General features: G+C 38.0%; 2 protein-coding genes across 3 annotated transcripts in view; one reads left to right on the top strand and one right to left on the bottom strand.

Annotated features, from left to right (window-relative positions):
• The window catches only part of prr5l (proline rich 5 like), a 7,897-nt gene extending 6,000 nt beyond the window's left edge, over positions 1-1,897 (bottom strand). Inside the window, exon 1 of one of the 2 annotated variants that reach the window (XM_036575473.1) lies at positions 1,672-1,897. The gene's annotated coding sequence lies outside the window, so the exon portion shown is untranslated. Of the gene's footprint in view, positions 3-1,671 lie in introns of those variants that run through there. The other variant, XM_036575472.1, reaches the window with a different exon arrangement.
• A 37,931-nt stretch (positions 1,898-39,828) lies between these two features.
• tafa5b (TAFA chemokine like family member 5b) lies at positions 39,829-68,012 on the top strand. Its single transcript, XM_036575470.1, has 4 exons — positions 39,829-39,919; positions 52,872-53,021; positions 67,133-67,260; positions 67,361-68,012. The coding sequence occupies exons 1-4, from the start codon at positions 39,829-39,831 to the stop codon at positions 67,367-67,369; spliced, it is 378 nt and encodes a 125-aa protein (XP_036431363.1). The 3' UTR covers positions 67,370-68,012.
• Positions 68,013-72,089: the final 4,077 nt, after the last annotated feature.

The following is a 72,089-nucleotide window of genomic DNA, read 5'->3' as shown; positions in this document are numbered from 1 at the left end:
ACTGTGTTCCCCAACAGCGTGAAAACGAGACGCTATGCCCTTCTTATCTTTAAGAAAAAAAAAATATTGACGTCTAAGGCCTACACAACATAGGCTTGAACATCGCAGTGAGTGATGGAGCCAGGTATCGAAGCAATTCACCAGCAGAATAAGAGCCTGTTAATAACATCTGATGCTGCTGATGCATGTGAAGATGACAACAGCTGCCTCCCTAACACATGCATGCATAGTCAATGAGTGTGCTGTAGATTTCTGACTCAGGCCATACTGCTCACACATAACCAGGCGGTGCCCCTCCCTGCCACATCGCAGCTCAGTCCCACTCACATCTGACACCAGCTCATGAGCCCCAAAAAAGGTTTACCACATTGCATCACATTTCTATAAAAAAATTGCATTTGCTTTTTGAAGAGATGCCGTCTAAATTCAAAGGAATACCACAATATTTTCAACCTTATCTGCGACATCTGTAGCACACCGTCAATAATTTTCCTGTACATAGAAAAAAACCTGCTGACTCAAAAGACACTTACAGTAAAAGCCAGCATCTGCCCATCGGCGTCTATCATAAGTCACTTTCACATTGACTGGCTTTCAGTTCATTTCTTAGTACAAAGACACGTGCTGAAATTACTGTCAGTGGTAATCGATGGAGGTTAAAAATGTGGATAGATGACAATTTATGTGATTGTAACTTTCTATTTCTTAAAAATAAAAAACAAAGAAACATTTCTGTCTTTACTAGTTAGCAAACTGATACATTATACACTGACTACATGAACTTTTCATAATCAGCATGAATGAAAACGTCACACAGATCTGCTTGCCATCTGTCAACTATGGGCATATAAGCCACGCAAGATGGGCAACAGTACTCACTCCCACTGCTGTTGATTCACAAGTAGCTTTCTGCTTGCTGTTTTAATACAGCCCAGCACTGTACTTACTCCATAATGCCTCCTGAACCTCAGTTAAGGATTCGGCTTGGCACTTTGTATAGATCTGGACCTTTATTGCGTTGAGGACTGCAGTCCTGTGATAGTGCAGGCCACAGTCATGGGAAACTACTCAAGTGGGTTAAGTAAGATAATGCAATTAAGCATGCAGACTCTACTGTGGATGGAATTGGTGGTGTTTACATTCATATTATTCAGCTAAATGAGTCTAAATTACTATTTACATACAATCTTTGAGAACATTTTAACAGACTCTTCAGCTTATCTAGTACTGTCACAAACAACCACCAGGGAGTATTTCCATTAGACAGCCACAGTCACACGATTGAAAAATATGATATTTATGAGAATTAGATTTTTATAACTCTTCACTGTTTTACATGGTCTGCACAAAAAAGTTGTGGACAAGCTTCTTTTAAGCCCAGTACTATGAGTCTGTGCCCTACAAGGTCAACAGGATGATGTAGAGGAATGCTGTCAGCATCATGGCTCCCAACAATAACAAACTAAAAACATTAACCTAAGTCACTTTTACGCAAACGTGAGAAAACTACAGCAAGTAAGTCGAGGGAATAACACAGGCTCGCTTTTAACCTACGGATTTCTTTATGACACGGAAAGAGCAGCTCAACCTCGCATAAGAAGTGCATCTCGGGACAAGGCGCCTCTATCAGCCTCCTCAGGATGGAAGCCTGCTAACACATCTAACACTCACCGATTACCGATCTGATCGATTCTTCTTCTTCGTCGAGGTGAAGCGGGTTCAGACTATTGATCTCATACTTCTCCCTCACTCCGTGGTCACACACTGGAGCGGTTTTGCGCGCCTTCGCCGAGCACAGTAACTTAATAATCACTCATGTTAGAGAAAGGAGGACACCAACAACTCGCTACAGGAGAGCAAGTGAAGAAAGGCAGGAGGTGATGTGAAAGCCCGCGAGTCCACCATGAGCCTGCAGTGGGCGGGGCTACAGGGCGGAGTTCGGGAGGCAGTTCATTCACACGCAACAAGTGGGACTCTGAATGAGCCGGAGTACGGAGAGCTGGAGTAAACTGAAGTGTTGGGCTAGGAAACCTTGAATTTGGTCTCTTCACATTGAAAGTTTTAAAAAGTTGTTATTATTAATATATGTTATGTAACATTCCGTTGTCCAGCATCACATCCTCCAACGTTATTGATTCAGAATTCATGATTTTGTGTTGTTTTTGTCTATCAATATTTGCTCTCTATAATAACCAGCAAGCATTACGCAATTACATCTTCAGCAGTTGGAGGCTCAACAAACCTTGGCTAGAGCCCAGTAAATACGTTATTAGCCTCTAGCCTAGCTAGCATTAGTGCTATAACCCTAACCTGAACTGGCTGTCAAACCGAATAGTATAGTTGATGAATTAGCCAGATAGCAAAAAACTTTACTTTCGTTTGCTTTATTTCCTAAAAGGTTTTATAGAATAATATTTTCATGTCCTCTGTTCACAGGCTTTTGCTTTGCAGCCTGGCTGGTTCAGCTCTGATGAGTTTTTACTTCACCAGTTATGGATTGAATTATAATTATTATTACTTTGATTGAATGTTCTTTTATTTTTTCTACTTATAAGCTGATTTCATTTCTTCCACAGCAAGTATCTATTTGCGTGCTTGTCTGTGCCTGCTGAAACTTTCTGAATGAGTCAAATAGGTCAAAAGGTCAAATACTTACACACACACACACACACACACACACACACACACACACACACACAGTGTATAGGCAGACTGCTTAAACAAATATCACAAATAATGTTACATGTTAAAATACCTATATACAGCATTATAATTCACTCAGTCCGTTGAAACCATGCAAGGTCTTTATAGACATAGCCATGGTGCTGATTTTTCTTCCTTGTCCAGTTTTGCACAGGCAATAACACTCCGACACATGTTAATGCTATAGCGTTTAAGACCATTACATTTGGAACATTTGGCACACACGCCCTGATCCTCTCAAGATTCCTTGAGTAGCACTCATACTTACACCAAATCCATCAGCACACAGCTGAGCTTCACATGTGGTCAAAATGGTATCTGTTTATTAGTTAAAGGAGTCTTAGGCTTTTTCAGAAAGAGAAAACTACTACTACTACAACTACAACCACTACTACAACCACTACTACTACTAATAATAATAATCACTGTAATGTCAAAACTCTTATGCTATTCTTTTTACTTCATTTGAAATGACAACTAGCCTTTTAGCCCTACATTGTGTGAACATTTCATGATCAATGGGCCAATAAAAATGGTCCGAAATTTAAAAATTAAATTTTGTGCATTACCTTTTATAATTGATATTAAATCTAATAACATTATTTCATTCTTCTGTAAAGTTTCAGAGATACAAGGTTTTGTTACAACAACAAAATATTACCATATTAGTATTACCTATTACACTCAAAATCACAGAGGGCATTAATATAACAGAAGGCATCTCAGAATCTCCGAGTGTGCTAAAGGAGAACAGATGAAAGTGAAAAATGAGAGCAGACACAAAACCAGCAGATGTAAAGTATCATATAATCAGTGTGATGTCGGTGCCAAGATGGAGTGAGATAGAGCTGCTGAAAGAGTTTTTGTCTGTTTTAAAAGATAAAATAGTAAGCCTGAATGTTGTGACCAGAGGAGGATGGGTCCCCCCATGTGAGCCTTGGTTCCTCCCAAGGTTTCTTCCTCAGCTCTGAGGGAGTTTTTCCTTGCCACTGTCGCCACTGGCTTGCTCACTTGGAGGATTTACATTTCATGTTAAAACTTTGTCCTTAATGGATTTCTGTGAAGCTGCTTTGTGACAACATCAGTTGTAAAAAGCGCTATACAAATAAATTTGACTTGACTTGACTTGACTTGTGTTACCCACTGAGGACAGTTCCTATTTAGAGATCGAACTGTAGGACCTCAGTGTGTCTAGAATCATATGGATGGAGAAACTCAGCAAGACAGTGATGAGCAAAGCAGTGCTGGGTATGATGTATGAGGAGAAATTGTATTGCGTTTGAATAATAATAACAATAAGTTTCATTTATATAGCGCCTTTCACAAACCCAAGGTCGCTTCACATAGCATGGGAAACAAACAAACAAACAAAGAAAAAAAAATGAGATGAGAGAAGTCTTGATTTTGAATTACATATAATTATTATGTAAAATATGCATTTTTCATAAATTATTTTTAAAGAAGTGAAACAAACAAATCAAAACTCAGAGATTTTAGCATTTAACCACTGGCTAAAATCTTTTTATGGTGTTGGAGACCCATACCTGCACAAACAGTGAATGCACTAAAGCCATACATTACAAAATTTAATTCTGCAAATACAAGACATTGCAGTTTGACTCACACTTGGTTTTATGGTAACTTTGTCCTGATATATCAATAGTGTTGCAAAGAGAGTTCTGTTGTGGGTTTTTGTTGAGGAAGTGATATTAAAGCCACTACAGTGATCTTATCACAGTCAGTGAATTAGGCTTCAGGTAACAGTAGCCTGACAATACCCCTAAACTATGGATATCATGGTTTAAATGGCTTAAATGACCCATATCATGGAAAACAATTTTTTGTAATTTTTTTTAAATAGCATATTTTGAAGTACAATGTATACATTGTTTCAAAACGTACCATTCTCCACCCTGTCTGTGGGGTCCAAATATGGAAATGCTGCAAAAAAAGCCTGTTTAGAATTCATTGTTTCTGTGATGCCACGAGAACCAGCTCATTTACATCCATCCAGTCTGCAGCAGTTTAGCTACGCCCATTTATATTGAAGCTATAATCAGTGTTTCAGCTCTGAGTGCTTTTTGAATGAGACACAATACAGGGCAGCCAATCAGAACAAAGCTCAAATACAAATATGAGTCTTAGAAGCACTGCAAAAAACAGCCTGTTTAATTCTAAGGGATAAAGAGAGGTTGGAAAATGTAAAAATGTAAATAAAACCACACAAATGTATAAGATGGCTTTAAGGAAGGGAAAAAAAATACAAGAAGAATATAGTATATGGGCCCTTTAGGTGGCTTATCACTGTTACAAAACTGCAGCATGTTATACATACTACAATATGACAAAATACACCAGGACACAATAATTAATTTCAATTAATATACATGGTAATAGCAATAAACTATGTTTCCACTAAGTAAATGTATTTCATTCAAAGCAGGAGAAGAGGTTTGAGCAGAAACGAACAGTGGTTGAAAGTTAGGACAGGCATATGCTTAAACACGATAGCTGTTTAAAACATAAACAGGCCACAAACTGAATTACAGCCTGACAGAGATTTTTATTTTAAGCTTCTGTCACTCTGTCTAAGCTAAAAATATGCACTGTTTATCAGCTTCAGTGTCTGATAAAGCATAGTTGTGATAATAAACATGGTTTGGGATAAACAAAAAACTGATGTTTATCTGAATTCCGTTAGAAGGCCTTATGAAGACATTCGTTGAAGGACAAATGAACAAAGATTACACAATGTCACATTTGATAATGTGATGTTGTGTAATGATGAGAATGCACAATGTCACATTCTGAAGTTCAGACTTCAGTCTACTGACATCATGCACTACTTTGAGCTGATTTAGTAGGGCTGATATTTACCAATGTAACAGCTCCTTAAATACTGATTAAAACAGAAATTAATCTTTCAAACAATACCTTGTATGTCTATGTGTGTTATTGTTTACATATCCTCATTTATTCACTATATGACCAAAAATGTTTAGACATCTGCTCATCTTATGAAACCAAGGCTATGAATAAGGAGTTTAGTCAGCTTCTGCACTTCTATAGTTGTGTTCTCTCAGTGTTCACAGTCTGTTTAGTGTGTTACATGTCCTACATGTATGCACTCACCAAGACAACTTCCTTGTATGTGTAACATACCTAGTGAAATACAGGTGATTCTGATTCTGATTTATGCTAGATGTTGGAACATCGCTGTGAGGATGTGACAGAGGCATTTCCACTGCTTCAAAGCCCAGTGATGGAGTCTTTATACCCCTCTAGCCAATGTGTGGCATTCTGCACGAAGACCTTATCTACGGAGATTATACAAACGGTGTGTGTGCAATTGAACACCTGTGTCAGCAAGTTGGAGCACTTTAAAGTAGCTGAATTCACTATTTAAGAAGGGTGTCTGGATAATTTTGGACAAAGAGTGTATATACAGTAAGTCTTTATTAAGGGCATTTTAGGGAGAATTACCCTACAGTGATCTGTAGATGGCGATACAACACCATTTTAAACGGCAGTCTGTTTTTAATGGCGTTCTTGACAATCTGGCAAAATAATTCATAAGATATTTTCATTGATAAAAATAATGTTGGACTATTTCAAGCAATGTATGTGAGAAGAAAACACTTGCATCTATTTTTGAATAGCTTGTCAGGAATGATTATACTCACAACACTAACAGCGAGAAGAGGAATGTATTTCTGTGCCCTCACTTCTATCTGCATTTACATTCACCCACTGCTGATGAGGAGATAATGAGAGAATCACACTGCCAGCGGCTCCATCACAAATAAACAACAACATTAAAGTTTTTTTTTCTTGTTTAACTTTTGATGGAAGCAGACATTCCGCTCATTATTCTTGTCATGGGCCTGATGGTGACTGAGGCTGCAGGACGCTGAGAAAACACAACAACAGAAGTGCTGTGTTTAACACTGATAAGGAGGACCTGCTCATACAGAGACACGGCAAACTACAACAAAACTAGACAAATTAATAGCCTCGCTGAAGCAGCATACAGCACCACTGAAGATAAACTCTAAAGGACTCAGGCTAGACCCATTTTGGGCTTCTTTAGCTTTTCCTTGATGACAAAGATGTCCTTGTCCCTGTGAAAGAATGCCATTAAACATTGTGGTTATCATCACTGCATGGTTCTTCTGCTGCCAAAAAAAAAAAATCTGAGTTTCATATTTTCTTTACACTCTAAAAATAAAGATGTCAAAAAGCATTCTTTGGAGTGATGCCATAGAAGAACTGCTTTTAGTTCCCTAAAGATCCTTTCAATTGATGAAGTGAGATCTGTGAGTGTGGGGAGCATTTTTAAAATCTAAAGAACCTCCACAAAATGTCATGCCAGAGAAAACTTTTTAGTGCTCAAATGTTGCAATTTGTTGACTTGGGAGACTCAGTGGTGGTTCTCTTTAAATGCCTTACGAGAAATAACATTAGGCAAAAAGGAGACATGAAATATGGGAGAGATAGAGGACAGATGTCAAACTAATCTCATTGTTGTCCAGAATTCTCCTTAATATTAAGAGACATTAAGGAGATATCTTTTTGGATTTTTTATTCTGTACTATTAAAAAGTTTTTCCTAGGACCTTACATCAAAGAAAAAAACACAAAGGATGCTTTTAGGAGTGTTCTTTGCCTCTACCCAGTCTTCTCCAGAGATTTAGATTCATGCAGACAAACAGACTTAACGTGTTACAGAGAAAGTCCAAAGGGCTGTAGGACTGTCTAATTCAGCCGTTCATATAGGCCATACGGGGGATAATGCAGATTTTCTGTCAGCATAGTTTGTAGCAGGGAAAACGCAAGACTGAGCAGAGCTGTAGTTCTGCAGAGGTAGAACTGAAAACCCCAACCTTAAAAAAACATTTAGCAAGTAAAGAGGTAATCTTCTTTAACAAACAACATACAGAACATGCTACAGTGGCATATGTTTATTAAAAAAAATAAAACAGTCAAGATCATAGATGGAAAAATATGCAAATTTAGTAAGCAGTGGAGTCTCTTATGTCTCAGTTCATGTACTTCTTGGGATGTCTAACTTGAAGAAGCTTCATAGATGGCGCCACACAATGGGATTGAGGACTTTTTGCATGAGCTAACCTATTTTCATTTTTAGATCACAGACGCACCCTAATATTTTGCTGTAGAATCTCCTAAAGGTTGTTTTTCCCTCAGTGACTGCCAGCTGTTTGGGCACTGAGGCATCAAAGCAGGTCTACACCACTACACACCCTCCACCATGCTTCTCAGCTGAGAGGAGGTTTTAATATTGGTGTGCAGTGTTCTGTTTTCGTTTGCTGTATACATTTGCTAAAAGATTCAGCTTTGTATCATCTGTCCACAGATTTGTTGCAGAGGTGCTGTGTTACATCCAGGTGGTCTTTTCAGTGTATTTCTTATGGTAGACGCATGAACATTGACATCATCAAGTGCAAGAGTTGCAAACAGATCCTCTACTCAGTGCTTATGTACTGATTTTTATAGGTTGCCAACTCCTAGAGAGAGTAACAGTGGTGCTAAATCTCTTCCATTTGTTAACCATCTACATGACCCTGGACTGACGGAGTCCTGATTCTTTAAAAAATCAGTTTATAACTCTTCTCTTTGCTTTCAAGGTCCTCTGAAATCTCTTCGGGCTATATTGGAAATTTTCATCAAATACTGCCTCTTTTTTTAGGCAAAATGATTAATTTCTTTATTAAATGTGGCAGCACAAGACAAACCAAATGGAAATAACTGGCACATATGACTTCATCTACTTTTCATTTAGCCATTATCATAGAGGTTTGCATACTTTTCAGTTATTTGATTATTTAAACCATTTACTTAATGATGTTATAACACTGTAAAATGTTGCATGTGTTGTTTGTTACTCAACACTGTTTTTCTGTTTTTATTATGAAAACTTAGAGGATGATTAGAGCGCATTTTAGGACTCACTGATGTAGAAATCTAGATAAATTCACCAAATTTCTCTCACAAATGTAATTTCTAAGAATATCTTGCTAAAAATGTCACAAATATACAGATCCCTGTAAGTGCCTGAAGGAGCATGAATCAGGAAGGCAGCCAAAAGCACAACAATCACCGAATTAAAAAACAACATGTGGCATATATCCCAGGCTAAAAAAGAGAGAAAAGTGGTGAAATTATGCGACATTTCATTTGATAATCCACCTCCATGTCTGTTCCTAGGCCCTGACTGCAGGATTTATGCTAGCTCTGCACATGCAGCAGAGAGGCTTGCTCTGGGCAGGAACAATTTCATCAGCCTTTGATGATTGATGATGAGAGCAATGAATCTCTGGAGCAACAAGGCAGAAACAGCTTTTCCTTTCCACTCTTTCTTTCTTTCTCACTCTGTCTCTCCCTGATGTCCTGTCCAAGTTGTTCTCCTTTCACTTCATCTTTTCCTTTCTACCCTTTGAAGTCACATAATGTCTAATATTGCATTACAAACAATAATTTATTCTTTATTTGACTTAAAATTGAACAAACAAAAAGCTGTTCTCTGACATTTACACAGTCCTGTGTTTCTTGTTCGTGGACTCATTAGGATTAACACACAAAGTACAGACTTTTTCTCAAAACTCCTTGTGAAGTCTTGTGCGCATGTGTGTATTGCATATTTTGTGTGAGTGTGTGTGTGTGTGTGTGTGTGTGTGTGTGAGTGTGTGTGTGTGTATTCATCCCAGTTCTTAGTTTGTTGTCTTCTGACCTTGCGTTTATGAGCCTGGATTCGCTCTTCATTATTATGCCAGTACTATAAACCTGCCTGCCTATAATGATGATGCCTCGTGGAAATACCTGAATAAAGTTTACTCATGCTTGCAGCCTGCTGCAAATGGCTGTCTGACTTTCTACTGTGGCCTTACATGACAGTGGGGGAGGAGTATGAATTCTGGGAAAAGAAGCCCTTTCTGTTCCACATTTAGTCCCATTATTTAGATTACTATAATCTATCAGTCAGTCAATCCTAATACAAGCTTTTTGCCGGTGATGTGGTCAGATTGGATGGTGAAGTAAGCACATTTGTGCACTTCCCCTGAGATAAATGACTCATGTTCAGTCACTGCATGACACTCTTGTAAGCCGGAGGCCTAAAGTGACCCCTTCAGACAACAGGAATAATCCTTGCAGCTGGCTACTGGCTTCACAGGTGCAATTTTTTGTCAAGAGGTCTGAACATATTATATAAGTACATTTTTTCTAACGACACCATTTTCTCTGTTTGTCCATTTACTAGCACATCATTGCTTTCTTAAAGAGAATAAAATGACCAATGTTGTGTGTTAGAATGCTAGAAGAAGCCAACTGACCCTAAAAATGGGGTGAAGCATCAGCAACTTGCGTTCACAATGGTCCTTATTAATCAAAATCGCATAAAAAAGAAGCAGACTTGTCCGCCTTTAATGACAAACTACTCTGCCTCAATGCATGAAGCATTTACATGACGTTGAAACATGCAGAGATTTGAACGCAAATGATGAATCCGCTTCAGTGTGTGAAATCAAGCGTCAACCTACCAGCACCTCATTCACATACTATTTACATGAAGCATGCTCTAACTCATGCAGATGTTATGGTAGGGAATCGAAAAAATGACAGCTTAAAATGACAGCACTTGTGAGACAATGGCTGTGCTCGTAGAAAACAATAAAATGTGAAATTAGCAAAACATCTTAATTTTTTTAAGATGGTAGAATGATGTGATTGTGTAGTGTGATCATTTTCCTAAAGTTACAGATTTAAATGCTGTATCATTGCAGTGTCTGAGATGCTTCTGCACTAGCTGTGTTTTGTATTTTTTTATTTTTTGGGCACAGGCAGCAGCATGAAACACAATATAATATGTCTTTAAATGGAACATGGAACATTTGAAGCTTTTTATACCAATGTGCATGTAAGTGCATCCACTTATACTGGATTGCCATGTGAACAAATTACATGCCCACTTCCAAAAAAGTTGGGACGCTGTGCAAAATGTAAATAAAAACAAAATGCAATGATGTGCAAATCATTTAAACCTTATATTTAATTGGAAATAGTACAAAGACAACATACCAAATGTTGAAACTGAGAAATTTAATTGTTTTTTGAAAAATATATGCCCATTTTGAATTTGATGCCAACAACACATTCCAAAAAAAGTTGGGACGGGGGCACCAAAAGGCTGGTAAAGTTGTGTAGTGCTAAAAAAACACCTGAGGGTTAATTGGCAACAGGTCAATAACATGATTGGGTATAAAAAGAGCATCCCAGAGAGTCTTTCAGAAGTAAAGATGAGGAGAGGTTGACCACTCTGTAAAAGAGGGCAAATAGTACAACAATTCAAGAATAACATTTCTCAACATAAAATAGCAAAGAACTTTTGCTTTTCATCATCTTTGGCACATAATAACATTAAAAGATTCAGAGAATCTGGAGAAATCTCTGTATGCAAGGGACAAGGCTGAAAACCAGTATTTGCTGGCCATGATCTTTGGGACCTCAGGCAGCACTGCATTAAAAACAGACATGATTCTCTAGAGGAAATCACTGCATGGGCTCAGAAACACTTCTGAAAACCACTGTCTGTGAAAACAGTTTGTCGCTGCGTCCACAAATGCAAGTTAAAACTCAAAAATGCCAAAAAGAAACCGGACATAAACAGGATCCAGAAACACTGCCATCTTCTCTGGGCCCCAGCTCTTTTAAAATGGACTGAGGGAAAGTGGAAAAGCTTCCTGTGGTCCAACAAATCAAAATTTTAAATTCTTTTTGGAAATCATGGACACTGTGTACTCCGGTCTAAAGACCATTCAGCTTGTGATCAGTGCACAGTTCAAAAGCCAGTATTCATGATGGTACAGGGGTGCATTAGTGCACATGGTATGGTTGACATGCACATCTGTGAAGGCATCATTAATGCTGTATGATATATACATGTTTTGGCAACATATGCTGCCACCCAGACGACGTCTTTTTCAGGGAAGGCCTTGATTATTTCAGCAAGACAGTGTCGAACCAAATTCTGCAAGTATTCCAACAGAATGGCTCTGTATTAAAAGAGTCCAGGTGCTAAACTTGTCTGCCTGCAGTCCAGACCTGTCACCACTGAAAAGGTTTGGCGTATTATGAAATGAAAAATACGATAAAGGAGACCCCAAACTGATGGGCAGCTGAAATCTTTCATCAAACAAGAATGGGAAAACATTTTATTTTCAAAACTAAAGCAGTTGGTCTCCTCAGTTCACAAACGCTTACAGAGTGTTGTTAAAAGGTTGTTAAAAGAGGTGATGAAACAGTGGTAAACATGTCCCTGTCCCAACTTTTGTGTGTATTGTTGACATCAAATTCAAAATAGGCATATATTTTTCAAAAAAACTATAAAATTTCTCAGTTTTAACATTTGATATGTTGTCTTTGTAATATTTTCCTAGTATTTAAAAAAAATTTTTTTGCACATTTTTTGTAAATGGGGCTGTATTAGAATTATTGTTTTTCCTATTTGTATTCTTATTATTAGTATCACACATGATATTGATAGTAGTTTTGGTTAGTTAACTGCAAATCAGTTTTTTTACAGATTGTAAAACACTCTCAAATTTACACACACTTCTAGACATAAGGTTGATTTTACTGATACTCCAACTGATTAATAACAAAACTGTTGGTGTAATTTTACAATCATATTTGACCTTATGCAACTTTAATGAATAAGAGCCAATGTGCCTGAAATTAACATTCAATTAAGCTGCTCACACAAACTGTGCACAGGACCACCTAATTGTGTGCTTGTTAAGTGCAGGGTTTAAAAGATGCAGAAAAAGAAGCCATGAACAAGCTCCAAAAGAGAAAATGAAAGTTCAGTGATTACAGTTTTAATGTATGATGCCCTTTCATACCAAAACATTTTACATGGGAGCATTTCCACTCCAGCTAAAGAAAGAAAGAAAGAAAGAAAGAAAGAAAGAAAGAGTGTTATTCTGTTGGTAAATATTTTTTTTTAGTCTCATGCCTCTGTCACCGTGACTGCTGCCATTGTTAAAGTCTGCCATTAACATGCTCCTTTAAATGCATATTCATATGGGAGAGAAGTACATTCTGCATCCTTCCACACTCATGACCTACAAACTGCATGTATTGGATCGTGCATCAGATTTATACATAACATGCTGGCAGAATTTGTGTCCGATTTGCAGCGCAGACAAGATTGACTGTCTTATTTCAGCAATTCCAAACTAGGCAGGATATTTTTTGTTTTTTGACAAAAGCTACGAAAAAAATCTTGAATGGGGTTTTTGCTAATTTTCTGTAAATCTTGTCCAACCTAGTAACACTTGCCAAAAACAAAACACATGTGTGAGGAGCATAAGTCAATTCAATAAATCAATTTTTGGTTTAAGATTTTGGTTTACGAGGGCTTTTAAGAACTGTTAGAGAAAAAGCTCAATCAGTCTTAAAAAGCTCTATCTCTGTATTAGCATAAAGCAGCTACCACCTCCTCTCTATCTGTTTTAGTAAACAACTGACCAATTGCAGTGATTGTCCACACTGACACATCTGTTCAAACCAACAAGTCCCCATTGTAGAGGCTCAGAAAATACTCAAAACATTTTTAAGAACTCGGTTCGCAAACAAGGACGAAACAGCACTCTGAGGAACAGGTGCTAAACAGAGTCTTATTGAAATGCCAGTTTACGCTTTTGTGTCAGAAACCCTTTGACAACATGCTATTTTAGATTTCAAAATCTCTTTTGATGAGTGCATCCTTTCAAATATGTGTCAGAAGCTCTAAAACCGACTGCTCATGCAATAAAAGTGTGCAAAAAGGGCCTTTAGATGTTAAATTTGGTGTTTTGAAATGCTTCTACAGGGTCACATTTGATTGCACATGCTGCAGGCAAAGATCTGTCAAACTGACATGAATGCCTCAGTATAAAGTCAAACAACCAAGCCTCTCATAACTGACCGTGTTTACAGAGGATTTAACTGTTAGAGAAGTATACATAGTATTTGTGTATGTAACAATTGTTACCACATTTCTGGTGTGTTAAATAGTTTCAAAACAAGATGCAAATTATTACAAGGATACGTGATGATCACTATTTTACGCTTCTGTTGTATTAATGACAGAGAAGGAGAGACAGAGTGAGAGAGAGAAAGAGAGAGAGAAAGAGAGACTAATCCAGTCATTGACAAGGCTCAGAATAATCCTGCCCCCCATTAATGAAACTCTCTGATCCCCTCAGACATAGCTCACTATCAAAGGGGGTCTTTGCTGAGCTGCCAGCCATAGAGGCTTCTTGTGTAGCACCACTGCATGTGCGATGAGGGGGGATGAACTGACTCCAAAGTCCACACCATACTATATGGTTTTATAGCAAGTAAAATACATGACTGATTCCCTTTGGTCCTTCACTGGTTCAGTATAAGAGTATTTCTGTAGATAGATGCCTACAAACTTCCAATCTTGCAATCAATCAATGCTCAAGTCCCTCAAGGCCCACTGTGAGAAAAGAATGGAATATACTGCATTAGCTTGTGAAATTATTTAACAGTTGTGGTTCTCTCCTTTAGAGGAGCTCCCAGAAGAGGTATTTTACGGCAGGCTTCCTTGACTCTTTAGCTCTACTTCCCCCAAGGACTCACTTTAATGTGCCAATAAAGTCCCTGTCTGGAGACTCATATAGAATGTCAAACAGGTGAGACTTAAATGACATAAAAATGAATTTCTGAAACTTTGAGGTGACATATGATTGTCTGTTTTCTTTGATTTATGAATATGACAACATATAATGCATACAGTGGCGTTTAATACTGGCTTATGAACAGACAGTCTCAGCATATGTAAAACTTCTTCAGGCCTACTGGAAAATAATTCCAAGTGGCTCCTCATGAAGCTGCTTGAGAGAATGATCAAGTGTGTAAAGCTTATGTCAAGGCAAAAACAGACTATGTTCAAGTAACTAAGATTAAAGATCATTTAAAATTTTTAATGATAATGAAGAGTGAGCTGTTATGTACAATGTTGGCAAGAATAATTCAATGCTTTGGTTTACTACAAGTTCAAGCAGATGCTAAGGCATAAAATATACTCATTTGACTGCACAGTGCTTCAGCCATCGCACCAGGACGTGACAGGGACCTTGGTTATTCCCTCTGGTCCCATCAGTATTGTTCATCTTGAATCCTTCAGGCTGAGCCCTCTGAAGCTGTTCAGCAATGTTTATTCCTCTACACCACTTTGTCCTTTTCACTTGACAGTGTTGTAGCCTATAAATAAATAAGGTTGAATGAAGTGTCACTGTTGAAAGAAAACCTTGTATTTTCAAAATGGTAACTTTTTAGGAGAAGAGAAAAAAATACATAATCTGTTATTGTAACTTAATAAAAATTTAAATGTGTGCTTGTCAGGATTTCTATCACAGTCACTGTATACTTTATATGTATAGTGAAGTGGCATTTTGTGCTTGTGAAAACTGAATGAGGTACAACAATATGTGCAAAGGAATTTCAGCACTCTGATGAAGTAAACTACTAGACTACATCCTGAAAAGTAAATCTAAAGCTAAGAGAGTAAAAAAATAGACTTAGCATATGGACATTTGTCAGTCTCATGCCTGCAGCTAGAAGACTTGTGCTGGACTATTGCACATCTGTGGACTGGCAGAAGTTGGAGGTCAGCCTCAGGGGAGGTCTCAGTTAAGAACTCTGAGTCTGGAATAGTCTGAAAGGAAGAATTGGAAAGTGAAAATGTGTATTTTTGCAGAAAGGCCATTTCTTTTCAAACACACACAGATGGATTTCATGCAGTGGTGAATCCCACTGGGGAAAGCCTGGGGACAAAACTGGCCATCATGGTGCTAGGAGAATGAAGAAGAGGTCGAATCTCCAGGGGGGTTCAATCTGAAGCTTTTTGGGCTTCTAGCCAAGCCTAGCTTGTTACAGCAGCTCTCCTTTCTTCAAAAGTGACTGATTTTTTCCCCACTGTTCTCTCTATGTGGTGCTGAATTTATCAGATTACAGATGAGTGTTTCTCTTTCCCAGTCTTGGAGACAGAGTGACCTGCAAGATTTGTGTTTTTCCTGCTCCAACACACCTAAATCAACATAGCTGGTAATCATCAAGCCCCATCTGAACTGAATCGGATATGCTAGAGCAGGAAAAAACAAAAACAATTTCTCCATATGGGCTTCATACACCAACACAATAACAGTATGGCTGAAAATCCACAAATAACAAAAGGGCATATAAAAATAAGCGTTGGTCTGAAACACTACACCAACATATTTCTTTCAAGGCTGATGCTCACAATGTTTATTTTTCCGTCCATACTGTGTGTCCTTTCCTTGTACCACAATGCCTCACAATGACCCTCTCTGCATTTACAGCTGCACACAACTTGTTTGAAGAAGTGACACTTAAAATGAACTTTGATGACCTCACCTCTATGGAAAGACGCTGTCCTACTGACTGTACTTCTGGTTGTCTACTGTGGTGAGTGTTTACTGTTAAGAGAAGCTTTGGATGTGTGGTTTAATACGGCAACAAATTGTAGATATATCTTCTCTCTGAGGAACCACAATGCCATGGTTCCAACTGACACTAAAGATAAAACTCCAAACCTTAAACAAAGAGGTGAGCTTACTCGTATTTACTTACCTACACTCCTAAATTAAGGCTCCTTAATGGCTCTTGGGCTGGATGTGCAGTTCTAGGAAAAACATTCAACTGATAAAACCTTCTAGGAGTCTACTGTAAGTTACTGTAAAGAGATTTTATTCAAAGCCATTTTGAAGCATTTCTCTTGGTCTATTCATCAAGACATTTTAACACAATGTAAAGAGTACCTACTGTGCTCAAATGATGCAAAGAAAAAATATTTCTTAGCTGCAAAGAATCCTTTTGTCACTTTTATTTTTAAGAATGTGGTTACTACCTCACACCATATTTCCATCACATCTTGGAAGACTAGGGAAGAAGAGAAATATATTTTACTTTGTGTTGGACAATACTTGAAATGCATGCTGTATGTCATGTTATGCTCAAAGTATCATTAATATTATTCTATACTGGTGTCTCTCTCTCTCAGTTCAGGAAGATTTCTGTCATTTCAATTATTAGAATTTCACTTGCATCCTTTATGTGGGACATGAACTCATTTCTGCTTACTGAGTCATGGGGGGAGGGGGGGGATGAAATATGGAGAGATGAAGAAATAAGTGAGTGCAAAAACTAATTAAGAGCCAGGAATGGGGTCAGGGAGAGGTTGCAGCTGACCTGGTTAAACTCTGCGTGTGATGAGGTAATTGTGCTTGATTACGAGTTTGAGACGGATGGCTTATATATCTGCACTCTGACTTAATGCTGCAGTTAATATCTCACAAGCAACTGCTTCTGAGATGTTTTATGTGATAGTCAGTGTTCCACTTATTAGAGGGGTGGTGTGGACAAACTTTTAGCTCTTTGCAGGTCTCCAAAAAGCTAATGATGCTGGATGAGTGCACATTATTAGTATGCATGTTTGGTGAAGTGCGGCACTTTATTTTCCTCTTTACTGATTGGCTCAACACTTTACACTTTCAACACGTTTTCAATCATTCCAAATAATCACACTCCTGCTAAAAGGCACACAAACAACACTTCATTATTAGCAGAGAGTTATTTTTTATTCTCTCCTCAATTATTTTCACTTTAAATGGTCATTGGGGGAATTCTGGAGGGCATAACTACTGACTAACTGGCAGATAGGCCATCTGTTTAGCAGACAACAAAATAACAACAAAAGAGAAATCACGAGGCACTGCTTTTCATCACTGACAGTCATAATGCTTTCCATTCCCCCCCTTTAAATAGTGTTCACACATTCTCCAGGGGGCAAAATGACACAATTTAACTCATGCTGTAGCTATAGCTCATTTTTACATTTACATTTAGCCATTTAGCAGACACTGTTACACATGCTGACTTACACTTACATACAAATGCATTTTGCATACGAAGGTGTTAAAATTATACTCACAATGCCTTGGTACTTAGAGCTTTCCACAGAGGCAGATGCTTAAAGGAAGGCTATAAATTACTATTACTCTATATCATCACTTCACTTACCCAAAGGTATACAAGGCATAAAATCAACTTGCATCTATCCTGTCTCACTTGTTTTGTTTCTCATGTCACTTTTCTCCCGTCTTCCTCTGTGCCCTCTTTCATTTTCATCCTGTAACTAAAATCACATTATACAACATGAAGTGGATTGCAGCAGGCTAGTAGATTGTAGCTGCTGGTAAACATTTTGATGCTAACCATTTATGGTGAGTCTCACTCTCATACAGTGTCAAATGCAATGTAAAACGATGAGCAAACCATACCAAGAAGCTCACATTTTAACTGCCATGTTAGACTTTTGAATACTAGGATGCAAAAGATCTATTATTGTTGTCATTTCCACACTGCCCTGCCCAGCTCCTCCTAAATGTTACTGTGTACTCTGCAAAAGTCAGAGACCACCCTTTCATTTATTTAACTTCCAGTCAAAACAGCCATTACTTATAAGATATTCATTTTTCAGTGTCAGAAAAAAAAGCAGGAAATAATTACCAGAAAATTACACAAAAACAACACTAATGTTCAATTTCCCACATGTGCATTAATCCTTATCTTATACTAAATTGCATTGCCAGTGGTGAACTGCCATTGGAAGTTCTTTTTAGTCTAGGCTTAGGCTTGATCGGGGCCTGAGAAACTGGACCTAAAGTACATAGTAAATAATAGTAAGTAAAGTAAGTAAAATTCAAATGTGTCAGCATTTAATTTGTCCACTCTTCACTTTTGTGCACTCTTCTGCCACTTTAACTCTCCCATCCTTCCAATCTTATACCAGAGTTACAGCTGTGCTCTCTGAACAGAAACTGCTCCCAAAGCTCTCACTGACATTCTGTCCTCCTGCAAACAGACACTAACATTCACACAAGCAACTACACAAATCTGCTCTGCAGATTTCTTTCTCATGTGCATCTAAAATGGCTAGAGGAGATATTTCTGAGGTGATAAAATATACAGTAACCCACTGTCATAATTCATGGGAAAGTCGAAGGAAAATACATTCAGATCAAAGAAGTGGACTGATCTGTAATCACCTGATCTCAAGCCAATCGAACATGTATTTCACTTACTGAAGGCAAAACTGAAGGTAAAATGCCCCAATAGCTTTGCAAGAAAGTATTAAAAATGACAATTCAATTTATGATGATGTTAGTTGTCTAATTACTTTTGAGACCCTGAAAAAGGTTGTAATTCCTACATCATTCACCCGATTTGGATGTAAATACCTTCAAATTAAATTTGAGCTCATATTCATTATTTACTTAGAACTCCAATATACTATGATAGACAGCTGAAAAAAACAATAATTTTTTTGACACTCAAACTATTTATGAACCTGACTATAAGAGGAAAAAGAACAGTTTCTGACACGGAAATTTAAGAAAACAATAAAAAATCAGGTGAACACAACTTAATGGTTGCAAGACTTGTACTTAATGGCCGTTTTTACCAGAAATTAAATGAATGCAAGATCAGTCTCAAGCTTTTGAATATGACTCATACTAGCATAATCAATTTGACTCAGATCATAATGTAATTTGAGATTTTATGATGAGTAAAAAGTCGTACCAACCGCAATAATATTGAATCATTATTAGGTCAGATATTGTACTTTGTTTCCTTGTTAATGACTGCCTGTATATAGAGCCTGTTTCTTATGTGACTTTATGAATTCTTGTGTTAGCTGTGTGCTTGCAGAGCTAGCTTTACCACAAGTTCCTTGTCTGAACCTTTGTGTAATTTGTTGCTTATCTGTTTTCATTTATGTCTCACCTCAGCTTCTTCTAGGAGCCATTGAGCATTTACATCCAACCATTACGTCCTTACCAGTGACAAAGATTGAAAACCAGAGGATTTTTCATCTTTGATATTTGGCATTAAGTTTAACTAGTTATTTTGTGCATACATACATAGAACATACATCAGGCTGCCACATCTGAGGTACTTGAGTAGATGAAGCTGAAACACAGTTTCTTAGAATTACACCTTAGTAAGTGCTGATGAGGTACTAGAGTTCCCACTTACAGTATGAGCCAATAAGAGTTAGTCCTCCAGTGAAGAGCTGGAGCTAGAGCTTTGTTAAAATTTTAAGAGCATAGAGTGATTCATTAAAAGGATCTTTAAAGAGGAGAGTGGGCGAGAAGAGAGGGTGGCTGTGCATTTTAGGTTTTAGAGGCCAATGGGAGAAAATTCGCATAACCTATTTGGATGCTTTGGTTTCTCTGAGCCTCTGGACTCCATAAAATCTTTAACTATCCTAAGACACAAAGATCACTCATGAGAGAGGGTGTTTTCCTGCATATAAATGCATAAGGCCTTTTACTCTCACCTCCTATTGAAGTCTCAGATTCTTTGTTTCTAATAAAATTTTCCATTTTCTTTTGCTTGGGTAGAATTAGGGCAGGCAGTAACAGCCCTATTGTGTATAAATGACATGTTCATGCGAAAGACCTTTGTGAATTTAAGTGCGGCTGATAATCAAGACTGTAAAATTTCTCTAAAGTGCAAGTCATTAAATAATCTGGAATGCACATAACCTTAAAAACAGTTTAAAAGTTACATGACTTTCAGGAAGTTTTGTAGTTAAAAACTGACCTTTTTTGGTAGACAGTGATTCCTCTGTTGAGTCTGAAAACAGAGGCAACACAGATAAATGAAGAAAAGACAGGCACACAAACAAAAACAGAGGGAGATATTTTTTGGCTCACCGAACCACAACCAAGTAAAGAGTATTGATGTAACAAACAAATAATATGACAGCACTGTAAGAGTGAAGAGGGGTTAGAAATGAAGATGAATTTATAAAAATCTGAACCATTTTTGACCGGAAAAAGCAAACAGAAAGTGGGTGCAGGCAGTGTTCTCATTGGCTTGAATATAATCATCATTTTTACAGTATTTAACAAAGCACAGTCACAGCACACTCACCACTCACAACATCTTAGCAGGATTGGGATGTAATGGAATACAAGTATTGGGAATACATATTCAGAATACAGAAATAAGAAGTGTCTTTATTCAGTGTGCATTCAGTCCAACTTACACTTTGTAAAGCCAGTATTCAGAATTACCTTTTACATTTTAGGAAGACTTTTAGAATACTCACCCACTAAATAAACAGAATACAATATTCAAACGAAACACCATCACTACTTGTTTATGGACTATTTTAGAATCAGTGCATGACATGCAGCAAACATGCTCATTAGATGAGCTCTAAAGAGAATCTCACTTACACTGGAGTTCATGCTAAAGCCTCAAATTAATAGTCTTCTCGATAGTGGACATGTTTGCAAGTGATAAGTTTAGCATCAGTGTTGTACTGAACGTCTGCTCAGGGGATTGTGGGAGCAGCAGTGGACTGAAGCAGGTGGTGAGAGAGGGAACAAGAATTTTTGGAACCTTATTTAAATGATTTTTAATGCAACATATTAACAGAATTAAAACATGAAAAAACTGCCCATCAGTAACAGCGAGGAACAGTGCAAATTAAGTAAAAAATGTTTTTCCCATGTTCCTTAACAAGATGTACTCTAAATGTATTCTAAATGTTTTCTGAATATGTTTTTTTATGCATCGTAATCAAATACATTGCTGAATACCTTTAGGTCAGTGTATTCAGTATTCAGTATTCAGCCATCACTACTTCTCCAAAGTATTTTGCCCAGCTATACATCTTAGCAATGCCTATTCACACTAAATACTTGTAAGGAGACTGAAACTTACAAGGACACTGTTTTTTAATCAGAAGAGCGCTCATTTACAATTATACCAAGGCACAGTAAAAAAACTACCCCTTTAATTCAAAGGGATAAAGTGAGGTCAGAAAATTTCCTGTAAAGATGAATTATGACTGTTTATGGAGCATAAATCACACAAAGGTCATATGTTGACCCCAAGAAAAAAAAACAAAGTACAAGAAAAATGTAGCATGTAGAAAAATGTAAAACAATTTTAATAAAAATATGGGCCATTTAAAAAATATTTGAGCAAGATTAATGATGTTTTGTATGCGCAACCTGCACATCACTGCACCAAATGTAATAGTAAACTTTGCTTCCAGCACCTACCATTTATAACCGATCCAGCCCAAAGTGGTGTGAGTGCAAATGCGCCAACTTAATCTGAGGTTTTCATTGAAACAGACTAGCTAGTTTTAACAGTGGTTAGAAAAGTGCAGGAAAGAGATGCAATAGAAAGATATAAAAAAGCAATTCAGCATGTCAGTGTATCAGCTTGATAAAATGCATATGTATTTTATTTATCTCTAATCTCTAATATGTTTTTGATGAATCTGTGAATAAAAAGTAAACAAAAAGAAACAAAAACAACAACAAAAAAACAAAACAAACAAATATCCTGGCAGCCCTGGAAGACTGAAGAGGGGGTAGAAATAAAGATGAATTTTCAAAGTAGATTAGGTGGATATGGACTTCAAACTAACTCCATCATGTGGAGGCTGTACTTGAGCCTACAGTCTAGCTCGCTGTAAATTGTTGATATACTCCAAAATCTTTGTTACAAGCACCAAGACAGTAATTAAAATAATATAGGTGTGACTTTTGTGATTTACACACCCAACTCAAAAACACTTATGATGAAAAATGTTACATTCATTGTTCAAAAACAGCCTTCATAGTGAATCTTTAGAAATATCCTTCCCATAGCTGTCAAAATTTGTAGATGACATTGTTATGGGAATACTAAAAGATAACCGAATTCATGTTCAACTTAATCTGGTTAACTGTATAAAAAGCTGTGTAACATTTCTTCCAGCTTTAGGTTGTGCCCCACGCTCCACTACATTTATAAAGCCAAAGCTTTTTCCACTGCTTTCATAGCAGTTTAAGAGAAGCATCATTCAATTTTTGTGAAACGAAAATGGAGAGTGTCAGCTTCAAGAAGAAAGAGAGAAAGGAGGAGAAAAGAGAGCGAGCAGTAAAGTGAGAAAGCTTACAAAAGCTCTTTCGGCAGACGCTGAGGGAAACAAAGCCTGGAGATACTTATTCAGGTGGAGCGGTGTAATTCCAGCTGATGCATTCATACATCTGAAACATGACTTGTTAGGCCTCGCTGGCTGACTAAATCCCCTTTCTTTGCTATCACTCTGTTTTTCTAAACTCTTCCTCTCAGGAGTAGAGCTACATCTTTTATGACAAGAATGTCTGTAGGAGTAAGAAAAAGTTCTTTTTACACATTCCAGGAACCATTTCAGCTGAGGTTGGAGCTTTGGTGTGGTAACATAAAAAACCTGTGCCTAAACAGTAGGTAGTACTACCAATATGACCTTATTTCTCATTTTGTTTTTATTTTTACTTGGAAATAACAATGATACCATAGTGTGTACTGAATTTCTAGAGCTGCCACATTCATCCCCAGTTCTGCTCTGTAGTTAGAACTGCTCCCTGGCTCGGCACACCTGACCTATAACGATAACTGACCTATCCAGACTCTGCCTACACAGGATGAAGTGAACGAAGAACATAACGGCAGTCTGAAATACTAAAATATCTGATGGTTTAAAATTGAGACCAGGCTGAACATCTATCTCACTTTCATACTGTGGAGCAGTTACGAAAACCAAAGGTTTGTCTAGTGACCCAGAAAAACAAATCCCACACAGTGTCCTGCATTTCCTGTATTTCAAACTTGAAGTTTTATTTTTGTTTGTGTATTTTGTTGAATTTAAAATGTAAAAAAGGGAAATTATAGTGCACAACTCAATTTACAGTTCATATAGAAATTTAGAGTGCATTAATAATTTATTTTGTATGTGTGAACAAATTAAAGAGAGTTTCTAAAACTGGAGTTCAAAAAATGATAGTTATATTTGCATATATTTATAAAGAAAATGGCACTCCTAACAACCAAGCAAGACCTGGTAGACCACCAAAACCAAGAAACATTGTGCTTTAAGGGTGAATGCTCTTTTACTGAACAGGCAGCAAGGGAGAACTGCAGGTCAGTGCTGCTGAAACAGCCAAGATAGCAGGCAGGTCACTTCTAGCCATACACTTTCACGGTAGGCACTAACACTGCACCAGCTACTCCACAGTCCAGCACAGAATAGCAGTAAAAACATGATCACATCTGTTAAGCTTACAACAACAACTTATTACAATAAAGGTCTCTTCTACCATGAGCTTGGTGACTCCTGAGGGCCTCTGTGCTTAGCACTCATATGCTGCCAGTATGATGCTGCAATACATTTTTTGTTTTTTTTTTCCTGATGTTGAAAAATGAAAAACTTAATAGCTGACTGAAAATTACATTAAAGAAGGGTGGAATCAGACTTTTGCACACTACTTTAGTTTGCACAACAATTTGGTCCGGCTCAGTAGTCCAGCTTTTTAAACTCAATGTTAAGTAGCAACTTGAAATTCCAACATAAACTCATTAAGAAAAATCTGATTTTTACCGAAGTTCTGTAAAGATTATCCGAGCATGCAACAGTCACTACAACGGAACACATTTGTGGGTGGAGTACGGATAAGCTAATTACCTGATGAACTGGACCAGGTTTGTTGGGGCAGGGAATGGAAAGAGACTAGAAACCCATACAAACCCTGCCTCCAATCTCCAGATATGAGCTGCACTATAAACATGTAGTACTGAGCTGCTTTTTCCTGGGTGTTTCTGCTGCAGCATCACTGTTCGTGATTCTCCTTCTCTTAACATTCTGCCAGGCAAAGTCCCTCCTCCCTCTACTAAAAGCCCATCTAAATCATATTCATTTTGAAGGCTTAAAGGGTGCCAAAAGCACTGCTATTGAATAATGCAAAGAAATTGGTGCTGTGGCTTGTTGGAGAATTGTTTGTGGCTGAAGTAATTTAAAGGAAGCTTTCAAAAGCGATTATGTAACTGCAATGACAATTTGTCTACATGCTTCTCCTAGCCATCACAACAGATTATCAGCTCTAGAGAGCCTGATGTTAATCAGTTCTTTTGTGTTGTTTATATTTTGTCAGAAATCATTGTAAGAAAATCTTGTAGGTAAAATATCCTTAATTAGAAAGTAAGTTAATGCAATGAGATTTCATTACAAGTAATTTTGGACCATTTCTATTGATCCAGTTTTTATACAACGTTTAGACAAATGCACAACAAAAATGGCTGTAGAAATAAGATATTATATGAGATTTGTCTGTGCAAATGTCAGTACTGTAAGTGCACATGTGTACATTCATATTGGTAATTGCCTCAAGGAAAGACATGCTTAACCCTCTTATTATCTTTGGGGTCGATTTGACCCCAGTCAGTGTTTAACATCTTTAAATAAATAATTGACATCATTTTTTGCTTCATATTTAATGACTTTTTCTAAATTAATGGGGACAGCTGTGTAAACATGGTGATATGTTTTCAGTGTCCTGTACACATTTTGTACTCATCTGGGTTCTTCAGTGTCAGTTTGACCCCAGACTGTTTCAGCTGCATAAAACATAAGAAATATCAACATTTTACACACATTTGTTTTGGTTGTTATGGATGATATTGAGGTCACTATAATATCTTCAAAAACATTCCTTCTGCTTTAGGGCCCTAACCTGACATGGCAACACCTGTAGCAGTGCGAGAACCACTGATAGTTCACACCATATGGGAGAGGGAAAACAGAATTCCCAACACAACTTCTATATGTTCTGGAGGTTTAAATTGCTGGGGTCAAATTGACTCCTAGTATAATAGATGTCAGTATATATGAAGATACTAGAAGGGTTTAGGTTGGGAAAAAAAAATGAAAAAGGTGCTTAAGTGCCACAGTGTTCGATTACAGTTTTATGATGAGATGGTCGGTCATATCTCAAACAATGATGAGTCCACATACTGGGAGGAAGTAATGCAGCTGGTGTCATGGTGTGGAGCGAACAACCTGGAGATAAACACACAAAAAAACTGTGGAGATGACTACTGATTTCAGAAAGTAACCCACCCCACTGCCTCCACTGGAAATACATAGCTCCACAGTCAGCAGAGCAGAGTCTTACAAATTCCTGGGCACCACCATTCAGCAGGATCTCAAATGGGAAAGACACAGCACTGCAGTTATAAAGAAGGTCCAGCAGTGCCTGTATTTCTTGCGGTAGCTCATGAAATTTAGGCTGCCTCAAGCACTGCTGGTTCAGTCCTACACTACCATAATAGAATCCATCATCACATCTTCTACCTCTGTCTGGTTGAGCTCTGTATCTTCTCACACCAAGCGTAAGCTGCAGCGAACGGTGCAATGTGCAGAGAAAATCATCAGCTGTCAGCTCTCTTGTTAATATTTACTCATCTAGGATGAGGAAGAGGGTGGGGAATGTCATGACTGACCCCTCACGCCCAGTCTCTCTTCTAGTGGTTTCTATCTCTGGTTCTAGTGGTTTCTAGCCCTAAAGACTTGGACCAACAACCACCTCCACAGCTTTTTTCCCCAGGCCATCAACCTCCTAAACAACAAATCTGTTCTTATCTCACACTACACATCCTTTATATTACTTGCAAATTGTCTGTGCTGACTATTTTATGTTTGTATATTGTATATCTTTTTCTACATTTAGTTTATTGGACTCCTGCACCAAAAGAAATCTCTTGTACATCTGGTACGTGACTAATAAATATTCTGATTCTGATAACCAAGTCAAAAATAATACAGTAACATGATTATAAAATGTGTTATATATTCAGAAATTCATTGTTCTCTTTCCTTCTGAGATTGTGAGGTTCAGTAAAATTATAAGACACATGCTGTCTTCACAGCGAGAGGGGCAGCCAAAAGCTTAGCCTTGTATTGTGGTGCATAAATGGTTTTGCTCTACTAACAAAGAATTGCATGCTGGTATTTAGGAGTCTCAGAGGAGCATTGGGCTTCAATCTGCTTCAAGTCAAATAAACCGCACCTGGGGAACAATCGTGTACAATAGTGACTAAACTGAGGACATTAAAAAACACCTCACATTGAAAACTGGTAATGATTCAAGTAAGGAGAAATACAAATGAATGAGAATAAATTAGGGCTTCACGATACAGACAATAAATTCAGTTTGTACTGCCGTTGTGGTTGTTGTATGGTTTGTCATATGAAAAGATAATATTTGCAAGAGCTTTTAGTTAATAGGTTAATACACTACTACTTCAATTATTTACACAGTACACTTTCAGAACATAATGTCACCACTAAAGGTCTTCCATGCAGATACAAACACTCACGCACACACAAACAAACTCCTACCATCTCCACAGGAACAGGTGCTTTATGGGTTGCCTTGAAAATGTCCTTGTGTGCTTTGCATAGCAATGATGGTGAACAGGTATAAATTTGTGCTGAATTTAGAATGATAGTATTCCCAACTGACCTCTGGGCAGTAAAATTCATAAAGTGCCCCGTCTTTTATAGGTACATTAACTTTTTTTCTCCTCTTTCTCAATTTTGTGGTAATGCCACTACCAGCCTGAGAAAATGGAGTTATCCTCTGTGGAATACCGTTGAGTGATTACATCTCTGACCCAAACAGTATTTAAGATAAAGCAGTATGTCAGTATCATATAACCCTATATGGGATTTTAATTCATATAGCACACTGCAGTACATCATAAACAGAAATGAAATCTTTAAAATGTTCTGTTTATATGAAATACTTTCAACAGCAGATGGACAAAATAATGGAAACACCATTTACATTCAACCAAATATGACATGCTAACATGACACAGGTGATTCATATTAGCTTTAATGCCAATTAGCAGTGGGTTTCAGCTGTAAACAGTCAGCACTGACTGTCAGATTTGTTTTCGAAGCAACATGAAGTAGCTAGGAGGAGCCAAATAGTTGGTACCCATGTGTCAGTCACAAAAACTGCTTAATGATTTAATATGTCAAAGGGTGGTTGTAAGTCCAGGCACACCAACTAGGAAGTTGTTAAAATTCCACCAAACTACGACCTTTAAATGAATAAGCACCTCTGTGACTCAGTCTCCACACTGTACATGACGAGCTTCATAAATCTGCAATTCAAGACAGAGCTGCTCGTATCCAAGGCCAACAAAACAAAGATGCATAACCTTGTATAAAAAGCACAAAACCTGGACCCCTGAACACCAGAACAATGAAACAAGAAGTAACAGTCATATTTCAACTTTTTGCTTACATCTTAATGTGCATAAGGATAACTTCAACCCACAATGTTTGTTGGCAACTGTTAAACATGTTCTAGATCAATAATAGAATGGGCAGTCATCTCATAGTAGTTACTGGGTCTGATAAACGGCCTGTGTGGTTGTATAACAACCATGGAAAATGAGGCCTATGTATAGCACCAGGGCCATTTTACGGTGCAGCACTGTTCCTGTAAAACTTCATTATAGATATGTTGATATGTAGCTAACTACGTTTGTTTTTCTTTACATGCAAATTGGTTTGGTCACAGAATTGCCATCTAATGTGTCTGATCCACTCGTACCAGCACAACATACACTAACACACCACCACGTCAGTGTCACTGCAGTTCTGATAATGATCCACCACCCAAATAGTACCTGCTCTGTGAGTTTCCATGGGGATCCTGACCACTGAAGAACAGGGTAAAAGGGGGCTAACAAAGTATGCAGAGAAACAGATGGACTACAGTCTGTAATTGTAGAACTACTAAGTGCACCTATATAGTAAGTGGAGCTGATAAAATGGACAATGAGCATAGAAACAAGGTCATAATGTTATGCCTGATCGGTGTAAAATCACAAATAATAAGAAGAATATCTACCCAAAAACAGTAACATCAGTAAAAATTTACGCCTAAATTTAACTTATAATGAACTAGGCATGTAGGGCCCACCATAGAAAATATTTGATATCCAATTCTTCATTGAGCCCACTTGTCAAAATTGTGTGTTTTTGTTACGAGTGACACAAAATAAAATGCAATTGGAGCTGTGTTCTACATTACGGTATCCGATTACGTCACACACATAGACACACACTCTAAAGCCATTTTTCCCCCAGACAGTACAGTACAGCACAGTACAGTTACAAATCTGACCCCAGAATAATCACACAATAGGACTGTGAAAGTGGTCACGTGATTTCTCACTCAGATCTAACGTTGACAGTAAATGCAAACAACAACAGCTATAACGGAGGACCTTAAAGTTCTGGTTTCCCTTTTACTCTGCCTTTGGATTTATGTGAAGAGTCACCGACAGAGATTCTGGCTAGCTAGTGTTTTTTTCTCCACATACATTCTGCTAAAATTAACTACAAAGAAATTTCATTTTTGTCTCTTGGCATGCTTGGTACACCAGCAAGAACCAAATTCAGGACAGGTAGGCAGGTACGGTCAGGGATGGACTGGCCATCTGAAAGACCAGGACACTTCCCAGTGGGCTGCTATGTGTGTGGGCCGCTGAGAGTGTGAGAAAGAGAAAATAGCATTTGTTGTTTCCAATGTGGTTCTATATAAAGAAGACTGAGACAAGTGGCATATGCCAAGCAAATACTGAAGTGCACATATCTAGACATGAATATCAGAGCAAGGAACTGCAGGGCTGAAGTGCAAAAGGGGCTAGTTAGCCTGTTCATTGTACGCAAAGGCTACAGAAGGCTAGCTTAATATTAATGTATATTAATTACACACTAGCTAATTAGTCAGCTAGGTAACTAGCGGTCACTCCGTGTTTACTGTGGTTCAAAAATATGCGTCCACTCACTGTAACTATGATAGCAGGGTTAGTTGTGAGGGGGAGGAGGGTTGCAGTAGTTGTAGAAGACTGGTCTGGACAAAAATCCAGGGCTGAATATAGTTCACAGTCCAGCCACAGTCCAACTCGCTGAAATGAAAATGCAGCGTTAACTCGTACAGTGCACTGCTACTACAGATTCTAAAAATGCAACAGAAAATAAAATACTCTACTCTAAAACAAGCACATGTTGGTGAGGTGAGGATCTAACTGATTCTTTCCATGATGGCTTAACTGAGTATTGTGTGTTTATTGATGTTCATTGGTTCTAAAATTCAAACATCTCCTGAGGGCAGATCAGAATGTTTTTACTACTATATTTTAATTTTATAATTACAATAAATGTTATTTGATTTATATTCAGTTGAGTTTAGTGATTTGGTGATAATGAATAAGTTTTAGAGAAGACAGAACAGAGAATAACCTCACTGTCACTTGCTTCTAAAAGTTACAATACAAAGTTTGACTAAGACTGTAATCTTTTAATAATCAATAATATTTTTAGGCTGTATATTATTTAATGTTATATTTTACAAAATATATTAGAAAAGTTAAATGTGTAATAAGGGTACACTGAGGGATCCTGAAGTTTTACAGACATATGCAAATCCACAAGGGCAGCAAATCAAATAATTAGTACAAGTAGAACTACAAGTCATTGATCCATGTACTCTGCATATGCCATCTGGATAGGATGTGTGTGGTACATCTACAGCAATCTATAATGTTCAGTGCATGTAAAAATAACAGAGCTAATTTAATTGCTGGAATAATTGTTTGAATAATAGAAGCTATGATGGATGGCAGCACTGCTGTAAAATATAAAGATGAAATATGCAGAATGACCCTTGGATATCCTTTGTGACTTTTACATAACAACACAGCTCTACCTGTTACGTGCAAACACACACACACACACACACGCACACACACACACACACACACACACAATGAAATATGACGTCCCAGTACAATAGAATTTGTAGCCTCTCTCACTGTTACAGCAGCCTCCGTATGGGTAATATTATTTCTCTTATTGACTTTGTGTGTGTGCCTTTGTCCATGGCAACATCAATAACTGAATAACTGGAAATAACACAGCTCATAAAAATAACACATAGTGCAAATGGTAACTTTACATTAATCTCAGTGGTTTAAACAGAAATTCAGCAGGAGTGCAGTTTCTGTGTTTATCCCAGTTCCTCATTGCATTGTTTTCAGTTCCTGTGTTGTACATTATTGCGCATTTTGACCTTGCCTGCCTGTTCCCGAGTTTACGAGTATAGATTCACCCCTGGATGCTGCGAACATCCTGAAAAAACGTACTAGACACTTACATTTACCTCCTCTAGCTCCCCTTCAATACAGCGCTGAAGGTTTTCTTCTTTTACACTATGTGTACATGCACACACTTGCATGTAACAAATTAAACCTCTGTTTTGTGTGTTACAATGTTACATATTACAAAGCAAAACTATGTTTATGTCTATGTGTTTAAGAATGGTTTGATGAACAAGTCAAACACATTCTATGATCTCCTCTGTCCCCCCAATCTAAGCACCATTCTTAATTCATGGAAAAGTCTAGAGCGCAGAGAAGACTTCCTCTTCACTATTCCCTCAAATAAATTTTCTTCTAGAGGAATTCTTGAACTGTGAACAAAGGTTATGTGACAGCATTAAAAGGACTGAAGTTTTCTGGCAGCCAACCTCTTTATTAAAGACTTGATATAAATACAATTGCTAAATGTTTCTATTATTATGGATGGCCCCTGTTTGCACATATTCATCGTGGCCATGACGCTGCAATATTGCTTCATTTGAAAGTCTCTGCTGAAGTATTCAAACTTGACTGGTTAATTTCAAGGACACCTGCTTAGAAATCTATTTCTTTTTACTAATTGTCATTAAAATCTGTGGTCCACAGATTTCCTTCATAGAGCTTAAGGTAAAGACAATGATCAGTCTCTGATCTAAAACTGGGCACTTGGAGCTAAAGTTCAACTTTATACTGTATTTATTTGATTTTTTTCTTTTTGTTTACTTTCATCTGCATCATAACAAACACTTTTCTCCCTGTTTGCAGTTCTACATGGATTAGTCAGAAACCTAAACATCATATAAAATTATATTCAGTTGATAACAATAAAAAAATCAGTGTCAAATGCAAAACTAAAAAAATAATAATGTCTGATCAGAGAAAAGTATTCATTTTTTGAAATGTGTAAAATGGTAAATGCAAGTTGCATGCAACAGTGCAACAGTGAGTAATGAGACTGATCAAGAATGATCAGTGAACAGTACAATACTCTGCCTGAAGCTATTCTACATTAGAACATAGAATTTGTCTCCTCAAAATGTACATATTTAATTTTAGCTAAAAGATGTTAATCAAGGCAAATTTCATTAGAATTTGATTAACAGATCTGTTCACTTTGCTTGTTTATTATTTAGACTAACAAAACTTGCACATCACTTCATAATGGCACACAGTTGGGGACCGATGTCTCCTCTCAAGGAAGATGTGATGTAAAAGAAACTTCTCAATTCTAAGCATATGGATGTAAATATGGAAATTTTGCTTTCATTTGGCATGTGGTGTGACAGTGTTAGAGTTTGCCCTGTAGTGAACACACCTGCTGGAGCAGAAGGGCAAAAATGAGCACAGGTTCTGAAAATGATTTATGTAATTTAAAAGGAGTTATGTGGAATGCAATGTAATGAACATATAAACACTTTGGCACATTCTCACTTTTCATTTTTCTTCTTTAACTTAAGGATTTTCTTACAAAACACATTATAGGCAACTTTCAAGAAATTTCTTTTTTGCTTGTGACATACGTCATTGGGAGTGAGCTTTACACATACAGGCAATATCAACACTATGGTGATGTTATATTAAGGTTATATTATGTTATAAATAGATATTCAGCATTTTGAAATGAAACTGTTCAGATTCACAAAACTAAATTTTGAGTCAACGTTAATTAGTTCATTAATATATAATTATAATGTAACACTAACACAAAATGCTAACAATAAAATTATCACTTGATTTGAATATGGACACTTCAGTTACTTTTAAAGCGAATTGTAGGTAAAAAGGAGGAGGAACTGAATGTATTAGTACTATGGAGATCACATCAGTGAGTACTTTGGTTACAGAGGACAATCAAGCACATAGAAGCCTTTTACTCATTAGTGAAGTGCTGGAGCTTGAATTTGATGGACCCACTACTGTGTAAGAGTGTCCAGCACTTTTTAATGGCACCGTACTTGAGCTGGTTTCTGTCGTTCATTAAGTCTTGTAGCAGTGAATTAATATCATCCATACTATTTGTGTAAAATGTTGAAATGAGGACAGAGAGTGCAGTGATTAGCAGTAAATGTAGTGAAAACATAGATGGCAGAAATGTGGTGAGAGAGAGAAATAGGGGAAGGCTTCCCACCTGGCATTTCAACGTTTATTCACGGTTGAATAAACATTGTGGATGAAGGTTGAATCACCGTTGGATTTTGTTTTGATTTTGAAAAGTGGATCAACGTTGATATTGTGACGTTGTTTCAACGTCTTACCTTTCAACATTGAAACTTCCAGAGCACAAAAATCAGTGGGCCACATCTAGGCCGAATACTGCACACCGAGCTTGAAAGGCATCAGCCAAGACTTCAGTTTGAATCCAGGCCCAATTCTGTCCCAACTGGTCGGTTTACATCCGGGTACGCCATGATATTAACACTCCCCTGCCCAGCCAGCAAAAAAATACTCATTTTATTCACTTCCAGATACTTTCTGCATAAGTCTAAATCTCTATTTATTAACTACATGTACGTGAATCAAAGCATAGCATTTGCTCAGATGCAGCCTAACATTTACTTTTATTTAGAAACAGCATAACAGAGAAAGCAAACAACTGTAATAAGAAAACCAACTGACCCAATCCCCAATGAAGACAGTACAGCATAGGTGAACACAGCTGAACAATCAACTGTTTGCCAAAGTTTTAATATGCATTATCATGTCTTCAGCCAGTATGTACCGTAACATGCCTTGTAAAGTCAGCAATTCTTAAAGCTCACCTGTTTTTATCTGTATGCATGCATGAATTTCAATGACAACACTAAAAATCATTTGGAAACAATTGCTTTAATTGTCTTACATAAATATACACAGCACTTGCCTACAATACAGACCAAATAGGTGGAATAGTAACCAAGTTACAGCTCAGTTAGGATAACTCATAAAGAAGAATTTCAAAAATTCCTGAATAATTAATTCCATTAGTTGTCGACATGTGGCTGCCCTGTCATTCAGAGTGGTTTGATATGAAATGGTTCATTGTAGGGAAATGTCCCAACTAAGATTTCTTTATAGCGGTGGGGATAGGAACCAGGGGTCACCATGTCTGCCACACAAAAATAGCCATTTTATTTGATACTCAAAACCACCTGTGAACCTATACGTGTGTTTTGTGTAGTGTTGATTATGGTGCATGTACTCATCCACCACAAAGGAATTAAAATTAAGTGATTAAAATACATTAAGTCAAAACTTTATCACAAAACTATCATAAACAATGTTTCAGTCATCACGCACATATTAACCATTTTATATAATAAATTTGAGAGGGGGCTTTCAGAGGCATTAAATTCTTCACTATCACCTCCACTTTGAACATTTCTGAATCATAGCTAGGTTTCTCTAGAACAGGGCATTTCGCACCAAACCACTCTGAATGACTGCTAACATCGCAAACATTTAACTATACAGATTTTTTTTTAATCGGCAGAGTTCCCCTTTAAGTTTGAACTATCTCAAGCACCAGTCCCTTGACGTCTCTCCCTCTGAATATTTCTGCTTTATCTTCTAAACTCGTGGAGTGAAGCATCAAACCTGGTCTGTGATGTGAAGCCATAAGCTCACACATCCCAAAATAACCCCACACATCACAAAACCTGATTAGTTTCTGACTTTGGGACACTCCAGCACCATTCACTTGATGTCACTTGCTCAAATTTTATGTTCTTATTTTGAAACTTGAAACATTTTTCTTCTCAGTCAGTAAAGTGATCTTTTCTTTATGCTACAGAATATCAGAATATTTGAGATAATATTCGATTGAAAAGTATTAAGATTGTTTTTTTTTTAACTTAAAAATGTTAAAAATATTCAGTAGTTGCAGCCCTACATCTGACTATTCCTGTAATCTCTCGAACCCAAACACAACAGAACACATACACTCATATGCAGAAGTTTGTGTGCCCCTGGCCAAGTAAGGTTTTGTTGCTTTCCTTTCGAACAAAACTTCTGCACATAAACAGCATGAAATAAATATTGACAGAAAATAAATAAAAAGGAAAAAGTAACCAGATTACATGTTACTGTTTTTTTTAGGATTCTGTTTCTTCTGTTTACAGTTATTTGTTGTTTTATAGTGTAGTATCATCAGCCTATTATCACTTTGACAAATATAAAGAGACAAATGGAAGTGTTTATTAATGTTTTAAGTAAAACAAATTGATGTTTTAAGTAAAACAAATACTTTCTGGTTCTTTACTCTCTCCCATTACAACACCAAAGTGTTTTCCAGAAGCTCATCTTCTCTTTGTTCTTCACTTTTGCATCCTTTGAGGCCTCCTTTCTCCTTTTCTCCTCAGGCTTCTTTTGCATTTTGAGCTCCTTGGCCTTTTTCTTTTGGATCTTCTTCCATTCTCGTCTTTCTTCCTTGCTCATGTTCTCGCTCGGGACTGGGCTTACGTGGTTTTGCAGCTCCTGCATCAGCCTGTGTTTCTGAATGACCACCAGAGGAACCACTGATAGGATCCTGTCCTCGTTCTCCTTAATCGCAGCTACCGGATCCCTCATCATCTCGCGTTCACGCTCCAGCTCCTCCATCTTCTGCTTTATAAAGGCCTTGTACTTGATGTTCGCCTCCAGATTTTTGGAGCGGAGCTCATCCGATATCTTCCAGATCTTCTCCACCTTCTTCTTTTCTGCTTCACACATCTTTCTCATCTCCTCAATCTCTTCATCTTTCATCAGGAGCTCACCCTGTGGCTGCTCATTCGCCTCTAAGAGCTGCTGGGTGCGTTTCTTCATCTGGGCTTCTAGATGTTCTTTCTCCAGTGCCTCAGCAGCTGTTTTCATCTTTTCTGCCCTCTCCACTCCTCCCTCTCTGTCCTTCAACCATTCAGCTTTCTCTCTGGATGCTTCTTCCATCTTTCTGGCTTGGTCCAACTGCCAGTCCTTTGTCTTGAGGTCAGCACTGAGTTTCTCCACGCGCAACACCAGGCAGGCCTCCTTCACCGTCCACTGTCCTCGTTCCACCTTTCTAATTCTTTCTGCCTGCTCTCTTTCTTTCTGTCTGTCCATCCTCTCAGTCACCAGCAGATGGTTCAGATGCTTTATGTGATCCTGAAGCCTCTTCCATGCCGCTTGGATTCTGTCTTCATCAAGACAAGAGATCTTGTAATCCAAGTACTCTATATCGGTTCTTATGTTCTCCATATTATCACCTTCCATTTTTATTTTCACGCTTCTAGTCGGGACACTGCAATGTAAAGATTGTAAGTTTGAAGAAATCCTCAGATAAAACGCTGAGACGCTGACCTTCCACTGCGATGTGAAGTTCAGAAGTGAAGAATTGAGCTTCTGCAGGCTTATTTATAGATTTTCACGAGTGACGCCAATCATTCTGCAGCAACATTCTAATGCTTGCAGTTTCCTATCTCTTGTATTTTGGTGACGTCACAATCGCGCTGCCACCAATTTGGTCATCAACTTCAAGTTAACTTAGCGATGCTGTGGCGGTTTGTAACGAGATAACAAAGCCATAACTGATCCAACAAACGCAAACACATTTTTGAAACACTTTTTAAATGTGTGAAGCACATTAAGCAGATTATTTGAGTGAACTGACTTCATTTCATTCTATTTGTGGTTGTACTGATGACAAACGAAAGCTAAAATCTGAGCTGACATTTCCAGCTGCGATATTATTTTCGTGTTCCAGACCGCACACTAGCACACTAAATAATCTACAAAAATAGCGCATATACCATTAGAAGTGCACTCATTAGTGTAGTAAGTGAAGTGCAGAGGTGTGTGGTTTAGGACGCGTTAGATCAGCCAGTGAGACGTGATCAGCAACTCTAACGGCTGATTATAGCGTTGCTGTGCTGCACATTAACTGCTCAGTAATCATCTCCAAGCAAATGTTTGAGGTAATTTGTTGATCAATTTTTTTTTATTGACGTAAACTGATGCATGTATTGAGTTAAATTAGGCATTAACTGAGCTGAGCTGGTGCTGGCTTCGTATTAGTCAACTTTCGAAATTCGTTCTACATTTAAGGCACCTCAGTGTAACTGCAGCACCATTTAAGGTGGAACTGAAAATTCAAATGAGAAGCTGGCGAGTAAGAAACTGACTTGAGCTTGATATATATGCATGAGTTTATTACTTTTTGGGCTTTGGTAGCTTTGGTAGCCACTTTTATTAGTTTTTATAAAATATAACACACTGGAATGTTCTGAGCTCTGGAGAAATGCAGGTTATACGGATCCAGTCCACCAATTTAGCTAATTTTCACCAAACGCGTTTTGAAGTCTTCCGATGTTTCCAGAAGCGGACCTAAACGCTTTTCCTGCACAGTTAAACATTGGTCGCTCACCCAGCGCAAGCGCACTCGGGCCGCCTCAATACAGGTGCTCTCAGGGGCCTCAATAGGGGTACTGATTGTCAGTTAACATAGTTTTCATGCTGTTACAACGGGCGGCAAGCTAAGTTTCCTCACAAACTTCACTTTCTAGTTACTGTTATTGTTTTTGTTGTTTTCTATTTTTAATATATAAATTTAGATTTTTGAAGTGGTCTTAAAATCAAAATATGAAAACCTATTAAAATAATAATGACAAAAATGATCATACACTATATTGCCAAAAGTATTCACTTACCCATCCAAATCATTGCATTCAGGTGTTCCAATCACTCCCATGGCCACAGGTGTATAAAACCAAGCACCTAGGCATGCAGACTGCTTCTACAATCATTTGTGAAAGAACGGGTCGCTCTCAGGAGCTCAGTGAATTCCAGCGTGGTACTGTGATAGGAGGCCACCTGTGCAACAAGTGCAGTCGTGAAGTTTCCTTGCTACTAAATATTCCACAGTCAACTGTCAGTGGTATTATAACAAAATGGAAGTGATTGGGAACGACAGCAACTCAGCCACGAAGTGGTAGGCCACGTAAAATGACAGAGCGGGGTCAGCGGATGCTGAGGCAGTGGAAACCTGTTCTCTGGAGTGACAAATCACGCTTCTCCGTCTGGCAATCTGTTGGACGAGTCTGGGTTTGGTGGTTGCCAGGACAATGGTACTTGTCTGACTGCATTGTGCCAAGTGTAAAGTTTGGTGGAGGGGGGATTATGGTGTGGGGCTGTTTTTCAGGAGTTGGGCTCGGCCCCTTAGTTCCAGTGAAAGGAACTCTTAATGCTTCAGCAGACCAAGAGATTTTGGCCAATTTCATGCTCCAAACTTTGTAGGAACAGTTTGGGGATGGCCCCTTCCTGTTCCAACATGACTGTGCACCAGTGCACAAAGCAAGGTCCACAAAGACATGGATGAGCGAGTTTGGTCTGGAAGAACTTGACTGGCCTGCACAGAGTCCTGACCTCAACCCGATAGAACACCTTTGGGATGAATTAGAGATTATTAGAGATTATTAGAGATTATGGTCAAAAATTCCCATAAACACACTCCTAAACCTTGTGGAAAACCTTCCCAGAAGAGTTGAAGCTGTTATAGCTGCAAAGGGTGGGCCGACATCATACTAAACCCTATGGATTAAGAATGGGATGTCATTCAAGTTCATATGCATGTGAAGGCAGACGAGCGAATACTTTTGGCAATATAGTGTATTTATAAGACAGAATGTTTAAGACATTATGTTGATTCAGTTAAAATTTCGCGATGATTTATTAGTATTTTGCTAACAACCATTTAACATTAAAAGGTTTTTTCCAACGTTTTTTCAACGTTGAAACAACAACTGACATTATTTCAACCACATTTCAACCAAGGTCAGTCATGTACCAGCTGGGTTTGAGAAAATCTCAGAGAGTAGATTGGACAGATAGAGGGAGAGAAAGAGAGAGAAGGGGAAACAGAGAGAGAGAGACAGAGAGAGACAGCGACAGATACAGAGAGAAAGAGAGAGAGAGAGACAGAGAGAGCAAGAGAGAGAGAGAGAGAGAGAGAGAGATTTGTGTCACAATGTAGAGTCAGTTGATGTTGGTGAAATGCTTATTAATGGACCAAAGAAAAAACAAACCATAAATAGAGGCGAGCTTTCCTCTCAACTGGGATTGCCATCGACCCCCCCCCCGCCCCCGCCCCGGTCATTTAAATAAAGACGTATACTACATTACAGTAAAATACATACACACACTAACGATACATTAAAGCCATAAGTAACGTCATTCAGTGAACACAACGCCACGTATTTCGGAGGGGGTTTTAATCGTTGATGACGTAACCCACAGGGCAGGGTATGAAACTGTCAGCCTGCGGGGTTTTCGAGGAGAGCTGCTGCTGCACCTCACGCGCAGGAGACGCTGGAGCTCGCAGGAGTCTGAGCGCGCGCAGAGCGCAGAGCCCTGTCACAGCACACACACACACACACGCACGCACACACACACACACACACATACACACGGCTCTCTCCGTCGGTGCGCTGAGCCGGTTTATGGATCTGATAAAGTCAAGCGCGGCTTCAGCGCTCGAGAGGAGTGCGTGCTGCGTTTCTCCGAGACAGTCAGACCGAGCGGGCGAGTAAACACGGCCGCGTCCTCATCTTCACCCTGATAACGGAGCGGAGCTGCTCTCTCTCTCTCTCTCTCTCTCTCTCTCTCTCTCTCTCTCCTGGCTGGACTACGCGCAGCTGTAACTTTTTATCCTCTGTCTGATGTGCGCCGCAGTCAGAGCTGATGGAACAGGTACCGCCACAGAGGCTCGTGTGAATATGATACAGCGACTCGTTCTCGCTCTTGCCCGATGTAGGACTCTGGTCTCTCCGCCGCAGCGCTTGTAACTTTGTGCGTAAAGCGATCACCGCATTAAACATTCAGCAGCTGCTCGGAACGTTTGAGAGACGGTAAAGTTTTCGAGCACAGGTTGTGTTCGTCCTGTCCAGTAGGTCCTGGACGTAAGTGGATTTGTGTCCTCTCTGTCCTTTTTCTTTTCCTCGTTTTTTTCGCGGGTCTGGAGTGATGGACGCTGAGTGAGCGAGTGGACATGCAGCCTGTCCGGGTGGCGTGGGCGCTCGCGGCAGCAGCTGCTGCCCTTTCCCTTCTGGCGTTGTTTCAGGCACGTTTTCTACGAGAAGGTAAAGTCTGTGTGTGAACCTGTGTCTGTTTACAGTCTGTGTTGAGCACACAGGGTACTGAGCGTGGCTCAGCAATATATACCATTTTCATTAACCTTTAATTAGTGAATAAATCAGGCTCAGACTGGACACTTTTCCTCGTATAACCTGAATTTGAATCCTACAACAAAATCCCTATTGCTGATTTTATACTCATGCACTCTCAGAAATAAAGGTATGAAACTGTCACTGGGACAGTACCCCTCTTGTCACTGGGGTGGTACCCTCAAGGGTGCATCTCAGTACCTTTATACAGGGAACATAATTGTAACATAATCCATTGAAATTATATTTTCTAAGTTGTATTGGCTCCACACACCCCGTCTCATCTCCAGGCTTTTTTTTATTGCTCTGTTTTAAAACATTAGCTTATGAAAATGTACAGATATGTGCTTTTCATCTGGGAAAAAACATATTCAAGGTACACAATCTTAAAACCACTGTTGTACCTTTGAGGGAACATTTACATTGTTTGTACCTTGATGAATGAAAAATGTACCTGCATAGCACCTTTTTTTTCCAACAGTGTAGTGTAGAATTCATTTGTGCCCAGTTTGACTTCAGTATAAAAACTGCCAACACTGAGCATTCTGCTGCCTGGCTGTTTTCCTCTGGGGTCGCTAAATTGTACTGAAATTGCATTGAACGTAGTGCTGCAATATAAATAATCTCTGTTAATAATTTAATGTTACTCAGCTGTCGTAGCAGAACACTGCACTTAGTGTAAGGCTTGTGAAAGAAAGGAGGGACAAGCAGCAACATTGCTGTGGGTCTTTGTGGCAGGGAGGTCTAGTTGAAGGGTAAAGGTCAACAGGTTTGAATACATATTGCTTGTCTTATGTAAGTCTGTGTTTGCTTTGCTGTTTGTGTACACCCTGACAATACAATGTCTAAAAGACTGCCTTAAATCCTCCCTCTGACAGCAGTGTGTAAGAGTCATTTGTACAGCACACATATATTAATACAAGTTCTATATCAGAGATTTCCCTGATAAGATTGTTTGAAGGACTATTGAACATGAGAAGCTTGAGTGAGCTTGTAATTATCACAAATAAAAGTGCAGCAGTGCGAAGACAGAATGATTGCAGGTAATCGATACATGTTACACTGACCATTACACATGTGCTCCCCTGTAGAATGGTAGAATAAGAACGTAAGGTATTTTATAAGATCATAGACTTTAGATATGTTCAGCTCAAAAGCGTTGACTCAAAGTTTTCATCTAACAGCAGGAAAATTCTCCTCTGTTCCATTGTGGGTTAATCTTCTATTTGTAGGGCTTTCACTAATTTTCATTCCATCCAGTCTCATGAAAACTGCGTGGCAGAAACGGCTGACCCCGAATCGCCCCTATCATCATAATGACCGCTCTGTAAACTGTAATGGCCTCAAGATTTAATCAGAAAAAGCCTTTTGCATATTGCATATAACGGGGATCAGGTGGGCTATGGAACAGTCACTGAAGGTAATTGCCCGAGAGGCATAAGTAAGCTTGCAGGTCTGCGCTGGCTTACTTCCATGGTTAAAAAAAAAAAACAACAACACACGTTGGCTTGGTTGCCACAGTAACAGGGCTTTTATTGAAGATAATTGGAGAATGCATGGCTTTGCTTTTCATAAAGTCAGAGGACACAAACGGAGAGCTCTGGCAGACTGATATTTGGTATCTGCCAAAACACTTTTCATTTTGCTCATGCTGGGTGATGCTGGGTGGGGAAGCTGGCGGGCTTGTTTGGCTCACATTTTTTTTAAGTCCTGTCTTTTTTGTGAAGTCATTTTAGCTCATTAAAGATGTTTCATTTGTTCAGTAAATTATTTTCGATTGTAACTGATTGACTGCCTTTTTAGTCACATGTAGGGGTGTCACTAGATGCTCATGGAAGGGGGGCTAAGTCTGTTATAGGGCATCTGGGGGCATGGTCCTCCTGAAGAATTTTTAAAGGCCCCATAATGTCTGTTTAACATGAACTTTTAGAGTAGCAACAGCCAGAACATTTATGAAAAATGGCTTTTTGGTCATGTTAACACACAGCAGATGTGTCTCCTTGTAGTTTGTATTAAGCACAAAGCTAATATGACGTAAACACTATATCAATTTGCTTACAACAGGCATAGATCAAGCAAAGGTACTGAAGTCAAGCAATGCTATCTCCTCTGTCGTAGATAAGCTGCACAGTCTTAAAAATATTATTCAAACACACAGATAGATATAGATCAGTTCTGTCTCAGCAGTTGGTGCCATCAGGAAGAGTGTGGTTTGCTCTGTAGGCATGTTTAATAAACTAGGTGACAGAAGTGCATGCTCATAGTGATAAATATTATATTTTCTCAGTTAAGTTCAGTTAAATTCAGTATTAATTTTAACTGAAAGCTTGAACAACTCTCCCTTGCTTCCTTCTTGATCACTAACCTCCATCAGATCAACTCCTTCAGTCCTGTCAGTCTCCTTCAGCTTCTTTCTCTCCCTCTCCTTGTCTGTGTTAGTGATACATTACTTTAAAACTAAGATTTAAAAGAATTCAAGGAAATAATGAGATATAAATAAATTTTGCTTATTTAAGTGGTAAACATCTTTAAACTGAGTTTAACTTACTGTACTACTGGTATCATTGTTTGTGAATACTGAGAAGAAATATAAAAACAAAGAATATAACAAGCTCTCAATAACGTTATTTTCATCTCCGTTGCTGGTTTTCTTTAAATTCTTGAACAAGTTTGCTTGACAGCTAGCTATCTAATGTTAGTGTTAGCCTAAACCCTTTTACCTAATGTGAACTCAAAGTTAGCTAACTAAGAAGCAACCGAGGAAAACCCAAAAGCCAGCTATACTGACCATAATTTACCACAAATCTGTGTTGTAGGTGGGTATCTTCACTTTGTAACTACTTATTGTTTCATTCTGTATATTATAGATTTTGAATAAGGTGCATTTAGTGAAGTCTTAGCCAAAATCCTGTCTTCACCTTCAGCAGGCTTATGTTTCTTTGAAGAGACCCTTCCCCAGGTCTGACATGATTGGCTCACAGCTTACAAGATCTGATATGATTGACTCACAGCTTACAAGGTCTGATATGACTGGCTCACAATTTACGAGGTCTGATATGATTGGCCAAGCCGGGGTTCCACTTTTCACGTTATGTTATTAAATCTCTGGTAGCACAACAGAGGAAGTGCCTCCCTCAATTTGTGCCCTGCCATCACAGTACATTGTGAATGTGGAGACGCGATGACAGGTTTGAATAATGAATAGTGAGAATAAACTACAGATGATTTAAACTAGCAATGTACATTTATTTGGAAGGGTGGGTTATATAACATTTCTTATAATATAACACTAAAGCATTGTCACATATGATGATAAACTGGTATGGTGGGACAATAGATGTCACTTTTGTTGACAGTACTGATTTACCTAAACTGGCCTTAGATACGTTGGATTTTTGCATGTATACTGTATGTATATATTTTGGTGTCTTGTCACAATAGCTGTAAAAACTATTATAGTCTATAAATATTTTATAGTTGATTTAAATCTATGTTTAAGTCTAAATCTGATCCTTACACTTAGAAATCATTCTGGTAACACTTAATGTGAATGATATCTACATAGCAAAATTATAAAACAAATAGAAGGATTTAGTGGTGTATTTAAAAAGCAATACTTGAGTGTTTCTGAACAGATGACATCAAAATGAAAAGTAAATGTCATTGGTCCATATTTATCAGGCATTTCCAAGCAAGCACAATAATCTAAGATCAGGTTTCATCAGTTCATGTAAGTTTATTCAGTGTTGTATAACAGCTGTAATCTGAGCCGCACAGCAACATTCTTGCTTTGACAAGTTCAATAATTATGGGCCATTGTACAGACATATTGGACAAATATGTGCGAAAAGAATTGACCCCACCCTTTCTGTAATGGTTGGTAATGTGGTTGAGGATGTGCCTGGAGCTGCGTTTATTTTCATGTATTCTTTACTGTTGTGCTTGTTAAAAAATAAGCTTGTGTCATCATATTTGTTGGCTTTTGTTTTTACCAATTCTTCAGGTTTCCACCTTACATGATTAATGAATGTTTTAAATGAAAGTGTTAAAATGAAAAAACAAACAAACATGTGTTCAGGTTTTAATTTGAGGACATCAAAATCATTCACAGAACTAATATGGCTGATTGTTAAATAGGTGCATGTCTTATAACCTCAACATTTCTTGGCAATCATGCTTCATAACAGTGTAATAAATGTGCACCACTTTAGTATAAGGGCATCAAATTCCTTAATGAAACTGATAAACATACTTCTTAACAGGTAGACATTGCAAGAAATAACATAAACATGTAATTTTTAAAACATTTATATTGTAGAAAATTATAAAAAACACACTTTACATGTGTGTTCCTGTTTGTCTTCTGTCATGATATAACTATAACTAACTGGAGTCATCAGTCATATGGCAAGAAAAGCTTCATTACATTAAACAGTCTACCAATGACACGGCAGAGGGGTCCTTTCATTCATATTGTCACTTATGTCAGTATAATGTCCTCTTGTGAACACTTACATAAACTGCTCATAAATACTCAAAGCTGTAAATATAATATGCTCAGTGCTTAAGGTTTAAATGTTTAAATACATTTATCGCTAATGCATCTGTCATGAAATATCTGTATAGCCTTTAAATAAAGTATTACAATAGACTATAAATCTGAAGCACTGGCCCCAGTTATTACAGCTAAGTGACTGTGATTTCACTTTTTAATGCCCTCAGCCTCTATCAGTACGGTCCACTATAAGGAATCATGGCAACTGCCAGCTTTTACTACAGTAACAACAACAAAAATGCTGTCAAATAATGTAGATATCCTGGATATAGCCATGTATTTAAACAGTAATAAACATAAGATAATTTGCTATTAAGCAAATTAGGCAAAGTCTAATTTTCAAATAAAATTACAGCTTTGAAGTTGAGGGAATGTATAAGTATTTTACTGGTTTAAAAAAAGTACAAGGTACAGATGAAAAATATGAAATGACCAGTGCTCACTGGGACTGGGTGATGCAAATTCAAAGAAAATATTTCACACAGGGAGTAAAAGGTAAGTTAATGTAAACCGTGTTCATCTCAAATAATGCAAAAAAACAAGACCCTCCATATTTGAGGAGGTATAAAAAGCCTTTATTAACACATAGCACTTACTTTACTTTTATAATTCCTAGTGTGGAACTAGTCATTTTAATACTATATGTAGTCTATACTATATATATTGTGTGTTTTATTTTCTTCAGGTTTTTTTTTTTTCAGTTTTCACACATCATCTGATTTTTCATCAGAAATTAAGGAGCCATATATCTACTTGATTAATTAAATATGCTCACCTAACTTTTAATATGTAGCAGGACAATTACACATAAAAACAACTACAGCAAAGTACCAAAGCATCAGGAAGATGGCACATATAAACATATGTATTCAGGGAAATTACTAGTTACATGTCTGGCTGATATGAAGTATGGAAAAGTTATTTGAACAGCAAAAAAAAAGGTGTAATCAAAATTAGTTATGGCAAATAGGGCTTGATTTAAGACACTTGGTGTAAGAACTGAATGAGAATAGAGCGCAAGATACAATATTCCAGGCGGCATTATCAAATAAATGCAAGAATATGCCATAAATTCCACTATTAATAAATGCCAGTATACAAACCACAGTTCGCAACTCCTCTCAGTCATCATTTAACTCCTTAAATGACTAGGGCAGACCGGCAGTCCCAAAGTTTTATTACACACTTCTATAATCTAATAATAGCTCAGCCAGTTTGAAGTCCCTGTAGTTATTGAATAATAAGCCTTAGTATGTAATAAACCTGGGATTTTAAGGGGTTAAATAACTGACACAAATGGCTTACAGTTGAGTGCGTTGTTTTTGTAAACAGCCTACAAGACGTGTTCTTGTACAGATATGGCTGATCAATAATTGTAAAAAGCGTAATGCATTCTATATAAGCAGTCTGTATAAAAACTCTATATAAACTGTTTATATAGTCATTAGGACTTTGACACTTGAAATGGGCTCTGATCACTTAATCCTATACATCTTAAAAACCATGTGTCCAGATTATTTATAGAATTATTCCATAGTTCATTTGTTAGTTTTTCTTGTATGCAGCAGCAGAGTTAAGGGACCAAAGACAGCCAGAAAGAAATGTCAGAAGGATTCATAGTTTCAAAAGGTCAAATAGTCACTGTAAATCGTGCAGATAGCAGTCAATCAATTCAACTGGTTTCAGGAGCTCTAGATATAAATTGGGTTATTGAGGAGATAGGAAATGAGCTAATTTTGTTAAAAATAAGAAAAAATGATTTCTTACACAGAATATTTAGGCATTGCAGATTTCATATGTGTGGGATAATTTATGTAACAGTCATTTTGGGTAGCTTATATCATAGGATGCTCTCTGCATGATGGCTTTTTCCAGCCTTTTTCAACAAGACACCAGCAAGCTCCTATCCTCTGTAGTCATTTACTAAAGCAGCTGAAGATCCTGACTGGCCTTTATTACAAACACCAGAGTCTGCAGCCCCCAGTGCTGTAGTTGAGACATTCTCACTTTTCAGTTACAGCAACATTTGTTCCTTTGCTACATTTGTTTCTTCAATTTATCACATCTTCCCTAATTGTACCTTATTTTATCCCCAAAATTAACAGTTCCCCCCCCTGCTGTCCAGGTCTTTCCTGCTGCACTAGAGCTGTCAGTCAAGGTGTGATTGCTTTCTCATTTGTAGTCAATCAGCACATGTTATGCAGTGCTCACGTAAAGTCGTCCATACATCACATGCATGCAGTGCATTACTTTAATACAGTTCCAGGAAAGCAGCGGGAGAAAGGAAAGTATTCATTAAATAGTAGGTTAAAAAGTAAATCAGATGTCTTTGTACAGCCAGTCAAATGTGTGTGAACACTGAAAAATGTTCAGTGCAGTGCTTAAAAGGGCTTGGTTTCTGAGTGTTGGTCAACTTTGAGAAAGTGGTGGATGTTCATAAAAGCAGAATATATCACTGCTATCAGGACAAAAGGGAAACAAAAGGGTAACTTTTTTTAGAGAAGAAATAAACATGTTCTGGCTATTAATGTTGTTAATGTAATGTGATTTGCTCCCAGTAATTTTGGACCATTTTTTTGGTCCATTCACAATGAAATGTTCATACAATGTAAAAGAGAGCTGAGGTTTTGATGTAAAAAGAAAAAAAAAAGAAAATCTGATCTGAGAGCATAAAAACAATTATATTGTTTCTATCCTCTCAAAACCTACCAAAATGTATTTTTGCACTAATTAATTTGTTTTTGCATGACAAAATACAGAATGCTCATGTGATGTTAAACACTTGAATTTTTAGGTAAGCCTGGGCAATATTTTGTTCTTCCAAATAAAGTGAGTAGTATGTAGAATGTTTTAGAACTGTGTTGAACCACCAATCGTGGATGGTTGTGACATTGCTGGGAATCGAGCTTTGGCCGCAGTGATAGGATGCCACCTTCATAGTCAACTGCACCACTTGGCAGCACCATTTTATCAAACCTAACACTTTTAAAAGAGCTTGATGAAGGTAATGAGTTCAGAAATAGTAAGTGATTAATCCTCATTGAACTAATTTAAAAGTTTTAGAAAGAGATTTGTTTAGCATTTAAGGTTTTACCATGCGGGAAGATTCATCGCTCGGCGCACAGGACCTGGCTGAGACAGAGATGCTTTGCCAAACTGGCTTAGCACCAGCGCAGTGACTGGCTGATGAGCGCTGCACACTCCAGAGAGCAGCTGGCATCTTCATTTCCATCCTCAACTAATCCCACTGGTCCCCACAGAACAGGGAGAAAAACCCAGGAAAGACGAGGGCGATTAAGAGATTCTGTTGATGCCCTGGCCAGATCTTTGCTCATTTCGCACCATTTTTTTTAGCAGATGTACCTTTTACTGGCAGAAAACATTTTACATGCTTATTATGTAACATGAATAAGGTTTAAACCCCAAATGATTACCGTCAAATCATTTAATTTCTTGGCGTCCTGGTCAACTAAATAGGACTACGGTTTGTACTAAACATACAACGTTTTATGAGTCAGTGGTCAAAAAATTCCAAAACAAAGTGGTGCAAAGTGTTTTATGCTATAGAAGGCTTCATGAAACCATATGTAGTTTGACTACATGATTTGTCATCGGATTGAAATGCTGATATCATGGTGGTGCATTCTTGAGAGCAGTCTTGGTCCCCTGATGATAGATTCACTTTTCACTCCATCACTTTTCTGACAGGCTGTAAGGGATAGCTTTTGAATTTCAGATCAGCAGAGGCAGCGCGCTCTCCTTCTCTGAGATGTGTGGTTGGCAGCTCTTTCATCCCTAAAACATTGGGCTGAAGCATGCACTGAAGTATGCAGGAGATTTCGGAGGGGGAGCTTTGAGAAGTCTGAGACACAGTAGACATTTCACTGTCACAAAGGCCACTCACACAGACAGACATGACGTATCGTCCATCTTGAATTGGGCCATTTAGCATGGCTAAGTGTCATTCTGTGAAAGTTTCGAAGACTTTTGTTCAGCGACAAAGAATCCGAGTTGTTTTCTTTTCCTTATAAATTGTCTAGAAATGTGTTTGCGTAAATTATCCTGCACTAGTGGATGAAGGGGTTAGAGTAAACACTGGTGGGCACCGGAGAAAGAAAGCGAGCGGGGCTGCTGTGTTTGTCATACAGCACAGGCCAGGCCTGGGCCGAATGAATGCGCGAGGGATTCAAAGGAGGAGTGCTTGAAGTCTGAATTCAATCAACACAGGGCCATGCTCCATTGGCAGCATGCTGATGAAGCTCCATGAATAGCCCCATGCACTCCCTCACTCCAGTGTTTAGCAGGCCTCAGTCATTAGGCCCTATTTGAGTCTGAGATTACAAATGAAAGCCAATACTTTTCCAGCTTGGGGCTCACCTCTCTAGCCATGCACATGCTCAGACAGGAGGGTACCATCTAGGCAGGAGTTTTAAAGGTAAACTACATACACCAAGGGAAAGGTGGATGCATTTTCACAACTGAACTGTTTTTCACCACAGTGACAGTGTTTGTACCTTGAAAGGTACGATCTTTGCTGAGAATGTATGATGGGTGCAGACAGAAATACAGAAGTCAAATTGCATGCTTTGTTGATTTTTTAAATGAAAATAAGTTAACACATCATCTGCAGAGAACTAACTTCTGTACATTTTAATGCAAAAAAAAAACAAAAATAAAAACGCATAAAACATTAAATATTGACGTGCCATCACTTTTATTTATTTATTTATTTATTTATTTATTTATTTATTTTTTTGTCCTCATTTATTTCTTTGTTTATTTATTAACAAAACATGTAATTTGACCAGGGGTGCCCAAACATTTGCCCACGACTGTAGATCTGTGACAACTCAAATAACGATTTGACTTAAATAATCATTTGAATGCATAATTTCTCTGTAAAGAGCAATAAAAATGACTGTGTATAACAGAGAGGTTTCCACTATTATTACATGTAATATGTCATAAAAACATTTTCTTGGTACTATATAAGACCTTTTTTGCACACGTGTAGCATTGCTCTGAAGAACACTTTTTGGCTCCTTTATTCTTTAGAACCTTACCCCAAAGCATTTTTTAAAATTATTTTTAATAACAGTATTTTATTATTTTTAACTCCCCATTAGTATAAACCATGCTGTATCATTAATCTACATAGATTTTTTCATCCTATTTTGTGTTTCAGTGGCTTTTGGGCTTATTGAAGTTTAAAGAAATTCTCTTGCTCCATCTAACTTCTAATCCGGGTCCTGAAGATTCCTTTCCATAACATTCCCACGTCAGCTCAGGAAGGGCTTGTTAATTAGTGGATTTTTTGGATCAGGCAGGGAAAATATGCAGAGCAGGGCTACTGCAGGACTAGGGTTGGGGACCATTGATCTAACGCTTCCTCTCACTGTTTTCCATCAGTGCTAATAAACCATTTACAGAAATAGCATCACTTTCGATTTTTTGATTGATTGATATTTATAATACAATAGACACGGGGCACTGCAGTGTGATATTGCAATGCCAAGGGCACGATGAAAGTTTCTTGGAGAACAGTACAATAACTTTGAGAGTTACTTTGGGAGGGAGAGTGAAAAAGAGCGAGTGCGGCTGGTGGGAGGGGAGAGATGGGGAGAGACAGAGAGAATCAAATCACTCTTGAAAATGTTCCAATAATCACTGAAGCGCTCAAGCAACTCAGCTGCCTGAAATAGATTGGAGTGAAAGTACTTTCACTTTTTATGATGAGAGAGGCTTGCAACAAGGGTCGTCTGGAGAACTTTTTTCAGGTTTTTATGGCAGCTCTGACAAGCCCTGCAATATTTCTCTTCTGCTTTAAATGTAGCCTGAAATACGGGGCGTAATAAAGGGTGCTTTGCATCTCGATGAGTCAGTGATGGGGTGAGAGAGGAGGGAGAGAAGATGGAGGGAGGATGGAGGGGTGTTGGCGGGAAAAGACTGAAGTCTGAACATGCCTCACAGGAATTAGAGATGTTTTTTGGCAGGAAAGAAATGATGAGTGACACACATGTTGGACTAAAGTCCATTTCTGCTATCTTCAGGGGATTGTGTGTGTGTGCATGCGCATGTGTGTTTGTGCGCCTGTGCATCTTAGCAAAAATTCAAGAAAAGCACAAATAATTCTAAACACAGAATAATGCTGTAGGTTGTAATCATGAGCACTGTAAAACTCACAGCAGGAGTCTTTCACTGAAATGAAAACATAAAAATACTGGCAAGTCTGAATGCCATTAGTCTGGATGCATTGTGTCAAGCTTATTAAAGATCTAGTCAGATCATTTCTGAAACAGTTTTTCCCCCTTTGTTTTTACCTAATAGATGGCCTGAGTAGTAACATCTACTTGTAGTTTATTCTGAACACATCAAAACCCTGATTTTCCATTATAGGCCTGATTTATAGATACACTGCAAAACTGCATACACTCCAAGAACATGTTAATTAAAAATACAGAGGAGTCAACATGCATTTAATGCTTTTGTACATCCTTTTTCTTTTGACAAACTGGATAATCAGTGTGCCAGCTGGACTGGATTGCCTTCTGCTTGAAGCCATTTGCTTTAACTTCTGCTGGATTGTTTTGATTGTCAAACATCTGCACTACATCCTTGTACATCAAATATTTGCTGATGCGTTGCTATTAAGTGCTGCAAGACCACATTCAGCAAACTGCAATGAAATCTGAATGGCTTATAGGTAAATTGCTGTTACTACAGCAGGTTAATGAGGACAGATTTGAATAACAGCAGTGATGTGCTTGTTCAGCAGAAAAGTTTCAAAATGCATTACAAATTTCCATACAACCCTTCACAAAATGGGCAAATGGATCTAAAATGTCTTGCTAAAAATGTATAAACAATCTAAACATAGCACCAGTGATGAGATGAGTTTTAAACCCTTAAATGGGCAGGGCCCACTAGCAGGCCTAAAGTTCTATAACACACTTCTAGAACCTATAAATAGCTCAATCAGTTTGCAAGTCCCCGTAGCTACTGAATAGCATGCCTTAGTATGTAATAAGCCTGGGATTTTAAGGTGTTAATGAAAGAGTGTTAAACCTAATTAAACTGTATTGTTTCAAAGATGATTTTCATCTTTTAAAGTAAATGGTAGACCCAGCAGTAGGTCAGTTATGTCTACTGTTTACTTTAAAAGATGAAAATCAGCCTCCCTGCAGTGCAATCACAGGAAAACACCTATTTATATAGTTATAATCTGAACAGTAAGCACTAGAATAGGTTAGGTTATATCTTCATAGGTTATACAAGGTTATATCTCCATTTAAATTGCAGTTCACTTTCAGTGTATAATTATGAAATTATTTCAATGTGTATTAGTGCTTTTTAAACATTTTCAGTACATTCTCAAAAATACAGGTTCCTAAATGTTGTTTGGCCTGCATGTATAGTTCTAGAAAACAAAATACATAAACTATATAAAACTGTTATAAAATATGGCTGTAAAATGATTAATGCAATTGGTGCAATTAATCACATTCTTTTGTGTAGTTATTTGTGATTAATCACATTTATCATACTTGCTCAAATTTGAACATTTGAGCCTACAGAAACTTTTTTTTAAATGTAAAATTAAAAATTTAATTTAATTTAAAAATCAGTGCATTTTCTTACAGCTATACCAGTGGACAAATTAAGCTTCATCAGAATTTATTTACTACTTTCAGTAATTCAATAACAGTACTTTTATCATGTGAATGCAGCGTCATCATAAGCATGAAAATCACAAGATTTCCATTTGCAGTTACTGGTTTTTATTGCTAGCATCCAGTGAGAACAACAGTGGCTTTGTGTACTGACATGATTGTAAACTTTTGCTCTCGTAGCAGAACATTATGTTTTGTTCAAGGGGAACTCGAGCTCCATTTAGCTGTTACTTTTGTTTTGTTGCAAGAGCAACTGTGCTTCAGGGTGGAACTATACATGATTTAAAGGTCAAAGTAGGCAAATTGTGGCATCAGTGATTTATCATATGTTATTAATACATTAACTTTGACTCTTCTAGTATAAAACTTTTACGTTATGTGAAGAACCACAGGCTCTGTAGGGAACCAGAAGTGATTCTGCTATAGCATTACTTTAAAGAACTCTTATTGATTTATTTTCATTATCATATATTTTGACAATAACCACAATAATTTTTATCACTGATATTATTAAAGACAAGTTTCACACTGTCCTATCCTTATACAGCAGCTTGACTCCTCAAGCCTTTAATTAAACTGTGATTCTGGAAAAAAAAAAGGAATTTTACAACATATTTACTATGCCTTTGTCCATTCAATTCAGGTCAGTTGGTGGCTGGCACATGTGAAATCATCACCCTTGACCGGGACAGCAGTCAGCCGAGGAGGACCATTGCCCGGCAGACAGCCAGGTGTGCCTGCAGGAAGGGCCAGATTGCCGGCACAACCAGAGCCAGTCCAGCATGTGTAGACGGTAAGAGCCAGGGGGCGTTGGTCCAGGCTTTGGTGTCACTGTATATCTGAGCCCACTGGAGCACACCAGAGCAGCGACTGATCCCAGAGATTATTCTGTCTGCTCAGTGAGCGGATGTGTGAAGCATCACTCATAGGATTTTGACTGTTGCTGTGGGTTTCATCACTGTCTCTTTCTGAAGGCAGGCCACCTGTGGAGGATTTGTATCAAGGTGCTGGACACCTGGGAAATCATGATCTTGTGGCGATGGGATTTAGATTGCTCTATGTGATCTCAGTGTGTGAGAAGAAATCCATGGAATTGAAACTCAACTTGAGAATAAGATGGTTCTTATATGCAGTCCACTTTCATTTGCATTCAAATCATTGATGTTAAATTAACTCCACAAGAGCTAAATTAACAGCCACTGAAACTCATGTGACGTCAGTCTGGATGAAGCTGGCCAGGCTCCTGGAGCAGGCTCAAATTTGCTCTGCAAGTGTTAATTGAACACTGGTGATCTTGTATAATGCAGTGACTGAGTAGAACTTTCCGAACCAGAGTCAGCAGAGCATTGCAGTTTGCTGGAAAATGGATTGCACAGATAGAATCATCCACACGTCCTCAAGTTGTCCGCTTTCATTTTCTTAACGGTAGTTGCTGTCTCACATGAAATTTTAATACATATTTTGTTTGGTAAAACTTGTTAAAAGCAAGTTAAAAGTATGCATGCTTGGTGCTGGCAGGGAGCATAACATTGCAGTCCAAAAAACACGAGTTAAAGCACAAAAAAACAAGTATCAAGTATTTTGTATTTTTTTGGTTTTCATTTTTCGACATCATTTGAGCACAGCAGCTGCTCTTTATGTTATGTAAAAATTTTATGATGAATTTCAACAGAAATGCTCCAAAATTGCTTGAATAAAATCTCTTTACATTAACTTACATTAAAAGTAAAGAACACTTTAAAATCACACTTTTTCTGTCTCCTACAAATGTATTAGTTTTTCTATGAGCTTTTGTTATGACAATGACAATATGTCACGCATTCAGTTGCACACTGATAGTAAAGAAGGATTTAGCAAAAATCCATAATTCACTCCTTTTTATACAGATTCTAAATTTTTTGAGACATATTTGTGTCTCAATCCCATGAAGGTCACATTTCATGGAGATAATCTCTTACTGCCATTCCTCTCCAGTCACACTAAAGTTTTGAAAAAGTATTGTGGTTTATTGTAATATGTCACACTGTTCTAAATATTGCTGACAAGAAAGCTAAAATCAGTAAAATATCCAATCTTTGGCTAGAAAACATTTGGATTTCGAGAAAATGCAGATTTTTAAATCCCAAGCTTAAGTTTCCTTAAAAAAATCAGTGTGTAATAAAGGCAGAGGATCAACATTTCTCTCTTGACCACTACCTGACCACAGACGCTCCTTAGGTACAATTTCATGCTCTCTGGCCCTTTCCTTGTCTCTCACAACATGACAGGGTGAAGCTATTGATTTCTGAGGAGGGCGAGAGGGGATGAATAGGAGCTATTGTCAGACAACCACAGCAGCTAGCGGCCTGATTGGTGGCCTTGTGATGTCCCCACTGGATTAAATGATAGCTCTTCAGAGCGGCTGGAGGAAAGTATTCTGTTTATCTTAGTGCCCTGTGGCTCTATCTGATCCTGGTGAAAAAGCAGGTGATCGGGGGGACTTTGGAGTCAAAGAGAGAAATAGGCTGCTCTGTCTGCCATTGTGCCAGGCTTTTCTGCCAGGTTCAGTCAAGCGATTGCTGGCAGTGTGTAAACATGCCTTGCTGTTGGAAGGTGAGCTATTTTTCAGTCACACATGATGGGATGAGGCTAGGAAAACCAAAAAGGCCTCCCTATCTGCTGGAGCATGGTTAAAAAGATGATGACGAGACTGGAGGTCAACCACAAATTCTGCCAATAAACAACGTTTGAAGTCTCTTTGAAGAAACACTGGTTAAGCAGTACACCGTAAAAAGTGTCAGCTCTAATTATGCCCTCTGTCGAGGCACTTGAAGAACACCTAAAGCGATTATTGATCTTGTTTTTCAGGGTTTTTTTTCAAATTCATCATTAAGAGACAGCTGATAAAAGGTGAAGATGTGATGTATAAAATTAGAGGTCTGTGCTGATGCTGTACTGTGTAGTGAGGAGAATGTAGGTTTAAAATATGATAAAAGATATATGTAGAATAATGTTGCTGTTGAAACAAAACCTTGTATCTCCAAAATGTGTACTTTTTTAGAAGAAGGAAAAAACATTCTTTACTTTTAATGGAGTATAATTTTGGAGTATTTCTTTTGGTCCATTTAACATGAATTTTTCACACAATATAAAGCCCAGCTGACATTTTCAAATTATGTAAAAAGCAAAAAATAACAAAAATGGAGATACAAGGTTTTTCCAGACAGAGGTGATTAGGGTTTTGGCCATGGAGCCTAATGCTGCTGTGGATATGTAGGTGGATGTGTGCAGAGTGCAGATCTATGTGTGTTGTGCTGCGGGAGTACATGCAGAAGCATTACAAATAGCAAACTGGCTACTGCCATGTCACCCACAAAGACACCTCAGCTAAGATCAGTTCATGTAAAGATGTCTCCTGCACAGAATTTTGCCCCTGACTGCAACTAGTCAAGTCATGCATTTTGAATATTAAGATTATTTCCAGAAAAGAATTATCCACACATAAATGTAGATGTAAATCGGATGTAAATCTAAACTCAAGTCAGTTCAGGAAGTGGTCAGAGATACATTCATTCAGACTGTTAAATAAAGGTAAATGCATCAGTCTAGGCCACACATGACAACCCAAACACCTTCCAATACATTTCATCATAACAGCTGTTTCATGATCACGATGACTAAAACAGTCATCTTCTTATAAAAGATGATTGCTGGGGCTTCTAAGTGGTCTAACCATATTAAGTGTTCAAACTATCATCAGGAGATTGTGAGTTTGTTCCCTGGCAATGCCGCAGTCATGTGTAGCTGGCCGTTAAAGGAATTTAATTGGCCTGACTTGGTAAAATGACCCTACCTCTTCTTAACTCCCCTCACTCAGTGTAATGTTAGCCAATGTAGGCCTCCATTAGTTGAAATATCAGAACTGACAGTTAGCATTCTCCTCCAAGCACGTTGAGCTGTCAAGTGGTCTTTTGAAAAGATGAGGTGCTGCCTCATGTGTCTTGGAGGAAGTTTGTGCTGGCTTTTGTGCTCCCAGCTTGGTACATTCGTGTGATGGGGGGTACTCATCTAGTGGGTGGACTTAATTGGGTACAGAAAGTTCCTGCTGAAACTAGTGTCTTGCTCCAAGTTTAAGGAAATTAATGTAAGGCAAATTTTGAAAATAAAATCAAATGTAGATAATTTTTCACTTACTTCAGATGTAGTCAATCATCTGAGACATGTTTGATGTCAAAATTTTGCTTCTTTAGTTTAGCGCTGGAACAACAAGGCTAACATGGCTAACACATGGCTAACGAACAGTAGAAGTCAATAGTCAACCAATTTTTTTCCTGTAAATTCATCTCTGAAACTTCTCTCAACCTGCTCAAACTGCAACCAGGTCTTTATTAAGTTTGTACAGACTTGTTGACAAAACATTGTAAATTTGATTTACCATTCATTCAAAACCACTCTATTAAGATGGCCACCATCTTTTGCATAGAACAGGAAGCACTATTATCAGCAAATGTGCATGCTTCACATCATATAGCAATCAATGCTGGCTTTCACAAAGCAATTCAGAGTAAGAAGTTTGATCTTGGAACAGATTTCTTCTTTATTTACGATGATGATTGCTACACAAGCCTCATCCTAAACTATGAAACTATTAACTTTTTTAGTACTATATAGAACCCTATTTGCCAAGACTGTACACTCTTTAAAATGGTTCTTTAAGGATTCTTTAGTAAAAATAATGGCTCTGTATAGAACCAGGAACACTCAAAGAACTATTTGAATACATAATTCATTCTTTGGCTGATCAAATGGTTCTTCTCAACATAAAAAAAACAGCTGTATATGATTCTTTTAAAAACTTCCACTATTGTTATCAGTCAAAGAATCCTTTTTCAGTACTATATAGAACCCTTTTTGCTAAGAGTGTAGGTTCTGAAGGGGTTTGTAAATACAGACCTGTATTTCAATCAGACTAACTGGAGACACATTTTACCACCAAGTGTAAATGCATGTGATTACAGTCTTATCAGGATACAGTTTATATACAAACCACATGAAATGTGGTGTAAAGAGCATTATTCTTGTTCATGTACACTACAGTCTTCCTGCAGCTGCATTACAGCATTTCAGGATGAGATTACACTGAGTCATCAATAAACAACAGTCTGCTCAAGCGCTGATCAGCACCATTGGCTAAAAGATACGTTAAGCTGCTGCTAAATGTAAGCTTTGCTGCATGTAAAATCTGGCATGAAGAATACTGAACAGGCTTGGATAGCATTATTCATTCTAACAGCATCTTTAATGCTTTTATGAAAGTTCACTGAATTTCTCAAAAGAAGAGACAAAGCATGACGAGCAGGGCATATTTGCATTGTTAATGGTTGAAATATGCAAAAAGAAGAAAAAAAAAACAATCTCACAATGTCTCAGCATTCTGCAGATTATTCTCTTCAGCATGTGGGCATTTTATTTGATTACTCTTGGAGCAAATGAGTTTTATTTACATGGAGAATGCATCTTGTACAGTAAAGCAGTTTTTGCTATGATTAAGTATTTGCAGGTGCTGGAAACAAAACAGATTATGTTATAATACATCCCATTTCTCTCAGAGCTTACTGAAGGCAATGCATAGTGCATTTTACACATCAATTAAACAATCTAATTATCCTTCACAGTGTTAACAGTGAGAGATCTTAAACTCACAGACTTACTACATATTTGCCTCAGAGCTATTCAGCACCTCCAGTTACTTCTTATAAGGATTGTAAAAATGTTGGTTTAAGAAAAGCGTTGCATTGTTGTTCTCAGAGCTGAAATCCAACAAGGGAAAAACAATGCCATGCCAAGCTTGACTAAACTCACAAGGACATCTGTCATTACTCTGTATCACACCCACCTCATCATGCAGCCTGGTTAGAGTGATGATAACAACAAAAAATAGCCCTGCATTCAGAATAAGTCCTAGAAAAGCTGTAGCTTTTTACTTCAGCATAGTTAAATTGGTGGACTTGTCAAGAAGTTTAACTGTAACAATAAGAGGCTACACCTTTATGACAGAGTCATGGGATAAAAAATGCAGATAAATGACATTTTGCATGTGTCTTGGGGGTATGTTCAACACGGTTTTGTGTGTTTTTTTTCTCTGGGTAGAATTCAGGCACAAGTCATAGCATTCTGAAGGAAAAGGCTGAATTCCTTTATTAGTTACCTGATGAAATGGTTAGTAATTTTTTGCAGTCAGATGAACAAACCTCATATTCCAACCTGACAAGCAGTATAGTTTAGAATAACAGCTGTGCTTCTAACATGAATTGCAGTGTTTCCTTCGTTAGCAAAGAGCTGACAGTTGATTAGATGCGCGTATCTTGTATGTACACCCATTGGCCATTTAATCAAATACAGCTACTATATAGGTGCACCTTAGTACTAGAGGTACTAGAGGTACTAGAGAATAGAGGTACTGGGTACTAGAGAATTACTGACTGTAGCCTAGCTGTTGCTGCAAAGTGTATGAGCCCTTTACTCCATTCATCCGTGGAAAAGGACCACTATACGACCATCGCTGACCAAATATTATTTGCTAATATTTAATATTATAAGCTGTATCAGGTATGGCAGTGTTTGTGGGTTTTTTTTACACACATCACTGCTGGATTGAGAATGGTCTGTCAACCAAAAATATCCAGCCAATAGTATGAGCTATAGTCTCCAAATGTACACCTACAAACACCATCAGCAAGTTAGATGTGTCTAATAAAGTGACTAAATGTATAATGCATAGAATAAATTGTGTAGAATACATAGTCATTTATCCACTGGTCATCTGGGTCAGTCAAGAAGGCTTTGAGAATGGGTTAAGAGGCTGTGATCTTATGTGGCTCCCTGCAATGTGCTTCACAGAGCTTCTGTAAGTGAATAGTATTCTAGACCTGTGACATGTGAAACTGCATAGATGCACATGAAGCAACATGAGTCCACTTTGTTACTTCAGGTCAGATACTGTGTTAACACAAATGAAATTACTGTTCGTATATTGAAATTAAGCAGCAAAAACAGCCTGTTTTGAATTCACTGTTTTTGTGATGTCACAAAACTCAAAGAACTGAACTCAAATCATCTATTCAGCCTACATAAGTCTAACCCACAACACAGGGCAGGCAATCACATCAGGAGTCATTTGCATATGTTTGTCTTGTCTAAAGACACACTAAAAAGGATAAAGAGAGGTTGAAAAAATGCTCATGTAAAAATGAATTCAGGGTTGTCAAGTGTCTGATTTTGAGCTTTATTGTCTGGTTGATGGTGTTGATCGGACTCTAAAATGTCCAGATGAGACTCACTCTAAAGGTGTCTGACTTCATGATAATATGACGATGATAAAGTGCCGTTCTGACCGTCATTGCATCTCTCAAGTGATCATATCACCACTCGTAGGGCGTAGGATGTGGAGCCATTAAGGGCATAGTGGCAAAATCTGTAATCTTTTTGTAAATGGTGCTAGAGTTTGTTCTGCAGCTTCCTTCAGCCTCTTTCCTTTGATTGAAGCTTGGTTTTTAAGCTTTGGAAAGCGTCACTGAATCAAGAGACTTGTTCCTTTTGTCGTATTGTCTCCTCTCTCTACTGTTGGTTAAAAAAAAAAAAACAAAAATCCAAATCCAAGTGTAACCGCTGGAGCTCTAGCAGGCCCACAGTGACACGCTTTCGGAATAAATGAAAGCATTATGAGAGAAAGCATGTTATGTACTTACTTATAGCAGCTATCCTGTGATGATGGAGAATAGTGTGTGAGCTCCCCCACTCTCAGAGTTACTTGATTAAAACATGGCGTCTCCATGGGGACCAGCGAAGAAAAATGTCTTTGCTGCCTCTGTGTGGAGTTCTACTCTTAGGGGGATTTAATAAGAAAATTCCTCATTGCTAAATGTGAAAGTGAGAGTGCATATATCTGGCGTTTCTCTGTGGCCTCTAAACTTCAAACTCTTCATCTTAGTATTAGCCATGTGGGAGTATCAGTCTTATCCTCTGTCTGTTACAAAACTTTTAGAAGGTTTCTCACACGCAGAGGTACACTCTTAAAAATAAAGGTGCCAAAAAAAGTTACACGCAGTTTGACTCAGACGCCAGCAGTGCGAAACAAAAGCAGGTTTTGTAAGACTTGATTATAAGGTTTTTTCCACATTCTCCACATATCGACGGATAGGTAGCACAGTCTTTTTTCCTGGAATTCATGTGTGAATGTAGCTAAGTAAATGAGTATTTTGTATTTCTCCCAGTAATGTTATTTTGATTTTTATTGGCTGCTCTATTAAAACACAGTCTTTGCCAATTGTGTTACAATATGATGAGTTTTTAGTTTACTAACATTAGGTGAAAATGTGCACCATCTGAGGAGCCTAACTCACTAGAATATAATGTTAGAGAGGGCATGTAAGACCACATGTGTGCACTTTATTTATACAGCAGGGGTGGGGGTGGGGTGGGGGGGGGGTTTAAAGATTTATTGAGTTTATTGAATTATTTTTTCTATCCATAAAATAAAAATTTTGGAATCTGTCAATTTCATCGGAAGGCAGTGTTCTCCTATCATTAGGAAAACAGGGAGTGAGTTTAAAAAACCTCCCCATAATGAAAAGGTTTGATGCTGATTAAAGTTTTTTTTTCCTACAATCAGACATGCAAGATGAGACATTTAAAAAACTTTATTTTTTTAAGCTTAAGAAATCTAATCTAAGCTACTTTCATTCACAATCAGGTATGTACAGTATCTCAGTGATAGATCTAATCTGTATTCTTTAGCTTTTGGACTCTGTGTGGCTCTTTGTGAGTGGTCTATCTGACAGTTCCACACTCAGACAGAGTGTGCCTCTTTGAAGTATTGATTTGGAAAAGCACTACTGCGTTTTGCCACAGTCGGCCTGCCTATCAGTGCAATGGTGGTCTCCCCAAAGCCCCTCAGAGACTCTGCGGATGGCTCATTAGTGGAGCAGGCTGAGAGTAGCACTCAGTCAGTTGCACACCGGTAGGTAATAGGATGCTCTTTGGCACTTGTTTGTGTTTGTTGATTGTTGTTGCTCCATTAGACAGTGGAGGTGTGGTGTCAGGCAGTGTGCTGTTTGGGCTACCTAGTACTTACAGTCCTGTCCTGAAACTGCTGCAAATCAAATTAGTCACATTATCTGCTGAATTACTCAGAAAGTAATCATTCAAACTCCAGTACCCAACAAATGGACTGCAATGAGTCCACACAGCTGATAGAGTGAAGGGCTTTTCATGTCAGGTTGGTGGATGTTGGCGATTGTTGAGTGTAAAAATAACTGACAGTGAGTGTGAACAGTGCTCTATTTTCGCTTGAATGACATTCAAAGTCCATTTTAAAATACCACATGGACTATTAAGGCCATTTATGCCATTTTCTTCTCATGCTGAGCCACTTGTTTTTTTCTCTTTTTCTCTCTATGAGTCATGTTCTCTCTGGCTTGGGTATGCCTTTGAGCTCCACAATCTGAAATGATGCCTTTCATTAGCAAGTATTACACATACATTCACAATATCCTATAAAATAGCCTAATCATTTTAGATTTGCAGTTTGTAGACTAATACATTTGTTTGTATAATACACAATAATACACAATCATAAGACAAGAACAGGTATAGTTTGGAGGTATAGATGTCTTTCAACTACTACTTAAATCACCTATTCAACTCAAATCAACTTCAACATTATTGTCCCAATGGGGAAACTTGTATTGCTAACAGAGAACCATACATACACCTGTATCAGAATCAGAACCAGAGTGAGAATCTTTATTCGCCAGGTACATTCTCACTGGGGTGGTACCCTCAAGGGTACATCTCAGTACCTTTAGTCAGGGAACATAATTGTACCATAATCCACTGAAATTATATTTTCTAAGTTGCATTAACTTCACACACCCCGTCTCGTCTCTAGGTTTTTTATTTTATTGTTCTGTTTTAAAACATTAGATTATGAAAACATAGATGATAAAATATGTACTAATCACCTGGGAAAAAAAACATATTCAAGGTACACAACCTTAAAACCACTGTTGTACCTTTGAGGGAACATTTACATTGTTTGTACCTTGATGAATGAAAAATGTATCTGCACAGAACCTTTATTTATAACAGTGTACCAGATGTACAAGACATTTCTGTTGGTGCGGATGTCAATATATGGTTAAACCGCATAAATATAGAAAAAGATGTAATATATTTAAGCAACAGAACACGAGAGGGACTGTGTTATCATGAAATAACATCATGGCTGTGATTTGGTTGCAGCTGTGATGTTATTGGTGATAACATATGACCTCGAGTGTTCTATTGGTTTTATATAACAGTTAAATAAATAAAGTAAGAAATAAATAAATTGGGCCATGAACATGGCATTTAATATGTTTTAATGTTCGCAGTTCCTTCCGCCAAATTATAGTTCCTTAACAAGCAGCTCGGTGATACGTCACAGTAACGAGCTCCGCTCACTCGCTGCACAGTCGTAAGTTCGTTCTCCAGCTCCACACAGACCAACAGACAATTTAGGAATTTAGTGTAATCTCATCTTCAGAGTCTGACCAAATCGGCTGTCGGTCAAATGTGATCTTAAAAGTAACCATTTTCTGTTTGTGGCAAAGTAAAAAGTAAAAACGTTCAAATGGCTTGAGCATCTCCTATAGCTGTCAAAGTCGTTGCTTAGCAACGGCGTCTCAGCTGAGTGATACAGTGTTTGTGAAAAACCTGTGATGTTATGGCGAAATAACAGCGCGGTTAGAACGATTCTCAACCAATCAGCTTGCGTGGCCGGAACTAACCGTTGTATAAATAAACATAAATTACACAGTATCTGCAAGTGATATAAAAGATGTGCAGTTTGAGGTCAGAACTGATACAATCATGTACTGAAGTTTTGAAGTACATACAGCCAAAAGAATTAAGCAGCAAATATAATTTTAGGTGTAAATTCAAACATATTAATATACATATATATATATATATATATATATATATATATATATATATATATATATATATATATATATAGCAACAAGTTAAAGTGTGTAAGTGCACTGACTATAGTAGAGGAGAGTGGGAGAGGCTCTTATAGAGAAGGGTTATGGTATGGTATATACAGTTTTTATGAACATTACAGTGTGTGTAATGAAGTGCACATGCAGCGGATTAAAACAGAGGAATGTGAGACGCTTCCTTGTTTAGGAGAATGATGGCCTGGGGAAAGAAGCTGTGGAGATTATGGTTGGTCTGAGACTTTAGGGCTTTGACCACTGACATGGAAACCACTAGAAGAGAGAGTGAGAGGTGTGAGGGGTCAGTCATAATTTTTCCTGCACCCCCTTTCTCATCCTAGATGAGTAAAGATCTTCGAGGGTGGAGAGCCGACAGCTGTTGATTTTCCCTGTACATCACACTGTTCACTGCAGCTTATGCTTGGTGTGAACATGCAGAGATGGACCAGATGGAGGTAGAAGATGTGATGATGGATTTTATTATGGCAGTGTAGAACTTGACCAGCAGTGCTTGAGTCAGCCAAATTTCATGAGCTGCCACAGGAAATAAAAGCGCTGCCGGGCCTTTATCATAGCTGCAGTGCTGTGTCTGTCCCATTGAGATCCTGCACATACACATGCACACAGTCTTAAACAAAATTTTGGACACCCATCATCATTGATCAAAATATAACATTGATTTTTTTTTTTTTTTGATTTACTCCCAATAACATAAATTGAAAAAAAATTGTACAAAAATTGTAGTTTAATTAGAACAAGAACCTTTATATGGTCATTAATTACTCACTGTAAGGAAGTGCTAAAGTGAACTGGACATAGAAACATAAGCATATAAGAATGTCATTGGCTGTGACCTGCAGTTATCTCAGTCATACTTCTTAAGTTCTTAAATGAGGATGGACTGGATTTGCATAAAAAGCATCACCTGTGATTATGACAGAGGCCTAAATTTGAATACAGGTGCTGGAAGTAAGCAGCGGGATACTGGACCACAGGCTAAAAACCATTCATTACTTTACAGAATGCATTAAGCCTTTAAGCCATGCTGAACATTTTTAAAGGCTCTTTAAAGTGTGTGTGAGTGTTTGTGTTTCTTCAAACCTGTTAAAAACAGTCTGTCTCAAAACATTATAAATCAATTCCTGGTGGAGTAACGACCTTTTTACTATCTTTTCATCCCAGCAAGATCAAAGACAGTGTTGCATCTACTGTGGAGAAGCATAAAACATTGTGGCAGCTACAATAAAATAAAATGAAAAGTACTGACAACACTGTCCATCTGTGTAGTTCTATGTTTTTTTATTTTACCCCAATTTTGTAACTTTATCAAATTTATTTATTTGCCACAAACATTTTTGATCACATTTTTTTCCCTAGAAATATGACTATTCTCCCACAACTCTCTCTCTCTCTCTCTCTCTCTCTCTTCATCCATCTCTCCTTCTGTCTCTAAGGGACAATATGTCATGGTATGCAAATGAACATATATGGGTGCCCCAGTTATTATAAATAGACATTTGTGTTTGATTAAGTGAAAAAAAAAACAATCTTACCTCAGGAAAAATTGGTTCTCTGATGATCCAAAGTGTTCTATTTTATTATCAGGCCAAGTCTTTTGTTTCATTAGCTTTTGCCTCTGCAATATATCAGATATAATGTCCTCTCTTTTCTTAGCTATAACCTTCAAGGCAGTTGTGGATTTCTGCAGTAATTACATATAAAATAGGGGTCACAACGTCAGAATTACGCAGCAGACCATCTGCATCAGTAGGAGTAAATAATGAACATGTATCCTGACCTGTAGAGGCACGTGCAATTTCTATTGCACAGATGAGTTGGATCATGTTTGTTTGCAGTGGGTAGATGAGAAAAGGATGATTCATAACTGCACTACTAGTTCAGATCATACTGCCACCACAATTGTAGTTTGGCAGTTTGAGATTTCCAAATTGTGTTTGCTGCTCTAACAGCCTCTACTTGTCGGGGATGCCTTTGCACTACAGTTTGGAACACGGCTGCATGGATTTTCTTCCATTCAGTCATAAGAACATTAGTGAGGTCGAGCACTGAGGTTGGATGACAAGACCTGGCTCACGTTTGGCATTGCAATTCATTCCAAAGGTGCTGGATGGGGTTGAGTTCAGGGCTTCAGTGCAGGCCAGGTCAAGTGCAGGTCAAGTTCTTGCACACAAAACTCGGCACACCAGTAAAGCTCTTTCACATCAAACTCGGCAGAGCAATGACGTTCTTCCACACCTTGGCAAATAATTTCTTTATGCCTTTGTTTTGTGCACAGGGGCACTGACATGCTGAAACAGTAAAGGGTCTTCTCTAAACTGCTGCCACAAGGTTGGAGGCACAGAACAATGAAGAACATCATTGTGTGCTGTAGCCTTAAGATTTCTCTTCACAAGAACGAAGAGGCTGAAATTCATGAAAAACAGCCAAAGACATTATTTCTCTGCTACCAAACTTTACAGTTGGCACTATGTATTCAGTCAGGTATTCTCCTGACATCCTTCAAACCCAGATTCATCCGTCACACTGCCAGATGGTGAAACATGATTCATCAGTACAGAGGATGCATTTCCACTCCTCCAGATTCCAGTGGCAAAGTACTTTACGCTACTTCAGCCAACTTCAGAACCATTAGTTTCAATAACAGTTTCTTGAGCTGTTAAACTAGTCACATCCACAGTACCCACAAGATCATGAATACAAACTCTACTCAAACCATATGCACTTTAATATCATTCTGAACTGCTGACTGACTTTGTATACACTTGGAATGAACACTACACATACACATCATTGTTTACTGAGCACCACTCCTAAAAATTGCTGCACATATTTTGGACATTTTGCACATACCCACACACACTGTGTGTGCAGTAGTACACTTCCATGTCTCTAGTTCTTCTGTATGTATTGTCTGTAGCTTATTGTCTATTTATTGTATTCTCTATTTTAGTTTTTTACTTATTTTGTGTACATATGTAGTCTGTTATCCAACTAGTACATGAAGTAGCCTGAACATGTTATACTGTACCCCCATATAGGTATAATGACAATAAAGCTGAATTGAATTGAATGGTGATCTTAGGCTCGTGTGCAGCTCCTCAGCCAAAGAAACCCAATCCATTATGCTCTGCATACAGTGCAGTTCAGCACTCAACTTACAGTTGATCAGGGCAGCTTTAGCAGGGCAGACATTTGAGAGATTGACTTGCAAGAAGGTGGCATCTTTTGATAGTCTACATTGAAAGTAACTGAGAATGTAACATACTGACCCTTTAGTATGACCTGCGCTACTGCCAGTATTTACATGCAAAGATTACATGATTCCATGCTTGATTTTATGTGTATTAGCAGTGAGTACAGCTGAAATATGCCAAACCCACTAATTAAAAGGATTTTCCTCATACTTCTGGCAAGGTAGTTTACTTTTAGAATTAACAAAGTTTATTCTCTTGTCGTTATGTAGTTTATCTACTTCCACCAGGGATTAGCTGGTGGTGTGTTTGAGTTTCTATATGAATCGTGGACAAAGCTGCAGCCACTGAATTTTCAGGCTCCAAGATGATACCTTTTAAAATTTTGGCTGACTTTTGTTATGAAATCAATGGCCCACTGTGCTGATCATTTTGTGCTTTTTCACTGAGCAAGATCCTGTTAGATCAATACCTCATAGGTCTGATTTCTTTCCATTTGAAAACACCAGGTATCATTTACATTGTGTGCGAATTTCATAATAAGTGGACCAACACTTAAAATCTTGTTACTTTAAATTATGAGTTAACAATGTTTTTGGTCTTACAGGTATACTTTGTCTGAATCATTTTATATATTTGTAATACTTTTTGTATTAAACTTATGTTTTCAGCTCATATTGTGAGGAGCAGGCAGTGGTGTGAGATGATGCCATGTTTGGATGATGAGGGCTGTGACTTATTAGTAAACAGATCAGGCTGGAGATGTGCACAGCCTGGAGGCAGAGTGAAAACTACCACAGTAAGCCACTGCATTAACTTCTTTTCAGCTCTATATGTCTTTACTGATATAAAAAAGGACACACTTTTTATTCAATAATAAAATTCTCATTGTTTCACAGGTATCCTGACATCAACTGGAGTCAATGCTTCTGAAAGAGGCTGCTGGGTGCAGGAGCTCCTCTCCATCCTCCATGGCCACAGATATCATCTCTATCTGATAGTCTGTCCTTCCGTCCATTGACAGGATAAATGGAAGAAACTACAGATCTGCCCCTGGTGCTTCTGTGGATGGTCTGATGGATCCCACAACTAATGGGAGATGCACAGAAACTGGCTTCATGTGTGACAATCTCAGAAACATATAGATGGATACTGCTGGACTGGACAGGATGTGGATTTGTTGAGGAAGACTGTTGGAGTTTTGTTTCAAGCTCCATTGATATCTGATATTTTTTTCACAGACCAAAGAAAAACTGATTGGACAGTAACCTCTATGTGGAAAGATTTTGAGACATGAGCTGTTAATGACAAGAATCAATGCACAAAAAAACTAAACACAAATATATAAATACAGACATACCTGCATATCCACATACACGTGATCATTGAGCACAGAGATGATTATGAGCATTTGTGAAAGCTTTGAATTCTCTGTGTAACTTTTTGGGATTCTTCAGTTGGTCCCGTTGCTGTATCACGAACATAAAACAGCTATTTTTGGAAGGCGCAACAAGCACGATTGATGACAGGTCAAAAGGAACTTTGACAAAAGACCAATAAATGTATTTTCAAAGGCACAAAATGTATTTAACATTTTTTTAAAATGTAATATCTTTCTATAGAAACAAGAAACTTATTTAACACAGATGATAATGTACTCATGATTGCAACTATAAATGGTGGATCCACAAGCAGCCACGTCCTTGCCATTTTGACTTGTTCTCCTTGGAGATCTACTTACTCAAATGATGTGACAACTTTATTATTCCCACACTGTATTTATCATATGAAGGTAAATCTCAGAATGGATGTCCATCATAATGAAAGTGTTTATGTACCAGTCCTGCTGTTATATGTTATATGACAACTGTCGCCACATTAAGGTAATGGTCCTAATAAGATAATGGAGTTCCACTCTTTCATATATCTTCTGTACGCACTCAGGTCTGCTTCAGCGTGCTTTGTGTCAGGTTTTGCCTCTCTTAGTCCATTACTCTGCCCTTGTCCTCTTCCTTTCCCCCTCTGTACGGAGCCTGTGGAGATATGCTGCTGTCAGCCAGGCTTCAAGCTCCATTTAACATCACTAACAGCCTGCATACATTACACACAGCTCCCCTTATTACTGACACATTGCTGCTGCGCCCCTGCCGGAGTGCTCACCTCTCCTCTGCTCCCTCGCTCAAAGTGACGTGTGTCAGGAGAGAGTGGTTGTATGCTTTATACGCTGCACTGAATAAACTTACAGGAACTTTTGCTGTAATTTACTGCAGTCATATTTCACACTCAGGCTACCATGCATTAAACGCAGTGTGTGCGACTGGGAAAGAGAACCAGCACTTGTCTTTTATAGAGGCGGGGTTAAGAGACTGAAACATCTTAAAGAAAGTAATTGCTGTGAATTGCTGATGTATATGAAGGATAATTTTATTATAAAGCTATCAAAAAGGCCAAGCTAATTCATAATCAGTTACTATATTATCTGGTTAACCCATACTAATTGTTAAAGACATTTTAAACAATTATTAAGCCATTATTAAACTAGCAGTGAAGAGGACGGGCGAGAAGCAAAAGGACCATTTGCCGAAGTCAAAAGCTCTCATAAATTCATAATCTTAGCTTGACGTGATGTATTGAACCTTCATAAATTCCTATACACATCACAGAAGCCTGGCTCACTCATCCACAAACTAAATGAGAAAAATTACAGACTTTGCCAGTTCCCGTTAAAACCCCATTTACATTCTGTCAGCTCCTATTAAGAACGAAGATTGGGACAATGAGCAAAAATATGCACGGAGAAGAAATCCAGCCCCAGTCCATCACGGTAATTTCAACACTGCCTACCAAGCTGGCAGCCGATTTCTCCTCAGTCTGGACTTTCCTCCGTGCATGCGCTACACTAAACACAAGCTGATAAGCACCCTGCCTGAAAACCTGCTTGAACATTATTATACAATTATGTGCATCCAGTAACAGTATCAGCCGTGGATTAGAGGCACTAAATGCTGAGCTATGAATAAATTACCCAGAGATTTTTTGCATAAGCAGGAAAAGCTTACAGGGAGGGGCATGTATGCTCCTAGTCTGTCTGTAGCTAACATAGTTTCATCAAGTGGACATGTTGGGTAATGTGTGTAAAATACTTGGAGATAATCCAAATCATCCAAATTACTGATATAATACTGATATAATTACATAAACAGATGCTTCATGTGAAAATAGGTGTTTTTGTTGTGACACATAGCTGTTTTTGTGCATGCTTTGAGTTTAGAGGCAATTATACTCCAGTTAAAGATTTACCTGCCTATCAGCACGATTCCCCTAATACTAAACTGTCTTGACAAGGAAACGTTGTCTGCAATTCAAATGGAAATAATTAGAGTTGCAGATCAGTAACAAGATCCTATTGCTCTGTCATTGAAATGTCAGAATAAGTAGCTGGGTCTCAGCTGTGCTTCTGAGCAAACTCTATTTTCTAGAATTGAAGGGAGAGATTAAAAGTGATGTATGTATAATTGTGAAAAATCTAAACCCTGGCCTCTTTTTATAGTGCAAATAACTGATGATGGGGAAACCAGGAGAGAACTCCGCAATTATAGATAATTGTGCTGCAATTATAAATTTGCATGACAAAACCGCTGCTTACATTAATACCTGACCAACAACTTTGCACCTGGAGTGAACACAAGCAGGGGAGAGCAGTCTGCCGCAGAGCATTCTACCTTTCTTTTAAAGGTGTAGAGGGAAAAAAGCAACCCAAATATGTGTTATTATCAAAATATAGTTCATTACAAAATATGGGATTCACTATCACAAAAAGACAATTGCTTACACTTCCATGAAAGCTGGAGATTTGCTCCATGTGTATTACATTATCCCTCTCGACAAGGCTCCTGCAGAGCTCCTGTAGAACTGCCCTTCAAGCAGCCGTATTGTCCCACCATTAATCATCTGCAGCCAGTGTTATCATCCTCCCCAGAGGCCAGGAATGTGTTCTCACACTGCACTGAGACCTGCCTGTACCTAGCCTGTCCATTTCAGCCCCTACAGGCCCATCTGAAGCACAAACTCCAGCCAAAGTCACCATTCTTTAGGGAGACAGAGATTTCAAAGGACCAGGACAAGCTTCATTTAGGTTACACGCTGCACAGTGACACTCAGGTAATGTTGAATTTAACAGAGACTTGAGTTCCAAAGCTTTAACCTCTCAAACTCAAAGGAACAGTGGGCTGTTCCTGACTTTTATTTGTCACCCTCAGAACAACATAACTTTACTGGAAACTTAGTCTCAAGCAGCATTACACTCCTATTAACTGACATCATAAAACTAGCAACTTTACCAAAATGTCCCAGGCAAAACAACAAGTTTTATTAGGTGTTGTAATGTAGTAGCAGCCTTACTTTCATGAAATGTCATTCTAATGTGCAGGAGTGTTAGCTTACCTGTAGCAATGCTTGTATTTCATGTACTTAATGATCTAGTAATTTAAAAAAAATGCAGTTACATTCAGGAAAGAATGTACATAGGACAAAGCATATTGGCTTTGGAACATGTTTGTTTATCACACAGCATGATGTGATTTTTGAAAACATCAATTATTCTCCCATAGGCAAAAATGACTTAGACCAAAAGAAAGAACCTTTTGGAACAGGAGACACTTGCTAGTTTGAAAAAAAGTGTTGGAAATGTTCACTTCATCATGTCTTTAAAAAATATTCATGCGTTTTCTTTAAGGCTAGAAGGTAATAAATGAGACATCCCAGTGACGCATTTCACTTTGTTTAAGCAGGTATATTCTTGTTATAGTCCTGTTTGAGGATCATCTGCCCTTACTCATTGCGTAAAAACAGTGCTCTGTGATTGGTCATTTAGTATATCAGATAAATGGCTCAGTCTTGTCAAAGTAGGTGGTTCTTGGGCATGTTGAGTGATGAAACCTATCAGACTCTCTGGCGCAGCCAGAAGACAACTGCATTAGGTTCAAGATTAATAACTGACAAAAAAGGACAAGAGTTAAAGGGGTTAAGAAAGGAACATGAACACAACACAAGAGAACACATCAGTGGAGAAAGAACATTATTCATTCACTATGAGTAGGAAACAAATGAACCAGGACAAAATCGTGTTTGCTGGCCCAAATGGAGAATTATGCTATGTTTTGGTATGCAATGAAGAAGTTATCATTCTGGAAGAATTTCTTACTGGTTTGGACAATTGCAAGCATCAGATACCAGTATATAAAAGCTCATAGCACTCAGGTACAAACAAGATGGCCCAGAGTCCATTTCATAATAGAATTCATGCATTTAAAAATAAATAATGCTCTTATCAAGTTGCAAAGCATCACTTTGTGCAGTGTTGTGTTTTTATGATAACCTTAACATTGCAATAATTTGTGGACATTTGAATACTGAGACCATACAAGATGACACGTTCGGATGCAGACTTAAAAAGGCTGTCAAAACAAGATTAGAAAAGGACTCACATGGAAGACAATGCTTCACTGACCATGAGTTATTCTGAGCTCCTGCTACCAAAACTGATTGATTTACATCCGTGACTCACCAGACACATGAATGTCACCTTTCCACATCAGTGGCCTTCACTATACAAAGCGACAGGAGCAA

The sequence above is a fragment of the Colossoma macropomum genome, unplaced genomic scaffold (genome assembly GCF_904425465.1).
Source record: "Colossoma macropomum unplaced genomic scaffold, Colossoma_macropomum, whole genome shotgun sequence".
NCBI classification, from domain to species: Eukaryota; Metazoa; Chordata; class Actinopteri; order Characiformes; family Serrasalmidae; genus Colossoma; species Colossoma macropomum.
Note: the sequence above shows the minus strand (reverse complement) of the source record. Positions and strands in the feature narration are given on the sequence as shown.

Excerpts from the sequence above, each read along its gene's own strand:
- tafa5b (XM_036575470.1), top strand. The coding sequence starts at position 39,829 with ATGCAGCCTGTCCGGGTGGCGTGGGCGCTCGCGGCAGCAGCTGCTGCC. Across the intron at positions 39,920-52,871 it reads GGCACGTTTTCTACGAGAAG|GTCAGTTGGTGGCTGGCACA; the intron begins GTAAAGTCTGTG and ends CATTCAATTCAG. Across the intron at positions 53,022-67,132 it reads CAGTCCAGCATGTGTAGACG|CTCATATTGTGAGGAGCAGG; the intron begins GTAAGAGCCAGG and ends TTATGTTTTCAG.